The sequence below is a fragment of the Diceros bicornis genome, chromosome 31, assembly GCF_020826845.1.
Source record: "Diceros bicornis minor isolate mBicDic1 chromosome 31, mDicBic1.mat.cur, whole genome shotgun sequence".
NCBI classification, from domain to species: Eukaryota; Metazoa; Chordata; class Mammalia; order Perissodactyla; family Rhinocerotidae; genus Diceros; species Diceros bicornis.
The window spans coordinates 43347456-43419544 of record NC_080770.1 but is presented as its reverse complement, the minus strand read 5'-3'; the positions used below and the strand labels follow the sequence as shown (position 1 = coordinate 43419544).

The 72089-nt window shown below is 43.4% G+C and overlaps 2 long non-coding RNA genes across 3 annotated transcripts in view; one reads left to right on the top strand and one right to left on the bottom strand.

Moving 5' to 3' along the window:
• Window positions 1-15270: 15270 nt before the first annotated feature.
• LOC131395274 (uncharacterized) lies at window positions 15271-34837 on the bottom strand. Its single transcript, XR_009216348.1, has 4 exons — window positions 34637-34837; window positions 27700-27817; window positions 15878-16054; window positions 15271-15331 (listed from the first exon to the last, which is right to left on the bottom strand). It is a non-coding gene; the product is annotated as an uncharacterized LOC131395274 (long non-coding RNA).
• Window positions 34838-47509: 12672 nt separating this feature from the next.
• LOC131395268 (uncharacterized) overlaps window positions 47510-72089 on the top strand; it is a 27167-nt gene continuing 2587 nt past the window's right edge. For both annotated transcript variants that reach the window (XR_009216336.1, XR_009216337.1), the window contains exons 1-2: window positions 47510-47874; window positions 54186-54248. This is a non-coding gene — a long non-coding RNA (uncharacterized LOC131395268). The remainder of the gene's footprint in view (window positions 47875-54185; window positions 54249-72089) is intronic.

The window sequence follows — 72089 nt, the reverse complement described above, 5'->3', positions numbered from 1 at the left end:
TAGATTGGAGCAGGTATAAGTAGAGTCCCGGCCAGGCTCTCAGTGGGTCCACTGCATCCATGGACTTATCTAATGGCATACAATGGATATATTTGGTAGTTAGCATAATCCCCACATTAGTTCCTCTGTCTATGGTGTAAGAGCTATCATATTGGGGAAAGCCAAGTCAAATGGCCCCTTCTGAAATAGCTCGCTCTGCTCTTAGTCAAGAGGTTACGTCAAAAACAATATCATATTCTAGGAGAATGACAAAAATTGTCGTCACTCTTAAAGATCTGAAGGAAGGAGGAGTTTTCTCCACTACGTCTTCATCTAATTCACCACTGTGGCCCTACAAAACCAAGACAGACACTGGAGGATGATTGTGAACTAAGTGCAAATGGAAGCAAGTCATAGCTGCAGTCACAGCTGGGCTGCATGTGGCATCTGCACAGCAGATCAACGTGCTTCAGGTGAGTGTCGTGCAGCCATTGCCTCGGAGGGTGTTTTCTTTCCCATGCTTATCAGGAATGAGGACCAGAAGCAGTTTCTATCTACCCACGATGGACAACGGCAGCCATCTGCAGTCTTGCCCCAAGGCTGTGTAAACTCTCCCTCCCTTAGACCCATGGACTAAGTACTCTATGGTCCATGGAGACTTTTACTGGTTGGATATCTAGCAGAACATCACATTGGTCCATGTGTATCCATGACATTAAGTTAATAGGACTAACTGAGCAAGAAATGGTAAAACAGAGAATGGGAGATGAACCCTATGAAGATTCAGGAAACTACCCATCATTGAAGTTTTTAGTGGGCTGAGGCATGACAGAACATCTTCTCCAAAGGAAAAAACAAATTATTGAATCTCAAGCAATGCCTGGTAAACTTATTCAGGTTCTGGTGGGAAATACTCGGGAATTCTTCTCCAACCCATCTACCAAGTGATGCAAAAGACTGCCAGCTTTGATGGGGCTCAGAGTAGCAAAGGATTCTACAACAGGTCAGGCCTGCCTCTTGGGCCATACAATCTGACAGACCTTGTGGTATTAGAGGCATATGTGGTGGGAAGAGATGCCCAGTGGAGTTTATGTATCTCCCAGGAAAAGAATCACGATGTTAGACTCTAGAGTTCTAGAATAAGTCCATGACATCAGCAGTACAGAATTTTATACCATTCAAAAAAACACTTCCCCTCAAAATGTGATATACATATATAATAGAATATCATTCAGCCTTAAAAAGGAAGGAAATTCTGACATATACTGTAACATGAATGAACCTTGAGGACATTATGCTAAGTGAAATAAGCCAGATACAAAAGGACAAATACTATATGATTACACTTATATGAGGTACTTAGAGTAGTCAAATTCATAGAGACAGAAAGTAGAATTGTGGTTGCCAGGGACAGTGGGGAAGGGAGAATGGGAAAATCATTTAATGAGTACAGAATTTCGATTTTGCAGAATGAAAAGAGTTCTGGAGATGGATGGTAGGGATGGCTGCACAGCAATATAAATGTAGTTAATACCACTGAACTCACCACTTAAAAATGGTTAAGATGGTTAATTTTATGGTTTGCGTTTTTTATCAAAAAAAAAAAAAAGTAGGGTGGAAAAATTGCTCCTAATGGGAGCAATTTTTGGGCCCAGGCAAAAATTGCATACCCGACAGTGAAGCAGCAAGTGACTCTGCAGCCAGAATAGCCCATCATAAGCTGGATTCTGTCAGACCTGTAGAGTTTTAAGGAAGGGTGGACCCAATGGTAATCCCTTGTAAGATGGATGTGGTAGATCCAGGATGGAGCATGAGCAGGTTCACAAGGGGCAAGTAATTACATAACCAAGTGGCCAGACTTCCATGCGACCCACTACCAGTTTCTTTCCCTAAGGTAATATCTGAACCACACGGGTGGGTCCCTTGTGACCAGCTGACAGGGAAGGAAAAACACCAGTCTTTGTTCACAGATGGAGTGACTCAGTAGATGGGTGGAAGCAGAAAATGCACTACGGCCCCACTGAGGGGTAGCCCTAATAGTCAGAAAGTCCTCCCAATGAGCAGAGTTTTGGGGCAGTGCAAATGATCATCCACTTTGTGTAGAAAGAGAAGTGGCCCAAGGGAAGACTATATAAAAACTCACAGACAGAGGCAAATGACTTAGGTGGTTGATCAAAGGCCTGGAAGGAGCAAGATAAGAAGATGAAGATAGAGATAGAGGCACATGGATAGACATAATGAAGTTAGTATGAAGTATAAAGATCTTCATATCTCATGTTAATGCCCACCACAGAAAAGACACTAAAAAATCAAGTAAAGAAAATGACTCAGCCCTCCTCTATCATCAGCTATCTCAATGCTGGCAAAATAGGTGTATGTACTGAATGGGCATAATGGTAGGTATGGGGGTCATGCATAGGCCCAACAGCATGAGCTGTCACTCACCAGGGCTAATGCTGCTACTGAATGTCTAATATGCCAACCACAGAAACGAATGGTCCTATTACGGCACCATCCCTCAAGGAGACCAACCACTCACTTGATAGCAGGTTAATTACACTGGACCCCTTCCGCCCTGGAAGGAGTGGCCATTCCTCTTGACTGGAGTCAATATATATTCCAAGTATGAGTCTGCCTGTCCTGCCCTCAGGGTCTCAGACAGCACCACGCTTAAAGGGCTGACGGAGTATTTGATCCACCAACACAAGATCCCACATTATGTGACATTGGACTGAAGGGCGTACTTTATAGCAAACGTGGTCCACCAGTGGTCTCATGTCCATGGGGTGTACTAGTTCTGCTGCACTCAACACCACAAAGAAACTGCCAGCCTGGGCCTGCCCCGTGGCTTAGTGGTTAAGCGCGCGCGCTCCGCTGCCAGTGGCCTGGGTTCGGATCCCAGGCGCGCACCGATGCACCGCTTCTCCAGCCATGCTGAGGCCGCGTCCCACATACAGCAACTAGAAGGATGTGCAAATATGACATACAACTATCTACTGGGGCTTTGGGGGAAAAATAAATAAATAAAATTATAAAAAAAAAAAAAAAAAGAAACTGCCAGCCTGATAGAGTAAACAACCCATTCAAGGCACAGCCAATGTGCCAGCTAAGATATAATATCATGCAAAGATGGGCCTTTATCCTCCAGAATGTGGCGCACATTGTAAATCGATGACCATTACATGGTACTGAGTTCACAGTAGGTGAAATAAATAGGTCTGGGAACCAAGGAGTGAACATAGATGTGGCCCCACACACTATCATTTCCAGTGATTTATTGAAGAATCTGCACTTTCTATCTCTGCAGTTCTAGTTTCTGTGGTTCTAGACATCCTGGTTCCCAAGAAGGGGAAGACTTTCTCCAGGGGATGCAAGTGTCCCATTAAACTCTAAATTATAAAGGCCGGCTTTGGGCTTCTCCTGTCAAGAGACCAGCAAGCCAGGAGAGGAGTCACCATCCTGGCAGGGTAATTGACCCTGATCACTAGGAAGAGGTTGGGCTGCTGTTACACAATGGAGGCAGGGAGGAAAGTGTGTGGCACACAGGTGACCCATTAGCTGCCTCTTGGTCTTCCCCCGACCAGTTTGGATGGCAAATAGACAAGTGCAGCAGCCACAGTCTGCAAAGGGCAAGGAGACCAGAGGCTCAGACTCCTCAAGGATGACTCCCCCTGGGTCATCCCAACAGGTAAGCCACTTAGGCCAGGAGAGGTGCTGGCTGAGACTTAGGGAAGTGAAGAACAGATAGCAGGGGAGGGAGAAGATGAGTATCAACTGCAGTCCCAAGACAGCTGCAGCATCAGGTTCATCCCACTAACTTCCTCTTCTAATTATAGTTTCCCCAGGCAAAAACAAGGAGAATCCCAAAGGGGCGAATTGACATGCAGCAAGTGCACCTGAGAGACACAGGGACATTCTATGGTGGACGCTGTGAGACCACCCAGAGTCCCCCTTCAGGACAGAGGCACTCACTGCAGGTTGCATGGCAGGTTGCCTACTTAGGACTCACTGTTGAGTCCCTCCCCAGAAACAGTCCTTAGCTAAAGGGAGCTTCCTGGCCCAAGGTTCCACCCCTCCCTGGGGGCAGTCTACTTCCATTGACTGGTAACTGCAGGGGTACAACTTAAAAGATAGTTGGTCTTGAATCTAAGCATATTCCTTTGAGATAGCATCAATAAATTTAGATTTACAGAAGCAAATATTTATTAAGCATATACCGTGTATCTGAACTATTCCGGGAACTTGGTATACATCAGTGAACTAAACACACAAGCATTCCTGTCCTCACAGAGTTTACCTTCTAGTGGGAGGACACAGATCATAAACAACACACATGTTAAGGGAGTAAATTATATGGTATGCTATGAAAAAACAAGAGAGAGTAAGGTAAGAGAGATGAGTACAGGTGATACCGGCTCAATACAGGGTTGACATAAGGGAAGCCATATTGTAGAGGGGAAATCATATTGTGACTTGGAATGACCTCTGACTAACTCTGGACTTTATGGCCCCTCCCAGCTGCTATAAGTTGATAACTTTGTTCTTTTGAGATCCTTAGGAATGTGATGTGATGACCCCTGGGCAGAGAATCTATGCTGATAGCCATCATCAATGACAACAGAAAGATCAGGGCATAGGGTGTTGCTCCAGTCTCTGATGCATATCAAGTAAAACAGAAGACTGCCAGGAACTAAGACCGGATGGATGCCCCCACCCTGAGACCAGATGCCTCCACCCAGTAATCAGATGGATGCCCCCACCCTAGGACCAGATGACTCCCCTACTTGGAGACCAGCCCTCTATGTAACTGGCCTGTAGTCTTTGTTCTGTAAGATGGTTCTTTGAGACGTTAGTCGGCCATCTTCCCCCTTGCTAGCAAGCTGTAATAAACTGCCCTTTCTTTTCCACCATCTTGCCTCTTGACAATTGGCTTTTGTCTCTCGGCCAGCAGATCATGCCCTTTGTGCAGTAACACAGGGATGTGGAGAATAGTTGCAATTTTAAATAGCACCATCCAGTTAGACCTCCTTGAGAAGGTGACTCTGAGCAAACTTGAAGGAGGTGAGGGAGGGATCTATGCAATTATCTGGAGAAACGTACCCCAGACAGAGGGATCAACAGGCTCAGCCCTGGTGTGCTCAGGAGACAGCAAGGAGACCAGTGCAGCTGGAGGGAGTGAGTGACAGGGTGTGTAGGAGGAGATGAGGTCAAGTTGTAAACATGTGGGAGGCAGGGAACCAAGCATGGACTTGTGGGCCATTGTGTAAGGATCTTGACTTTTACTCTGAGGAAAATGGGAGAGCCATTAAAAGGTTTTGCTCAGAGGATTAACATGGTAACTTCCATTTTAAAAGGACTTTTCTTGTTGCTTTGCTGTGAAGAGACTGATGGGGGGAAGGTAGAAGGGTAGACACCTGGAGACAAACCAGGAAGCTCTGGCAGTAATTCAAGTGACACATGATGGTGGCTCAGGGGGGTAGCAGTGAGATGATGAGAATATTCTAGGTACATTTTAAAGGTAGAGCCAACCTATTCTCTAATGTATTGACAGGAATGTGACACGGAAAAAGAGGAGTCATGGATGACTCCAGTGTGTTTTGTGTAAGTCACGGGAAGGATGTACTTTGAGGATGGGAGTCGGGGGGAAGAGTGTCAGAAGTTTTGGACATGTTAAGTTTAAGATATGTACTAGACTCAGTAGCAGACTCTGCTGGTGATCCACTGCCAAGCTGGAAGCGCCTGGGAGTTTGTGTCCCCCAGAGAGCCACTCTTGGACAATGACTGATGAGTGCAGAAATATAATAGCCCAGCTCCCATTTCTTGCACTGGGACAAATTTCAAGGCATAACTCACACTCCAGAGCACCTTTTGTGGGGTCCAGTTGAAGCCACCCTCTGTGGAACTTTGCCTGATATTGCACTTTGCTTGATTTCCTCACCTTCTCTGTCTATCCTGCTTCCCCCAACTCCTTACTAGCATCTCCTAAGAGTAGCTCGTTATAGATTCTCTGTACACAAACCCTCATCTAAGGTCTGCTTCTGAGAAACCAGACCTAAAATGACATCCATGCAGAGATGTCAAGGAGGCAGATGGATATATGAATCTGGAGTTCATCAGAGGGGTTTTGCTTAGAAAAATAAACTTGGATGTCAACCAGATATAGATGGTACTTAAAGGTATGCAGCCGAATAAGGTCACCATGAGACTGAGCTGATGTTATTCTTTCATCATAGAGATGCTTTCATCTTGAAAGTAATTCAAGGGGGCAAAACGTTGGCCTATTTCTTTGTAAATATTATTAAATTGTAATTTAATTATAATTGCAATTACAATTAATAGATTGTAACTATAATGTAATTAGATATAAAATATATAATTTTATAAATAATTTAATTATAATGAAACGTCAGAAGTTGATACTTGTTAAAACTGGGCCATGGGTATATAGGGGATCATTATATCATTCTTTTTACTTGCGTGCATGTTTGAAAATTTCTATAATAAAAATCACACAAGTAATATACAAATATGCTCTCCTTTAAAAAAGGAAATAACTGGGAGAATTGGAGGAAGGTGGTCAAAAGGTACAAGCTTCCAGTTATAAGATAAGGAAGTACTAGGGATATAATGCACTGTACGATGACTGTCGTTAACATTGCTGTATGATATACAGGAAAGTTGTTAAGAGAGCAAATCCTGAGAGTTCTCTTCACAAGGAAAAAAAATTTTTTCTTTTTCTGCTTTTTCTTTTTAATGTATCTATATGAGATGATGGATGCTAACTAAATTTTCTATGTAATCGCTTCACAATATATGTAAGTCAAACCATTATGCTATACCCCTTAAACTTACACAGTGATGTATGCAATTATATCTCAATAAAACTAGGGAAAAGAAGAAATCATTACATAGTAAAATACCGGAAATAATGCAATGTCCATCAACAATAGAATAGATATATAAATTGTGGTTTATTGACGGAGCACTGATTATGATGAACTACAACAATCTGTGATAATATCGATGAATCTTATAAGCATAATGTTGCAAGAAAGAATCCAGACACAAAAGAGTACGGATTGCATGATTCAATTTATGTAAAGTTCAAAAATAGGCAAAACTAACCCATGCTGCTAGCACGAGTGTGTTATCCTTGGGAGGGTATTGACTGAGGGAGACATCAATGAGATTTCTGTGACTCTGGTAACACTCTTTTTCTGGATCTGGTGCTAGTTACATGTATGAGTCCACTTTGTGAAAATTCATCAAACTGTCCTCTTAACGATACGTGTTCTTTTCAATACCTATGTTACATTTATGAGAACTGTGAAGGGGCTGAGAACTTAGCCTGCCATGATCTCACTGATGCTGGCAGAAAACAAGAGACTCCTGGATCAGAGACAAAGGACTTCATTATTCACAGGAATCATGAGCTTCACATTTGCATCAGTTCCCTTTGACTCTCAAGGACCATGGGGGTGACACGAAGGCGGGCCCAGGTGGATGCTACGCACACACTGGGTTTGCATCAGACATGAGGAACTCTGAGCTCAGGAAATCTCAGTCTTTAAAGGGCTGCAAGCAAATACTGCTCAAACTTGGTCCTTTAGGTGGACATTATCTTTATTATACTGGACAGCAACCAAACCCGCCCTTGCCTCAGAGGGAGACCCTCTCTCTGCCTTTGAAAGCTGTTGGCTGTGCAAACATCCTTGAACAGATATTCTGGAAGAAAAGCTGTCAGTGCCTCTGCTCACAAGACATGCAGTATAAATATGAGACCCATGGAGAATTGCCTCCCAACAATATTGCAATAAAAATGTACATTTAAAAAATCATTTAGATAAATCGTTATAGAGAAGGCCAAAGATAAAATTCTTTTGACCATTCCCCTGCTCTGAGTCCAGAGGTGATCATTATTTATTGTGTGCATTTCTTTCTAGATCATTAGCTATACAATTACAAGTATCTATATCTATCTATCTGTCTACATTTTTTTTTCAACCAAAAGATGAATACTGGCAAAAATCCTGAGAATGAGGATTGGACCAACTTGAATTAGGAACCTCTCTCTGAACAAATCCCCATGGCTGTCAGAACCTGGTGGATTGGTGGGACAAGCCCTGCTCAACTTCATGAATAAAATTTAGGGAAGATGCCAGAAGTATATACATACTTAACAAAAAGATGATTTTTGTTTAATCTGGAATTCTCTTTGCATATACATATACACAGAGAGAGACAGACAGACAGAGACAGAGAGAGAAAGAGTGATTTAGAGTACAGTGTGGAGTATGAGTTAAATATATGATATCACAGCCTACATGTCATCCTGCAGCTTATCGTTTTCACATAACAAGGTCTTGATATCTCTTCCCTTTCTTCTTTCCTTATCTCTACGTACACACAGATCTTCCTCATTCTTCTAATCTTCTGCATAATAAGCCATGGCATGGATGTACTATGGTTTAATTAAACATTCCTCTTTTGGATATTTTCAGTTTTTGTTGCTTTTGGATTTTTTCCTATTACAAGCAGTGCTTCAATTACCATCGTCAGACAGATCTTTTTATACATTTATGCAAATATTTCCCTACAGTGGATTCCAAGGAGAAGGATTGCTGCCAAATTGCCCTCCAAAAACACTGTCCCAGTAATCTCACTAGTAGTTTATGAGCGTGCTCATTTCCCCATGAACTTGCCAACATCGTACACTATTATTTATTTTAATTTTTGTCAGTTGGAAGGGAGAGAAAAAGGACATCCGTTTCGGGGTTTTAATTTGCATTTCCCTAATCTCTAGTAAGGCTGAGTATATTTTCATACCTCATTTTAGGTACCTTACCACATCTTAACATTTTCGTGCCAGAGACTGTAATGGGCACTTTACGTGAAACGCTTCATTTTATTCTCACAACCCTGGTATGGTAGTGAGGAAGGGGCCACTATTTTTTCCCATGTGAGAGATGAGTAAAGTGAGACTTAAAGAAGTTAGATAACTAGCTTGGATTCACACATCTAGTCAGTGTTTGTGGCAGCAAATTCTTCCTCCAATTAATTACACAATATCTGTTCTCTTCTTCCTTAGTAAGAGAACTCAGATTGTGGAGGCAGCAACAACATGTCAGCTTCAAATCTGCACTTCCCACCTTCTTTGCAAGTAGAAATAGCCATAGGAAAGTTCTTACCAATGAGCTGTAGACACAAGTTGAGGGGTAGAGCTGCCTCCTGCAAAGCTGCTTGGAAGGACAATGACTCACCTGGCTCTTTGCCTTGCCCTCCTCTTTTCCGCCTCCTTAAGATGAGACGACTGAAACTGCACAGCCATCATATGCCCATGAAGTGACCTGGAGATGAAATCGGTGTTCTAAAAAAGGTGGAATAGAAAAACAAATGGAACCTGGGACACTAAAAGCATCATGGGGCCTGTTTTCTTCCACCCTAGACTTCCTGAATTCCCATTACATGAGCGAGAAATGACCCACTCTCCTTTTCTGTTATTGCTGACACAGTGATAGAGCCAAGATTTGAACCAAAGCCAAGCCCAGGTTCTTGACCCTTAAATTATACTGAATCACTGCTTCTTATCCAGGCAACACTCTCCACACAATAAGGATGCTATTACTATAGTAGTCACCACCAGTGGCCATTAAAGAGTGGAAAAAATCTTGCTCTTGGCTATTCTTCCTCAGGACAATTGGAGTTGCACTTCCTGCTTCCAAGTCAGAACAATTTCAACCTCGTAACAGCAACAGAAGAGGTAGTACTTGTGAAGGATAAAAGTAGAAATAGCCTAATACTGCATAACTTTATCAAAAGTATCTACACAGGAGAATGTGGATTTATAGAAAAGAACACGATGGCAAATGTTTAAAACAGAAAGTTCTGATTCTGGCTTTACCACTGTATTTACTGTGTGACATCAGAAAAATCACATCATTTCTATCCCCTCCCATTTCTTACATGTTAATAAAATAGACTTTTGTGCCATAGGCTTGTGATGAGAGTCCAGTGAGGAAATACACATGAAAGCTTTTCAAAAAACTCAATACTGCACTGGACACAGAAGGAATCACTATATAAATACTGAATTCCTAGTGTACGTGTACATCATGCACAGACAGCCTGAGATTACCATTATTGCATTTTAGTGACCCCAATTTTCTCCCTCTTTTTTAGCCATTATGTCATGGGAGACCCCACGAGACACAGGAATAAAGTCAGAATGGAGCAACATTGTCACAGCGAGGGGTAGGTGTGCCTCTGTGTGTGTGTGTGTGTTTAAGATTTAACCTGTTTCTCACTGAGTTTCATTTATGTCATGCAAAAGATTGCTGAATATTCATTGACCTACCCAGTATCCACAAGTATCCACGCTATTAGAAATGCATTGCTTATCTATATTTTTGAAATGTTGAAATAATTCAGTGTTGATCCTCTGCAAGATAGGTTTGCTACCTTTAAACTGAAGTGACAATAACACCCCAGCCGTCTTCGGTTTCTCTCAAGTTGTGCTGATATCCTTGATGTCGCTAACAAACCAAAGACTGCCTGTGAGAATCCCGTATGTCGCCATTAAATTGAAAAAGGCCCAAAATATCGAAATCTCACTTCTGGTAGGGAAGAGAAGAGAGAAAAGAGCAAACTGAGGGTTATTCAGGAATCACTCCGGCCTGCCACGATAAATGCCACTGGCCTTGTTCTCCTCTTCTCCAGGCTTGTAATTTTCTTCCTGAAGGTGTTTCACCTGCACAGAAAGAACTGGGCTGGAGGGATGTCTAGTAAAAATGATTTTTAAAGCCTCTTAAAACACAAAAGGCTGTGTATGGGTTACGAGCCCTTCTTTTTGCATACGCAACACAACGTCCAATTAATCTCAGCAGACTGAAGAGAAGGGACTAAACCATTTATCGTGTTTGGTCTGGGGTTTTTTGACAACCCAGTAATGTTAAGAGAAAATGAAATAAATGCATGACGAAGAACTCTTTTAAAAGATTACAAGTGAATGGGTTCAGATTTGGGCTTCTATAGCAACATTAAACAGATTCACCATCCAAATATAGATTCTGCATGTAATGTAGGGAATATTCATGCCATTTCCACAGAAAAGGCCAGGATGGCATATTATTTGGAATGAAATACAGCAGTGCAAAAAGAACCAGGGAAAGCGTGGCTCCGGGGTGTTTTATTGTGGACTTCCGAATGTCCTTTCATTGTTTCAACAGGGAGTTGTCGTTGTCGCTGGCGCTGATGGGCAACGCTATGTGATGTGTTGGCAAACAATTTTACTGTTTCCCTCTCTCTCCTTATGAATGATCTTTATAGACTAAGAATTGCATTTGGTTCCGCTTGCCGAAACAGTTATCTTTCTGGGCGTGGATTAAATGTAGATCTGGGTGTTGAAAGACATTTACATAAGTGCTGTTTGTGAACAGGGAGGCCAGTTCTTCTATTATCGCCAGAACATTTAAATCTTAATGACTGGCATTGTTGTCTAAAAGACGATGTTTTTCCTGCTGAGAAACTGCATTAGATTCAAGAAACGGAGCTCATTTCCATTCTCTCAGCAGTCTCTCTAGAAATGACATGCAGTGCTTGAAACTGTTTATTTCCAAATTCAGGCCTCCCTCGCATCAGTCATCAGCTTCAATTACCAGTTTTCCGGAGCCGAGCCAACAGGCGGTCTGACACTGGGGTCCGGCCTAATTCCCACCTTCTCCAGAGTCAAGAGCATAATGTGCGGATGAAAAGGTGCAAAGTAGCCTGGACTTTATTAGCATGCAGGGCCTGGCTGTTCTTTTGCTGGCTGCGAGTGGAAGTTCTGACACTCGGAGCTGGCTGCAAAATGAGAAAAGTCCTCTTCAGGGGAGATGGGGTCCTCCGTGGTAAGGAAGGTCATCAAAAAGACAGCCACTGCCCTTGCTCCCTGCTCTCCAGGACTGCTTATTGATTCCAGGGACACCTCATTACACGCCGGATCAACATATTATTGCCATGTTCTGGGACTGAATTGTTTACAAGTGTCTTTATCACCGGCAAAGGCCTGCCCGGCAATGCATGACTACACTCATTTGGCTGTGACCCGCCAATTATGTGTTATCCGATATGTTGCTGGGTATCTTGATCTTTGCCCGGGTCTTCTCCCAGCATCAACACAGTCCCATTTACTACTTCTTTCTAACCACTCTTTGGGAAAGTAGCCATTAGCCTGTCAGTGTGTAAGTGTGTGTGTGTGTGTGTGTGTGTGTGTGTGTGTGTGTGTGTCCTCTGCTACAGGAAATCTGAGCATCGTTTCTCCATTGCTTGCTATGTATAAGGTTCATAATCAGTTGGGAGAATGAAATTCTCTATTTCTCTCTCTCTCTCTCTCTCTCTCTCTCTCACACACACACACACACACACACACACACACACACACAAACACCTTGTTTTTATTATGGCATCGAGGAGAACCCACACAATTTGCAATCAGTATGCACAGCCGAAAGCATAATGCGGCTTGTTACCGAGCTCCCTCTGCTGACATACAGGCCCTAGGAGAGAGCTGTCATATTTTATTTGGGCACAGCCATTGCAAACCACTGCACAGAACCGTTTTAATCTTGCATTACAGACACTTCTACGGCTCCATAAAAGAAAGAGTGGAATAGCAACTTGGTTAAAAACTCAGTAAAGGGATTGTGCAGCCTCTCCTCGCTCCCCAAAGAGTGGAGGTGAAGCCATAGTTGTCAACAGAGAGCATTCTGCAATGCAGACCTGATTCCCATTCCCCTCCAACGGTGACTACTGACATCAATTTAATGATGTTGCATATTCACAACTTCGGTTTATTTTTATGAATACTGCTTGGAGAAAGTTTAATGACAGCCAAACATTTGGGCCATCTCAACCAAATACTAAAAGGGGGTGCATTTCATTTACATCTCCAGTTGCCATCAGGAATGGCTCTTTAATGAGTTTTCCAATGGGAGATATAGCAAAGCAAATGCCAAGAAATTTGCCTTTACTTTTCCTGGAAGAATACATCCTTGACAATGGGCACCGACTATAATGAGTGAAATAAAACTCAAGAATCTGACTGCCTTCAGAAAGGTGACATCAGTAAGTACATTCATTTCCAGCAATTTCTCAGATATATCTGGTATTTATCTTTAAATTAATTTGCTCCAGGCAATTTTTTTCTTCTTTCCAATTTTTGGAGAGGAGTTTTGTAAAGTTATCAAGTTCTTTTTGTTCTTTCTGAAATCCCTGGGTCCTGGCTTCCTGACAAATAGCTAAATAAAGACCCCTTGTCAGGGTGCTTCAGCTCAATTAAAGAGTTAATGCAAAGATGTTTGCTCCACCAAGCGTTTGAGGACACTGCAAATTCTTGGTGTCATCAACCAACAAATAGCCTTTGGAAGAGAAGATGATGATGGGAAGGATTGTTCTTAATTTTTTTTTTTTTTTTTGAGACATGATTGCATGTGGAGAAGTTTGGTCAAGGGATAAAGATAGAACAAGTGGGACTGTTTACCAAGGCTCCCATCTGAGGAGCAAGTCTCAATGTGTTTGGGATTCAGAGAATGCAGAAAAGGATGACTCTCAAGATCTAGGGGTCATCCAAAAGGACAAGGGTTTCTTTACACATTTGTAAGAGATTTTAATAAGGAAGCAGTGGGAAAGCCCAGTCAACAGGCAATTAGGGGTTGAATGTTCTAGGCAGAAGGAAGAGTTCCATCCAGGGGCTTCTGCCAATTTTTATAACCGGGTCATCTGTCATTTCAACCATAAAAAAGAATTTGTTTCTGTGATGGCTCTAAAATTTCATCTTCTTTATGAATCCCCCAAATTTGTGCCAAAAGGTTCTCTTCAATTAACAGGATGGCCAGTGATCCTAGATCCTCTGGATTTCTTCCCTGTCTTTAGGAATCACATATGCCTATGTATCTTTTCTGATGGTAAATGGAAAATGCATACATACTCTGCAAGCACAGTAGTATGGTGAAATGATCAGATGGTAAGTAACAAAAAAGAACCTTGTTTTAAAAGTCATTTATTATATATAACTTTGTGCCATGGAACTTTCTAGAAACTTAGCATATATTTACTTATTTATTACTCACAACAACCCTGTGACTTAGGTATTACTATTCCCACTTTCCAGATGAGGAAATCTTTTGACACATCTAATAGAATTTTCAAATGTTCTCAAGGTCACAAGGCTAGTGACAGAGGCAGAATTTAAACACAGATGTGACCCATGGCAGAGTCTATGCTCTGTTCTGCCTCTCCTAGAGCCAGCGTCCATTACAAATTTCCAAGAATCCAGTAAAGCACATTTTCTGCATGCCAGTCAACATCAGTGCACAAAAAGTTGCCAGTCCTGATAATGTGTTGAAACCGTCATCTTTTACACATCGATATCCTTAGCCATGAGGTGGGCTGAAACAAGCCTTTTTTGATTGATATAATAAAGACAGTTTTGATCCAAAAGGGCAATTCAGGATATTTAATAAAAAAGCGGGATGGGAGTTGCATGCTCAGGGAGCTTTAGAAGTGCCCCCACGAGTCACTAGGAGCAACAGAGGAAGTCTTGTCAATCTTTAGCACTTAGACTCATCCCAGTTGTCTGCTGATCTTCCTTTGCTGGTTCTACTAAAACACAACAACGATACTTATTCCACTTCCTGTGGACACCATGGGCCAGTTTTCCCACAGGCTTACTCTCCCTGTGGAAACCTAGTGACTAAAGACACAGTCACAACATAGATTAGATCCCAGAGTTTGGAGGGATGTCCATCCTCTGACTGCAAACCCACACAAACCTGCTCATAAGTTCTGGAATCCTCCTTTGGCTCATGTTTCCACTTTTCTCTGCTGTCCATGAGAATGCTACCCACTTTCTAATGCCCGGGACAATGCATTGTTCAGAATGTCCCCTCCTGGACAACTGGCCCTTCTGACATGAAGGGAGATGACTTGTCCACAGGTATCCTTCCTCTTCAGTTCTCCTTCCTTTAGCATCAGTAATCTCTAATCTTCCAGCACATTCATGCTGCCCCAGTTTCTTCTATGAGAGAAAAATAAACACTGCTCTTATCAGTTAATTTTGCACTAAGATATCAAAGATTCAAATTTCCACATCCCTCCTCCACTTCCCATTCCCTCTCCAACGGGTAGTACTTGCATTTTCAAAGATAGTACTTGCATTTTCAAAGAGGGCAATGCTTGACACAAGGGAACAGTACATCATGGAGAAGTGGTGTCTAAGAAGGGGAATTCTTCCAGGCACCTTTCGGGTGATCCATTCCAGTCACAAACACCGCTATTCCTGCATGTAGAGGTGTGTGTCACCTAAGCCTCCTGTAGGCTGGGAGGATTTCAGACTTACTTGATTTTCAGAATAAGCAGTTGATGACTCTAGCTAAATCTACTAGAAATGAGGTTGACTGATCTAGATCTCAGCCCAAAGGCATATGCATGCTGGTCACTCCCTCCACCCAGCCCTTACTTCTGTGTCCTCCCTTTGTCTTTGCACAGACACACATCGAGAGTCCGCTGTGTGCTCCCACTGTACAAATGTTCTGAAGTCTAACCTGCATTTTCTGCCCTCAAAGAGTCAGCAATAAGCAGCAGCAAAAAGTGTCACAAGACAGTAAATGACTAAGGACAAAACAACAAGTGGGTATAATAAGAGGTGCCCTAGGATTGCAGACAGGGCTAGACCCCAAAGGACTAGCATAATAGGAAAGGCCTCTTATATGAGGTAGGATAGGAGTATGTCTTAGAGATTTGAATAAGTGGAAAAGAACGGGTAGGCAAGATATAGTATCCAAATACGGCCATCTCAGTTCTTCCATTCCTTTACCACATGCAGCTCCTCTCTTCAGAGGAGGAGCCCATTTTCCATCCCCACCTTGTGACTGGCTTTAACCAACAGAATGAGATGGGAATGACATTTTGAGACTTCCAGTGGCACAGGCCTTAAAAGGACTAGTAGCTTCCACTTCTTCCCTCTTGGACCCCAGCTGCCATGTTGTGGGGAAGTCCAGGCTGGGCTACTGAATGATGAGAGTCCATGTGAAGAGAGGCCCTGGAAGATGAGAAGCCATCTTGGTCATTCTACATGAATAAGCCCAACTGACACTCCATGGAGAAGAAGTACCCAGCAAGTCTTGCCCAAATTCCTGACTCATGGAATTGTGAAAAATAATGAACCATTGTTGTTTTAAGCCACTAAGTTTTAGGGTGGTTAGTTAAACAGCAATAGATAACTGATTCAATGGGGATAAAGGGGAGTACACGAGCATTGAGATGCTTTCCACGTGAAAGGATGGCGTAAATAAAATGAGAACGCATGCACATGGTATTTGGGGAGCCCTAAATTAAGCAAACCTATCTGGCTAGAGCGGACATTTCAGATTAGCAACTAGAAGAATACAGATTCATAAACTGGGCCCAGAGAACTTTAATGTGGGAAGGAGATCTTCAAGACTATTCATCAATGCCCTCTGTAGCAGATGCAGTCAGTGTCCTGTCCGGAGACCCTTGCCCTTATACTTCAGTGCGTACCAGCTCAATATCCAACCACCAGTACCTGCTTCTCATTGTCTGGGTGCTTTTTTTGGCCCCTGCAGCCCACTCTACCTATGCAACAGGCCAGAAGTGCTGGGGAAATAATGCCCATGAAGAGGAACCCTCAGCCAGTGACTAATGGGAACTGGGGTAGAAATACTCCAGCTCAGGTGGACTTACTCTAAGGCAGGTGTTCTACACAGTTCCCCAGAGTTTTCTCAGTAGAATCAAATCCCAGTTGCCCACAATGGTAACTTGCTTTATAATGCACTTTAATGGCCACCTCCCTTTCCCTGTCTCTCAACCCCACTCTTTTACTGGCGTTTCCTGAGATCACCTCCCAATAAACTGCTTGCTTTTGGGGAAACCCAAACTAAGATACTCTCATTTTACAGTTAAGAAAAATAAAACCAAGATGCAGATTTGGGGTGAGTGCTGTAACAAAGTGAACAAAAATACGCAGTTTTTCAAACACAATAGAAATTTATTTCTCCCCATTAAGAGAGGGTGAGAGGGTAGACTCTGCTCCAGGAAGTCATCTTGCAAACCCAGGTCATTGGAGGAGCTTTGTCATCCTCAATTTGTGGCCTCCATTAGCATCATTCCCAGACAGCAAGAAAGAACAGGAAGGTGCAAGGATGAGATGACAATTACACCCACCATTTCTGCTTGCAATCCATTGGTGAGAACTTAGTCACATGGGCTAAATGTAGCTGCAAGGGAGGCTGGGAAATGTAGTCCAGCTGGGCAGCCATGTGCCCAGCAAAAAGAGAATAAATTGGTGAGAAGTAGCATACAGGAGTCTCTGACACAGGAAGATTAGGTGATTGCCCAAGAGCTTGCAGCTAGTTAGTGGGCAACTAGAACTATAAGCCTTCTGCCTACCATTTTTTTTCTTTCTACCCCCACTGTGGCAAGTCTCAAATGTCACGCTTAAGAGTCTGATATTCTGGGGCCAGCCCGGTGGCAGAGTTGTTAAGTTCATGTGCTCCGCTTCAGCAGCCAGGGATTCACAGGCCCGGATCCCGGGTACAGACCTAGGCACCACTTATTGAGCCATGCTTTGGCAGGCGTCCCACATATAAAATGGAGGAAGATGGGCAGAGATGTTAGCTCAAGGCCAATCTTCCTCAGCAAAAAAAGGGGAGGATTGGCAACAGATGTTAGCTCAAGGCTAATCTTCCTCACCAAAAAAAAAAAAAAAAAGCATCTGATAGTCTGCAGGATTCATCTCCCCTTATAAGAGAGCCAGCAAAGCAGAATAAGCCCTTGGAAACCCTCTCAAGTTCAGTCTACACGAGGGTGCTAGATTGGACTTTCTGGCCAAAGCAAATGGCATAGTCACTACTGCCCATGATCTTCCCCTTTAAGCAGAGCCAACCAGCCTCACTTGTAGCCCATGTTGCCCCTTGGTGAGTATTTTTTAAAACATAATAATGGCCCTCCTCCTCAAGGAACTTTACTGCCATACACCAGAACAGTGTCTTAAAAACCATACAAATCTACAATAACAGCAATGTGAAGGGTGCCCCTGGAGTCAGGTGAAGCTCGATCTGTCAGTACTAATCACAACTCCTGGCCAGGGGAGGGAGAGACAAGAACCATCAGACTGGCTGACATCCATGATGATCAGAGACATTTTACAGTCATCGTTGAAGAATCTGGACTTACTCTGTGGCTTGCAATTATCCACAGGCTAATAAGTGCTGAAGCTCTTTTTTTTTTTTTTTTTTGAACCCCATATCAGGAATGGAGATGCTCACCTGGCATCAGCACCCAGCAAAGCTTATTTAAATATTGAAGTAGAGGAAAATGAGAGCAGACAGGTTTATCTAAGTGAATCCTGCTTATCTCTTATATGCTGACCCATATTTTTCAAATTCAGTTTTTGACTAGATTTGGGTTTAAGCTGGTCATATATGTAGAACTTGTCTTTTTTTTTTTGAAGAGCAATGGAAGCAAATGAATTGAAAGAATTTCTTCATTGGAAAAATTTGTTTAGTAGCTCTGCCCTGTTTTCCTCTCTCAAATTAAAAAAATAAAATCCTTTAACCTCGATAGAGATAGCACTGAGTTTTTAAATCATTATTCTGCCCCTTGGCCATTCTTCAACTTTTCCCAAGATAGAAGGTATATTTCTTTCATAATTAGGTTGGAAATAACCAGGGTATGTGTTGCTTAAGTTATTGAACATCACCTTTGTAGAGATTTGAACTCTACAAAGTAAGGTGGTACTCTAGATTTTTTCCCCAACAATTTTCTGTTATGCACAGCAAACCTCCCTCCAAACGCAGACCTCAGTCTCATTTAAGAGACCATGTTGAAAATATGTGTCTAATCACCAAGAGGCCCACCATTTATCAGGATAATCTTTCCAAACTCATCAACTTTAATGGTATCCAGACGGCTTTTCTGGAGAGGGCTCATCAGTAAAAAAAAAATCTCAAAATTTCAGTGTTCTGTGGCTTTACTTACATAGTCAAAAACATAATCAGAGTTCCCTGCCTTCTTGCTTAATAGTCATTTTCTGCCCATATACTACCTTGAAAAATAGTCAAACAAATGTAAAGAAGATAAATATCAAGCATAAAAGAACCACAGCCCAAGGAGATGGGTTGTGTGCATAAAAATGAGTAACATCAGAGCTGCAGATTAAGAAATGGAATATGTTGGTGTTTAAAATTAGAATGGTTCCCAAAAGAATTGATAATGTTCCATTTAAGAAAAGAAATGTTTCCAAATCAGCCCACTGAATAGAGAAGTCTGAATCAAAGTCAGAAATTAATAAAAAAGATGCAGACAGAGACCCCCCATCATAAAGAACAGAGACGATTTGTGTGCTTATAAAAGCCTGCAAGGCCCGGCGGTGTCCATAGTTCTAAGGGAAAAAAATATAATGAAATGCAAGAAGAAAATGTTAAAAACAGAAATGAATGTACCTGGTAGAAAAGCTATTGTCCTATTCTTGTGACACAATGGCTTGTTTTCTGGAAAAGTAATTCTTCAATTGAGCCCAGGCAAGCACTGCATTCAGTGTAAAGTCGTATATTTAGACCTGAAGTCTGAAGGGTGTGCCTGTATTTAAAGCTCACTGCTACCCCAGGCTCATTAGAGTACAAGGACAAGGCTCTATCATATTACTGCTTCGACACTATTCAGAACTATGGGGTAGTTTACAGTGGCTTCAAGTACTTAGATTGTCAGCAGCGTAGGAAATAGAAAGTAGAATATTGAATAGGTGAGGTGTATACATCAGACATGAAGGAATGTATAGACAAAGATAAGAATCCTAGTGGAACAACCTACTATAGTGAAGTCCTGGCAGAACAATTCCAGGGTAAACACAGACTTCTAGTAAATAGAGCTGCATTGCACAGGTTGCAAAAATTAGAGCAATCTGAGTCTCATTCAAGATCAAATGGTTCCTTTCTAGACTTTATATGAGGAACAGGGCTCTGCTATGGGTGGCGGAAAGATAAAGGAAGATAATCAGAGCCATGAAATCTTTAGTGCAGAGACAGGGACAGCAAAGGAAAAGTGTCTAAATTCAAGTCTGTTTTGACAACAGGATAGCATCCTTCTGCAAGTGCTTCCTTGCAAATTCGGGCCAACCCAAGGTTTAGGCTGACATACCTGTGCTTTGTGGGAAGCTGCCAGGAGGCTGGGGGGCACTGGCTGGTGGGGGAAGGTAGGAAGGAGGAAGTGTGGTCAGGAGAAGGAATGGGGAGAAGTCGCTTAAGGACTATATCCAGCCAAAATAATCCACCCCTGTTTTCTGGTGAGAATTTGTTTTTTATGTATTCATTTTTGGAATAAATAATATCTGCGTGTAGGGAGAACAGCGAAAGGGACAGAAGCAATACAGCAAAGAGCTGGTCTCCCTCTCACCTACCTACCCGGTTCCCCTTCCAGTAGCAATCACCAAGACCCTTCCTTACCTTGTAAATATTTCCATTACACAAGTCCAGTCACTCAATTTCAATCCGTGATATCAAAGAAAAAAAGCTCCCCACCCCATCCAGTCGCTCCCCAACACCCACGTCTTTCCCTCCCCTTCAGGTTGTTCTTCGCTCAGTCCCCCTCTCCAGCAAGTCTGTTCATCTCACGGTCTTTAATAGACGACCTGCCGACACTGTGATGACCCAGGCGTTTTTATTTTTTTTTAAAGGGCAGGGTTATTACTTAATGATAATGACTTATTTTCACATTGTCGACTGCTGATGTTTAAAAGATAAGAAGACATTTGTCTGGGCGGACGCCTGAGGCCCTCGGACACCGGGAGACCCTGCCAAAACGTTTCCAAACTGAATAGTCACTGGGCTGCCAGATAATTCAGAAACTATTTGTATGAGGTGTTTATCAAATTATTAACCGCACAGATGTTGTTTGGCTGAAGAGCAGCTGAATCCCCTCTCTGGCAGCCACCGAGACAAAGGTCTCCGGGAATAATTGGAGATGTGCATGGAATATTAAATTAATTTACTGCTCTTAATTCTTATGCAAATTCTGACCTCTGGTGGCGCCTATCAATTACTCCGCTCGCAGAGAAAGCGAAGGCGACAGTTTCTTTTCTTCTCTTTGCTTTTTTTTTTTTAACGACTCAAAAAAGGAAATATTTGCAATAAGCAGGCGGTAGGAGCATCACGTAACTGGAATTATTTAATTGAATCGCCAAGTTTTCGGGGACGTCCGTAGAGGATAAAACCCCAGGACGCAGGGGAGAGGGCGGGAGGGGTGCGGAGGGCGGAGGAATTTGTTGGTTTGACTGCACACCTGTGGGCAGCGGGAAAACACAGCCAAGACCAGGGCCCCGTGCTGGCAAATGAAACGCTGGCCTGCAGGCGGCCGTGGGCCTTAGCGATGCTGCGAGGTCGGCGTTAGCGCCCGGCCGCGCCGCCACCACCGACTCCCTGTAAGCGCTCCACGCTTCCGCACCCCCGGGTCAGGCTTGGACGCACCACTGCGCTGCTTGCCTCCCCCGCTGTCTGCAAGGTCTCCATCTGAGCTCTGGCTGCCTTTCATTTATCTTTTAAGGGTGTTAACCCGACTTTACAACGCCCGACCGGAAAAAAAATAAAGATTTTATTCTTTGTTTGAAAAACCAAAGCACAACGCTGCGCACCCATGTTCAAGTCCCACCGATAGCCCGGGTGGGCCGAAACGCGATGTGTCTCCCGCGTGGAGAAGTGACACCCACTCTTTTCTCTGAATTGAGCAAACGCCCGGCTTTGCGCTTGTGGCTTAAACTCCGTGCGGTTTCTGCGCCCCGGTGGTGGGTTGTAAACTAGGGTCTCTGAGTCTTTCATCATCTTTTTAATAAGGAAAACCAAATCGGGCGCTTAATGTCATCAGCCCCGGCTCGACCTCGCCGGGACCTCGGCAGCCCGATGCTGTCGCCAGCGGCCCCCGGCGCAGTCACAACGCGCCGCCTTTCAGCTCCTCGCGGCCCCCACAAAAGCCAGACAACAATATCAATTAATCATGCAGCCGGCAAACAAGATTTATCCCGCGACAAACAGCCCCACCGAGAGCCGCTGAATGGGCGTGATTAGCATGTGAAAAGGCGAGCAAAACTCCGCGCTTCAACAGCTAAAGAGCGATTTGATGGGGCTGGGATGGGGAAATTACTTGATTAGCGTCCCTCGGAGGAGAGCACGGTTACAGCCCCTCGGCCCGGAATCCGACGGGGGAACAAAACTCGCTGGTAAATGCGGCGACATGGAGGGAGAGCGGGCCAGGGAGGGTAGCGCGGGGCCGCACTGCGGAGACGTGACCCCGGTGGAGGCGGGAATAGAGAGCCAAGGGGATGACCTGCTGGCCACGGCCAAAGCCCGAGGCCGCAGCCCACAGGCGCCGCGACAACTGGTTCTCACTGCTCTCACCTGGGGCTCCCAGGCCGGGACAGGGCGGACACAAGACTCCCCCACCCAGTGCTGGAGGTCGGACTTGAAGCGCTGCCCGGCTCTGGTCCGAAAGAGAGAGGGAGGCGTGTGTGGTGGAAGAGGCCCACCCACGCCGGCCCTGGAGTCCCCTGCGGCCCAGCCTCTGCCAGCTCTGGGGCTCCAATGTCAGTCGCGATGCCCGCGGTGCAGCCGTTCCACGTCTGCGCGTCTGCAGTTCCACTCGCGCGGACAGAGAAGATTGAAGCCGGGCAAGACGTGTGTTCCGGCTCCTCCGAATTTAATCACCCTGTTCTGACTCCTCGAAAACTTGTCGTGTTTGGGCTTGGCGTTTGACCAAAAAATGGTTCCGTGGCTGCACCCGTGGGGAGGACTTGGGGAATTGGGAGGGAGCGCCCTGAGCTGGGGGGGCGGGGGGCGGGCTGGAGGCTCGCAGAGGCACTCGGGGCAGGAGCAGTGTGCCGCTCGGGGTGCGGGCGCGAGAGCCTTAGGGTAGGGACCTGGATGGAGCAGGCCCTGGGGCTCTCCCTGGGCTTGGGTGGGCAACCCCGGCCTGCCTCGGATCAGGATACACAGGGCCAGAGCTGGCGGCTTGCGAGGCTGCTCTTCCCGGCCTCCTCCCAGACTCGGAGGGCCGCTCTGAAGGCCCGCCGCCCAACCCGGCCCAGGGTTTGGTTTGGGTATACTCGGGCCTCGTAGATGGCGCTGTTACTTGGGGGAGAGAAGAATGGGCAAAACGCTAAGGGACAGCGTGGCTCAGGGTCCGCAGGGCAAGGCCAAATGGAGGGTGCAGGCACGCTCAGGCCTCCATCACCCCATCTTGGGCAGAGGCCCACGCCTTCCCCGCAACCCCCCCCACCCCCGACACTGCTCCTGAGCTAAAGTCTGCGCCGACCCCAGAGAGAGAAATTTAGTTGCCCGCTCTCGGGCCGCCTGTAACCTCCCCTCTGGGCGCCTCCCCACACCCCCCTGCTCCCTGGCTCCTCCCAGTGCGGGGGAAGGGGAAAGGCTCCCACCCTGTCCCCAAAGGCTCAGATGAACTCCCTCCGGGTCTCAGGACCCACTAAAAGGGTCCTTCCAGTTCACGCTTCAAATCGAGTGCACAGGTGAGTCTCCGGTAGGCGGACCTCAATTTACCTGGGGGAGAGAATCTAATTCGGCCTTCGTGAAGTACGTTAACACAAATGTAATAAAGACTTCAACAGACAGGTTCGCCAAGGCCCCGCTCGTCTTCAGTTACCCTGCTCCTTGGCACAAATGAACCAAGCACCAAGGAGTCAAATCTTCTTTTATATCAAAGGGGGGGGAGTGGATCGTCCCCATCGAGCTGAACAATTGCCACCCAGTTGAACAGGGTGTCAATTAACAAACCGCTGCTCGTGGCCGACTTCAAAAAGGTTAATACTTTCTGAAACCTCTCTGGTGGCGAGTGTGCAGCGAACAGGAGTTCGCCCCTCTCCTCCCTTTCTCCTTCGCCCTCTCCCTCTGGACTCCGCGCTGAAGCCGCAATGAGGCTCCCTCCTCTTCCTGTCCCCAGTCAGACTCCGCGAGCCACGGCCCGGGCTAGGCGCCCGTGCAGAGGTCAGAGAGGGGCGCCGCGGCCGCAGGCCTGCAGGGCGCACCGGTAAGCAGGGCGCGGCAGCAGCGGAACGCTCTAGCTGGGAACCCAAGACCCGCCAACTTGGAGAGCGCACACGCCGGCCGCAGAGCCCCAGACCCGCGGCAGTCTCCAAACGCGCAAGCCCCGCAGGCAGCGCGGCGGGACACACGGAAATCTGCGCCTTGCACACCCGCCCATCTTTCTCCGTGGGACACTAACGCGCCGTGTGGCCGGAAGCGCTTTCTCCCGGTGGCTGGGGCTGTGCATTTTAATTCCCAAGCCCAGTGGTTGAGTCATCTCTAAATTGGCGAGCGAAGGGGGCGGTGGCAGGAAACCGGGTAGCTGAATGCCTTTGCCTGCGGGGTGGCAGAGCCCTTCCCACCAATAGCGACGGCTCAGGGCTGGCTTTGTAGTTATTTTTACAGGTTCTGCCCGGTGCCCAACATATTGCCCTGAAAAGCAAGAGGCTGCTGCAATTTATTCCAATGGGCGGTTTTTAAGAAGCTGGCAATTTGAACCGGCTGGGTGTTATTTAGTGCAACATGAAATCAAATGATCCTATTTCTCAAATAACAGTGTCTGTGAGGAGACGTGAATCCTCTGAAAGGGTAATTGTCTGCTGATGGTGTTTTCTATTATACCCGATCTTGGCCTAAATGATGCGCGGCAGCAGGGCTGAGAGCGAGGGGTGAGATCAGTGCGCGAACTCGCGCTCTGGAGGCAGGAAAAGGCAGCCCCGCTCGCGTCTTGGCAAGTCGAATGAACAATGCCACCCAAAGCGCCACCAATTTGACGTCATTTTGCAAGTGTCTGACATCATTAGACATGAGTGATCTTGTGCATAAGAGAATAAAACTAACTCTCCTTTCGAAACGTTGGGAATCGTTAGAGATTGGAGACTGCCATCACCCTCACTGTATCCTGGCGTCGTTCAGTCAGACAACAGATCGACGATAATCTGGAAAATAAAACCTACCTGGGCTCCCCTCTTGCCCCCATGTTAATATTGAGAATGCCAAGTCCTTCTGTCCAAGGACACACTTCTGTCTAGGATCTTTCCAGTCCTGTTTCTGGAACCCAAATTCAATTTCCGGGAAAGATATTGTATCCACGAGGCGCCTATTAGTTACGCGGCATGTGGCACCTTTTGGAGGAAAAAGTTGGCCCTGAGCTTTTAAATTGTCCTCCGTGGGCCCAGCCACTGTTTTGGGTGGAAACCAGATATAGGAGTTCAGCTTGTGTCTGAGAGAAGCACCGACGAGGAGCAAATTTAAGAAATGAGCTTAAGAACAGGGACAAAAGTGGCAGGCCGCGACCTGCGCGTCTGGCCTCGGGGCGTGTCGGTACCCGCGGTTCGAGCGCCAGCGCGCACACTACTGATATCTGGGGCTACCTGTCTGCAGAATTATTCCCGGTTGCAGAGATGGTCGCAGGCAACAGCCTTGCCCATAAACCCTTTTTACTTATTACTCAGGCACCTTGAGGGGAGTGACCTCCTCTTCACACTAGCCTTCCGGCCTGGACAGAAGCGGCTTCGGCCATTCCGGAGAAAGTCACCTCCAGGACCACACCCAGACCAAGGACAAGACAAGGCTCTGAGCATTTCCTCCATCCCCACCACCCCTGCCCTTCAAACTTTTTTCCTAAGGGGGATTTTGTATGTTCCGAATATCCTGGAATTGTAGGCACAGCCTACACCTTCCGCTAACTTGCAGCATTTCAGGCTGATCCTCCAAGAACGAATTAGTAGCTTGTTTCTGCTCTGGCTTGGCAAGTTTATTTTTATATTCTCTTTGGATATTTTGAGATTATATATGTATTTTTTCCCATACTGTGATCTCTGTTTACAAGTCCATTTGGTTGTTCATGATCTTTCCCCCTTCCTTGGCGCTACTTCCCAATATCTAGAGAAGCCGAGGAAGAAATGGTAATTCCCGCATATCCGAGGAACCCGGCCTAGGATCTTCTATCCCTTTCTCAGAGGGAGGTTCAGCCACCGCACCTGGAGCCCAGGCACCGGACACCAGGCACGCCGTTCCTGGAGCTCTCTCGGACCTCTCTAGCTTAAGGAAAGCGGGTAGCCTGGGTTCAGTTCGCGGCGTCCCCCCCAGGATGTCATTGCTCGGCTGAGCAGCTGTTCTCCTGCCAGGCCCGGGGCACCGCTGGACACCGGGCCTCCGGAGCCCGGGTGTGGCCCTCTCATTGTCACCCTCCTGCTCTGCATCTGAACAGCCCGGGCTGCAGTTTCCTAGGGTCTTCCGGGGACATCCTCGCCTCTCCTTGCTGAAAGTTAAGCCCTTCGATGCGATCATGAAGTAAGAGGTGACCCTCCCTCTGGCCCGCGGGTGGCCTCTCAGGGACCCCTCCGAGGCTGCCGCCCCCCGCGCAGACCGGGAGCTCTGCGTTGCAGCAAAAGCATCCACCTGCCTCTTTGGGACAGAACTGCGCCAAGGCGGCGGGGTACAGTGTGAGGGCAGCCGGCCCCTTTACCCACGAGGACCAGTGCGGGGCGCCACCTCCAAACCTGCACTCACACCTCTCCCAGAGGAAGGGGTGGACACGCCGGAGCCTGTCCTCGGCCCCTTAAGGAAAAGAGAGTGACAGCAAGGAGTCCCCCTAGTAACCCCAAAGGGGCTTAGATCGGCTCCCCGCGCCTCCTCCCCCATCAATCAAGCTGGGCACCCCGGAGACTCTGCGCCTCGAGTGTCGTTAGCGTCTCTCCGCCGTCCCGAGGCTCCAGGCTCTTGCGAGGCTTCATACTCCCTCCCCCCGCCGGGCGTGCCTGCCCCTGGGTTGGCATGGACCCCCCCCCCCGGACACGGGACAGGGCTGGGGTCCGTGGGCTGGGGAAGAGAAGGGGCTTGGGGTGGCTCGACCCGGCCGCCACATCCCCGCCTGCAGGGAAACCCTCTCCAAGTGCAGGCGCGAGGGGTTGGGGGCTGGGAGGAGACCCAGCGGGGCCAGGGCTCCCCTCCTCCCAGGGGTCTCGGGTCCCTGGAACTCTCTAAGCCCCTGTGGCGCAGAGACAGAGGATTCAAGGGAGAGCTCTTCCTTCGCCCGGGGCTGTTTCCCGGGCCCTACACCCCTTTGCAGGGGGAGGAGCCGGCCTCGCCCAGTTCTTCGGCTCAGACCCAAGCTGCCCGGTGCCCATACCTCCCCGCTCTGCTCTCCAAGCCACGCTTTCCTCCAACCCCCACCCCCGCCGCCCTGCCCTTCCGGGACCCACTGACCCTGGGGGCGCGGAGCGGCCGCCCGCGGAGCCTGGCCGGGCGCCGCGCGGAGGAGGAGCCCGCAGCCCAGACCCGCAGCGCGGCGCGGTCGGCCCTCGGCGAGGGAGCGCAGAGCTCCCTCCCCCACGCCCTATAATTTAATCACACGAGACGTTAAATCATCAGGCCGCTCATTAATCATCACGCGAGTTATTGGGACTGAACGAGCCGCGCGTGTTCTGACAGCCCAGACCCGTTGGCGGGGTCGGGGTGTGTCTGGTTTGGGGGTTGAAGAGGGTGTCGAACCACTCTTGGGAAACACTGCGAGCCCCGAGCGGGCTGAGGGGGTCTCTTGCCTGGGAAAAAGATTCGCCAAAGTGCAGGCTGGGCGTCTGAGTTTGGTCGAGGGTTTGTCAAAATCCCAAACGCATCCCTCCCGGGACCCTCTCCTTACTATTTGGATTTTGATCACGACGCTTAAGACAGCCTGCGGCGTATCCGTCAACAGCATCTTAATTTGCAGTTTTTCCGGAGGGCGAATTTGACCCGAACTTGTGCATCTTCATTACCTACTGCGGACGGTGTGAAATTAATGCGTTTGAAATACAGATGAAATCATATCACTGAAGTCATTTCAAAGGACAACTTTTCCCCCAACTCAAATGGGCTGTGTGGTCTTTTCCATACTATAGATACGAAGAAAGGAAAATAAAGGATTTTTTTTTCAATTAAATCCTTAATTTGAGGTTTTCTTTTTTAAAATAATACGTGTGTTTCACTTTAAAGTCGTTAGAAACTGGTTTTATTTTCTAGTTTTTTTCCTTTTCCTATTTCTATTAGATGGATTTTTCAAATGAATAAACAAATTAAATGAAAATTCATATGATTTGATTCCATACAATGGAAGAAGCAAGTGAAGTGCTGTAAAGAGTTGTCTTAGTGGCACAAGGAGAGTAATTAGTTCTCAGCATTTAGGATCTAACTCACCAGCAGAACAATGAACAAAAGAAAGAATATCTCCCCTCTGGTGGGGGTGGTGTAGATAGGAATCTGTTAACCAACTGTATTTTTTGTAAATATCCAGTATGAAATTAGTATCTGGAAGAAATGTAACTCCCAGATTAAGTCCTTTCCCTCTTTAGCATAAGCCAAGGCTAGTGTGTAGCAAGAGAAGGCCAGTTCCTGTTCTGGTAGGAAATGGCTGTGAATTTAGTTAAGCTGGCAAGTAGATTAAATCAAATTATTTCCCTTTTAAAAATATAACATAAAAACGAATGTCAACTCAAGACATGTTCAAATGCAGCTAAATTGCATTTTACCTTTTTGACTAGAAAGTGTGATCAATCTAGTAAGCAAATAAGTACATAAATCTTGACCCTGTGTTTATGTTTTATCACAGAATATGATCGATATTATTAAATGTGTCCAAGACCATTCTTGAGATATTTTCTCCCCTATTTATCTGTTGTCTGCATTTTTCTACCCTACTCACTAACACACAAAGAGATAGGTATCAAAAACTCAACATACACAAACACTGCTAGGTGAAATTCATAAATCCTACAGAAGCTAGTGAAGGGGGGAAAAAGCCATAATATGAGGTGAATTTTTTTTTTTAAATAAACCAATGGAAAAAAATATCTTGGCTAGCTTTATCTGTGCCTAAGTATGTTCTGCAGTTGCAGGGACATTTGTTGACCAGACTGAGAGATGACTTTCTATCCTAGCAGCTCTTTCTAGTTAAAGTGGCCATTGGTAACTGCCTGCTAAAAATCCTATGTGAAGACTCTGTTTTAAAACTGGATATTTTCAGGCAGGCCCGTGGCTTAGTGGTTAAGTGCACGCGCTCCGCTACTGGCGGCCTGGGGTTCGGATCCTGGGCGCGCACCAAGGCACCGCTTGTCCAGCCATGCTGAGGCGGCGCCCCACATACAGCAACTAGAAGGATGTGCAACTATGGCATACAACTATCTGCTGGGGCTTTGGGGGGAAAAAGGAGGAGGAGGATTGGCAATAGATGTTAGCTCAGAGCCAGTCTTCCTCAGCAAAATGAGGAGGATTAGCACGGATGTTAGCTCAGGGCTGATCATCCTCACACGCGCGCGCGCACACACACACACACACACACAAAAACTGGATACTTTCGACATAACCTGCTCTATCCAGACAGCATGAATTGGTGAACTGGGCAGTTGTCTACTTCTCAAATGTAGAATGAGGATCAAGACCACATGAGATGCTTGTGAAAAAAATTAAACACACAATGTTTTGTTGAATGGAGCCACCAAAAATGAGAAAAATTAATTCCTTCCGTTCATTTGCTATTTTTCATCATGATACTGCTTTTGCAGACATCATGCATTTGACTCTCATGGGAACACCAGAGGTCTGATTCCAGGAGATTTTAACCTCTCTCGCTCTGCTTGGGGAAGTTACACAACTTGTTCACGACAGAGCAAAAGTGAGAACCCACATTTTCTGACTCCCAGTCCAGTGCTCTTTCCAAACATCTGTTTAAGATAGCTAACACACACACTTTGAATTTTTCTCTTTTGAAAGCCCTCCCTCCATCACTCAGTAAAGCTAAGTGCTAGAATATTCTGCTAGAATATTCTGAACCTCTTTCAGAGTGTAACAAATATGGAAAGTACTCTTGACTGGGGCTCAGCTCAGACCCTAGTTTTAGCTCTGACCACGGACCAGTTACTCTGTAACTTGAGTTGGGTTCCCCCAGAAGCTGACATTGAGACAAAGATTCAAGGGCAAGTAAATTTTTCAGCGGTTGCTCTCAAGAAGCAACATAGAGGGAGCAGGGAAGAGAAACAAGGAAGGGAAGAGCAATAAACTGAGTTATCAGGCAAGTTACCATTGTTTGCAGCTGCAGCTTAATCCTGCCAGAGGAGCTCTGAGAGGCAAGGGAATTGTAGTACCCAACTCTTGTCAGTCATTGCTTGGCTGTTAATTTCCCGTGGCTGGAGACCTGTCCCACAAGAGGCAGCAGAGGGCCGGCCCGTGGCTTAGTGGTTGAGTGCGCACACGCTGCTGCTGGCGGCCCGGGTTCAGATCCCGGGTGCGCACCCACGCACTGCTTGTCTGGCCACGCTGAGGCCACGTCCCACATACAGCAACTAGAAGGATGTGCAGCTATGACATACAACTATCTACTGGGGCTTTGGGGGAAAAAAATAAAATAAATAAATAAATAAAAATTAAAAAAAAAAAAAAAAAAGAGGCAGCAGACTCTGGCCATCAGTGAAAGCCCTGAGGCAGAGTTGCAGGTGCTGGCAGTTGGATGGTGAGCCAGTGAGCATGGAAGTAGCGAGAGCCATTATATTTTCAAAAAATGTCCACAACTAAATTTCCCAGCCCATACGTTCTACAGTGTGGCTTGCCACTCTCCAATCAAGAGGTGGACTCTATTTCTCCACTCTCTTGAATCTGAGTGAGCCAATGACTGCTTTGACTAATAGAACACAGTGGAAGTGACACTGTACTGGCTCCAGGCATAGGCTCTAACTGGCCTAGCAGCCTCCATTTCCTGTTCCTTGGCATGCTGGCTCCCTCTCAGAACCCAACCACCTGCTGAGAGAACTGCCAACCAGCAGAGAGGGATCAGGTGGGCATGCTGGCCAACAGCCCCAGCTGAACTCCAAAGCCGATGGCCAGCATCAACCACCAGCCACGGAAGTAAGCCATCTTGGACATCCAGCCTAATTGAGCCTTCCGAAGACATCTGACTGTAACAATATAAGAGACCCCGTCATGGTTAGTTTTATGTGTCAGCTTGGCTAGGCTATAGTACTCAATTATTTAATCGAACACTAATCTAGATGTTGCTGGGAAAGTATTTTGTAGATGTAGGTAACATCTAAAGTCAGTTGACTTGAAGTAAGGAGATTATCCTCAATGAAGTGGGTGGGCCTCATCCAATCAATGAAGGCCTTTAAGAGCAAAAACTGAGGTTTCCTGGAGAAGAAGAAATTCTGCCTCAAGATTGCTGCATCAACTCCTGCTGAAGTTTCCAGCCAATTTTTTTAAAAAAAGAAAGATGGAAAGAAAAAAACCCATATATATATAATATATTTGTGTCTATATGTAGTTCTATTTCTCGGGAGAACCCTGACTGATACAGACCCAAAGCAAGAACCACCCAGCCGTGCCCAGTCAACCCATAGAACGACAAAAGGTAATAAAAATCATTTATTGTGCAACAACAGATAACCAGAACAGAATACAACATTGATATATCCTGCTTTTCAGGGCCTCAGGTTCATCATCTCTACAGTGAATATCTTTTCTAGATTTACCTTTTAGGTCTTTTTCAACTTTCTTGTTCTCAGAATCCCAAGACTCATTAATGAAATGGAATATTTTGCTGTCATTAAATTGATAATACATGTTTTACTAATACTGAAACAAGCAAAATATGAAATAATTAATAAAAAATGAAATAAGATAATATGGACCAATTACTAAACTATAAAAATTGGAGGACTTGGAGAGGTTATAGAGTTAATTAAATAGTTGGTAGGTTAAGGTGAAAGAGGCTTTATATCTGCTTTCTCTATAAGGTTGCTTAAATAAACCTTAAAATATTTCTGTGGTTTTATTATGAGGGAGATTTTATCTGACGCTTTTATAAAACACAATGACGCTGACCTTGTCTACAGGCTTTCCACAGAACAAGAGGTAATCATTTTCTTCAATGACGTAGCCAAAATATTCTGGAGATGTAGTTGACTATCTTATTGGAAATGACATGATGTCCAATTATTCTCCTACTCTTGGAATGCCCAGGTGCATTCTCTGAGATTTGAGAGGTCATGGGTAATCTTGTATTTCTGTTTCACGCCCATAGCAGATAATATTTTCTCTTTTTGTCTTTTTTTTTTTTTGAGGAAGATTGGCCCTGCACTAACATCTGTTGCCAATCTTCCTCTTTTTCTTTCTTTCTTTTTTTTTCTCCCTAAAGCCCCAGTACATAGTTGTATATCATAGTTGTAGAGTTGTAGCTCTTCTATGTGGGACCTGTCTCAGCACGGCTTGATGAGTGGTGAGTAGGCCCGTGCCCAGGATCTGAACCGGCAAACCCCAGGCTGCTGAAGCTGAATGCGTGAACTTAACTGCTACCACCCAGCAGGCCCCTCTTTTTGTCCTTTTATTACCCAAAGATAATGATGTCATAATTTCCAACATGTCCATTGGAAATATACTCATAAAGAGAAATTCAGCTTTGAAATAGTCAAGGAAGCTTAAGAAAGGTAAGCGATTTAGAGAATGTTGGAGAAGGAATCTCACGGGGTGTTGAAAATGGAGACATGATAGAGAACTTTGCCTTCACGCTCTAGGATATCTTAGTTTCTCTATACACCTTTCAATATCCAGTTGGGCTGAGGCTCTTTCTTCATTTCATATCGTCAGTTCTAGACCACTGAATTATTTCATCTCCTCTACTTTTTACTTAAAATTCATTCCATTGATTTACAGTTCCTGCTCAGTGATGTAGGGAGCTGGAAAGACTGTTGTTCCCAATCTTGCAACAATAAAAGCCAGAAAATCAGCAAGTACTCTACAGTAGTTCCTCCTTATCCATGGTTTCAGTTACCCTCAGTCAACCTCAGTCTGAAAATATTAAATGGAAGATTCCAGAAATAAACAATTCATAAATTTTAAATTTCCCACCATACTGAGTAGCGTGATGAAGCCTCATGTTGTCCTGCTCTGTCCTGCTCTGGACGTGACTCATCCTCTTGTCCAGAGTATCCATACCATATATGCTACCCACCAGTTAGTCATTTGTTAGCTCTCAGGGTTATCAGATCGACTGTTGCAGTACTGCAGTGCTTGTGTTCACGCAACCCTTATTTTACTTACTAATGGCCCCAAAGCGCAAGACTAGTGATGCTGGCAATTTGAATATGCCAAAAAGAAGCTGTCAAGTGCTTCCTTTAAGTGAAAAGGTGAGAGTTCTCAACTTAGTAAGGAAAGAAAAAAAGTCATATGCTGAGGTTGCTAAGATCTACGGTAACTTTTATTACAATATATTGTTATAATTTTTCTATTTTATTATTAGTTATCATTAATCTCTTTCTGTGCCTAATTTATAAATTAAGCTTTATTATAGGTATGTATGTATAGGAAAAAACATAATATATATATAGGGTTTGGTACTATCCATGGTTTCAGGCATCCAATGGGGATCTTAGAACATGTCCCCCACAGATAAGGGGAGACAACTGTGTAATCAGCAAGTAAAAAAGTCATTTTCATGAACATATTGGAGTTGCTAATGTCACAAGGCAACAAACTGGCCCAAGACTTAGGCTCAGGGTTGCTCATGCCAATCTCATCCATCTTCCAGTTTCTGAGTGCGTCCACCTAGTTGTTCAACCCAAATCATGCAGGGGCAGTTGAACAGTTTCCTTTTGAGCAAGGTAGTAGATTACCATAGCACTGTAATAAATCTTGAAGTCAGTCTTCTCCAACTGTCTTGTTTTTTTAGAGTTGTTTTATCTATTCTAGGTCCTTTGCATTTCCATATGAATTTTAGAATTAGCTTGCCAATTTCTACAAAAAAGCCTGCTTGGATTCTGATTGGGATTCCATTGAATCTATAGATCCGTCTGGGAGAACCGACATCTTAACAATGTTGAGTTCCTGAGCCATATTTCTCTCCATTTATTTAGATCTTTAGTTTCCTTCAGCAATATTCACAGTTTTCAGTGTACAGAACTTTCACATCTTCTGTCAGATTTATCCCTAAGTATTTTATATTTTTTAATGCTATTATAAACAGAATTTTTAAAACTTTGATTTCCTATTGTTTGTTGCTGGTATAGAGAAATACAATCAATTTTTTATATTGATCTTTTATCCTACAACCTTAATAAGCTCACTTATTAGTTCTTAGCAAGGCGATAGAAACCAGAGGTCAGACACAGCCTGGTCTCCCTGCTCCCCTTTAGCCAGCTGAGAGGACATTTGTTATCTAGAGGACCATGAATTGGTTTCTATTTCTCCATCTGCTGTGGGACCTTGAACAAGAGAATCAAGCTCTCAGAGCCTCACGATCATAATGCTTACCTTGCCACACTATATCAGGACTGACGGGATCGGGTATTTTAAAGGCCTACCCAGGGCAAACACTCAGTACATGTCACTGCCCTTTGCCTTATATTCTAAGCTCCTTATGGAAACTTCTTTTGTGCCCCCAAATGCTAAACACCCTTTAGGCCCAGAGTAAGTGCTCAAAAAGGCCTTATTTGTTGAACTATCATGGAGTACTCAATTAAGGAGCCAAAGTCTATGTTCTTAGCTAACGTATATGCTGTTTCTAAAGATAGCAGATTCTGTCAGAGTCCATTTCTCCTTGGTCCAACCCTGGAAGTTACCTTCACGGTTTCTGTTCAGCCAAGGGCAGCCTGCTTCTCTCTGCCTGAGGGTGTTCTGTGGTCCTAGGGTGCACTGGGAAGAGAGCATGGAAGATGAAAACCACTAGGGAGTTAAGACTCCAGGAGCAACTCTCCACTAATGAGTGATGGGACTACGTAGATAATAAAAACCCTACCTTCTCATCCCTCAATTCTGTTCTAGTCTACATCGGCCCTTCGAGGTCCCCGTTGAATTGAGCCACAGTTGCACACAGTGGTAACCTGCTGCTCAAGATGCCTTATATGTGCTTCCTCCCTTCCCTGTCTCTCATCCCCTCTTTCTCAACCACTTCCTGGGATCACCTCCTAAATAAACTAATTGTGCCCAGAAATCTTATCTTGAGGTCTGCTTTTGGGAATCAAACCAAGGCAGGTCAAAATGATCAAGCTAGTTAGTAGCAGATCTATAGGTAGAACCCAGGTCTTCTGACTCTAGACTATGTCCTTTAGTCTCACTGGATACGGGAGTAATACACGTGAAGCCATGATGACACGATGTTGAGTAGTATAAACCTGGACACTAACAGTGCAGTACTGAGTTGTCTCCTAAGAATGGTGTTATGAAGGACAGATCTGACTGTCTGGTTCTAAGCAGCAATATAAACAGCTAATGATTGAAGGAGGGGCTCAGGTGCAGGTCACTGAAGCCAAGAAGGGATAATTTCTCTAAAATAATGGAATAGTAGTAGTATGGGGTATTAAAAAAATCTAATGGAAATTGGGGAGAGGGGATTTAAAGCAGAGGAGCACATCTGTGGATAAGAGTTAATGATGCAAGTTTTAAAAAGCCCAGAGGTATGTGTCAGCAGCATTTCCTGTACCACATGTTTCCATAAGCATGACACATGCACACATTTCATGAATGACCCACTAGTAGTACTACAGTGGGGTGGTGCTGTGATATACCAGAAAGATGCCTACCCCCATGACATTATTAAGTCAATTAAAGAAAAACAAATAGAAGTCACTGCATTAAATGCCACCACTGTCAGTATCATAGTATATGAAATAAAAACAAGTCTATCCTTGGGCCGGCCCCGTGGCTTAGCAGTTAAGTGCACATGCTCCACTGCTGGCGGCCCGGGTTCGGATCCCGGGCTCGGATCCCAGGCACGCACCGACGCACCGCTTCTCCAGCCATGCTGAAGCCACGTCCCACATACAGCAACTAGAAGGACATGCAACTATGACATACAACTATCTACTGGGGCTTTGGGGGAAAAAAAAAAAGGAGGAGGATTGGCAATGGATGTTAGCTCAGAGCCGGTCTTCCACAGCAGAAAAAGAGGAGGATGAGCGTGAATGTTAGCTCAAGGCTGATCTTCCTCACAAAAACAAAAAACAAAAAAAAACCAAGTCTATCCAGAGAGGACTGATTAAATTGTTTCACATAACATCCATAAAAGGAAACATTATATAGCTGTTAAAAAAGAATGAGGTAGAGCTATAGCTCTCCATATACTGATATACAAAAATCTCCAGGATATGGTAAGCAAAAACACAAGAATCAGAAACGTGTAAAGAATACTACCATTTTTATTTAAAATGATATAATAGCTATAGATATAGAAATGTAGAGATATACATATGCATATAGACATAGACATAGATGTATGCTCAGAATAATCGGGAAGGCTAATTAAGAAAGTGGTAACTGGATACCTCTGGGAAAAAAAAATTGAGGGCTGGTGGCAGGGATAAGAGGGATATTTCTCACTGAATATCTTATTCACAGTTGAATTTTGCATGACGTATTGCTTTAAAAATAAGGAAATAGGGGCCGGCCCAGTAGCGTAGCAGTTAAGTTCGCGCATTCCACTTTGGCCGCCCGGGGTTCGCCGGTTCAGATCCTGGTTTCAGATCCTGGGCGCAGACCTATTCACCACTCATCAAGCCATGCTGAGGTGGTGTCCCACATAGAAGAGCTACAACTCTACAACTATGATACACAACTATGTACTGGGGCTTTGGGGAGAAAAAAGAGGAAGATTGGCAACAGATGTTAGCACAGGGCCAATCTTCCTAAAAAAAAAAAAAACTTGAGCTTTAAAAGAAAAAATAATGAAATATATGAGATCTCTCTTAGAAGCCAGCCATCAGAGAAAGAAGCTAGACTATTGAATGATGCAGGACCGTGTGAAAAGAGAGGTTCAGCCAATAGCTATACCAAGGCCCAGCTCGAAGAGTGAAGACATCTTGGACATTCCAGCCTCGGCTGAACTCCTAGTTGAATGCAGCCCAGTATATAACCCAGGTCACCCAGCCGAGCCCAGCCACCTACAGATTTGTGAGACATAATAAATCATTTTTGTTGAAGACCCTGACACACACATACACACACACACAAGAAAAAAGAAAGGAAAGAAATGTATAAGAGAAAAAAAACAGAAGGAAATGTTGAATGCAAAAGGGTAACTTTTCCAAAGTAGATTCCAAGGTAAGTATGAGGTGCATTTGGGGTCACTCTTGTTGCTGCTAAGTGATAGCAAGTAATTGTGTTCACAACAGCAGTCCTGGTTGAGGGCATCCTACAGCAATGGTTCAGTGATACAGTAGAAAGCACGTAGATTTAAACCTTGGGCAAGTTCCTGAACCTCCCGAGCCTCAGTGAAACAGTGATAATAACACACATTTTACAGAGCTCTTGTGAGGCTTGAAGATAATTCCCACAGATGATTCTATGGCTAAAAGATAGTGGGTATATAATAATCATTGACTTCTTCAACCACTACCATCCCACTCAGCTGTGTCAGTTATCTAATGCTGCATAACAAATCACCCCAAAACTCAATGACTTAAAATAGCAAGGATCATTTATTATCTCATGGTTTCTGTGGATCAGAATTCAAGAGCAGCTCGGCAGGCCAGTTCTCTCTTGAGATCTCTCACGAGGTTGCAGTCAGATGTTGGCTAGAGCTGCAGTCATCAGGAGGTTAGACAGGGCTGGAGTATCCACTCACACTCCCTCACATGGCTGGTAAGTTGGTACTGGCTGTTAGCAGGAAGACTCAATTACTCTCCAAATGTCCCTTACCTCAAGACTGCTCAGGTGTCCTCACAACATGGTGGCTAGTTTACCTCCAAGTGAGCCATCCTTGAATGTCACTCACTGTCACATGAGTTAGCCCTGACTCAATGTGGGAGGGGACTACACAAGGGCATGAGTTCCTGGTGGAAAGGAATATTGGGGGAATGTTATGGGCTGAGTTTGTCCCCCAAAATTTATATGTTGAAGCCCTGACCCCCAGTACCACAGAATGTGGCTATATTTGAAGGTAGGACATTTAAAAAGGCAATTAAGTTAAAATGAGGTCACTAGGGTGGGGCTAATCCAATAATTGCTGTCCTTATATGAAGAGGAGATTAGGACACGACTAGAGGGAAGATCATGTGAGGACACAGGGAGAAGGTGGCCATTTGCAGGCCAAGGAGAGAGGCCTCAGAAAAAACCAACCCTGCTAACACCTTGATATTGGACTTCTGGCCTCCAGAACTATGAGAAAATAAATTTCTATTGTTTAAGCCGTCCAGTCTGTGGTTCTTTGTTATGGTAGCCCTAGCAAACTAATGCAGGGGCCATTGTGGAAGCTAGCTTCCACAGTGACTATCCTATTGCATTTAAAAAATAATGGCTTCCTCAGACACAAGGCTACCTATTGTATAACTATATTTATATGAAATTTCCAGGATAGGCAAATCCATAGAGACAGAAGGTAGATTAGTGGTATCCAGGGACTGGGGGCCCAGGAGAATGGATAGTGACTGCTAATGAGTATAGGGTTTCTTTTCAGGGTGATAAAAATGTTCTGGAATTAGGTACTGGTGATAGTTACACGACTTGGTGAATATACTAAAACAACTGAATTGTACACTTTAAGAGAGTGCATTTTATGATATGTCAACTATACCTCAATTTTTAAAAATGGCTTCTTATTGCTACATCTTCCCATCAGCTAGTATTTTTGGGTGGTCTTCTGGGCTGGGTTCTGATCCTAGAGCTGGGCTGAAGAACACCAAAGAAACATATGCCAGTCTTCCTCCCTGCAGAAGACTTATGATTGAGTTATGGTAACGAAACATGGCTTCAAAATACTCTCAATGCATTATTTAAGTAGCTGAAAAGATTCTAGCTTGAGTCCAACCCAAAAAAGGTCTACCATTGCGAAGAAGCACTGTCTCTGTCTCACCTTCACAGGCCACACTCCAATGTCTGCTCCAACTGCAGTGGCCTGCCCTGGACAGGACACAGCCTCTCATGCCTCAGTTTCCCTGCTGTAACAAACACTTGCCATTGTGAAAAGCAGTAGAAGACAGTAGTTGAGAGTTCGGGCTCTGTGCTACATAATGTGGGTTATAATACCACTCCTCCTCTTATGAGATGTGCCGCCTTGGTTTGATGGCTTAACCTTGATGTGCCCTCAAATTCCTCTTGTAAAAAATGGGGATAATACATGTAAAGAGCTAGGAACAAAGTAAGGCTCTGCTAATATTAGCTATTTATTGGTGCACATGAGCGTGCACACACATAACAACCATTAACACAATGAATCAGTTGCCATTCCTCTTCGGTTACACGTAAAAGTCCTAGGAAATTAGGAATGCTCCTAATTCTCAGGGAGAAGTTGGAACCATTTGTTTATTGAATGTTTTCTATGGGCCAGGCCTGTGCTAAGAGCTTCTCAAATGTTACCTCATTCACAACTCACAATAATTTCATAAATAAAAATATCATTACCCTCATTTAGAAATGAGCAAAATGAAGCATTCAAGATGTTAAGAAATGTGCTCAGAGCCACACACCTGATATGAGGCAGAGTCAGGATTTGAACTCGGGTCTTCTGATTCCAAAGCATGTGATCTTTTGACAACATGGTGCTGTGTGCTCCCTTCCATGTCCTGGTTTTCTGTTCCTGAGGGGTGGTGGGCTGGGATCCATACAACTGCCAGGGTTGACACAAAAGGACTGAAAATGAGTCTGGGATTGAGGTTCCCAACTGATGTCAGCTACTGAGTCAGCAGCAATGAGTTCAGGTGACCTGACCCCTTTGAGTGGGCATGTGAGTGCAGGGCCAGCAGCGTTGATAAAGAAGGACAGAGAGGACGCTTAGGAAATGACTCTGAGAGACAGACAAATAGTAAGAAGCAGAACAGGGGCCCTTACCTCTGATGACTCTCTTCGTCTCCCAAAGGGATATTCTTCTTGCTCTCTGAAGAAGTGATGCCAGCTTGTGTTTACCGAGGGCTAACTCTACCAGGCATGATTCTAAGTGCATCACACAGACGACCACATTTAATCTTCTCAACAAGCCTGAAAGGAAGACACTATTACTATCACCATTTTACAGGTGAGGAATTTGAGACACAGCAAGGTTAAGTAATCTGCCCAAGGTCATACAGCTTCTAAGAGGAAGTAGTAGTATACCACGCAGAGGGGCACTTGAGCCAAAATTCTCAACCTCTGTGTTCTACACTTCTTTAGGACACAATGGCAAATGTTTGTTGGAGCCGGGAGGGTGTTCTCTGTGGTGGACACCACCCAGGTGCCCCAGGAATGAATGAAGCCAACATTTCTACACAGACACAGGCCATGGATAATTGCAGACAATAAGAAGTGGAATGTTCTACACCTGGTGCCCTGTCACCTTGTAAGCATAAACACATAGCCATCAAATTAAATGGTATTTATTATGCAAGACCCTTGGTTTCAGTCTGCTTGTGAGTTGTAAGAGCAGGCCTAGAGCATCCCTTTGTTTCCAATCCTTGTAGTTAGGAGTACTTGTTGAACCCTGATGAGAAGTGCATCTAAGTGGCAAACAATTATGAAATCCACCAAATGATTTTTGAGGAGAATCTCAGCATTCAAAGATTGCTCATGCATGACATCAGCACCTACAGGGATGCAAGGATGCTGCCCACACACCAGGAGTCCAAGGCTGTGGAGTAGTCCCTCCCAGGCAGAACCAAGACACCATCCAGGGAGACACCACGCACGGAGAAAAGAGTACAAGGACTTGAGTGTGTGGAATTTATCACTTCTGAGGATTCCGCTTTGTCAACAAATGAATAATCCTGGAGACCTCGTGGAAGCACAAATTCAAGGACTTCAGTGGAAATAGGCATGCAAGAGCTGTGAGACAGAGGGAGCCCATCTCACTGAATTAGTGAGGCTCTAGCTGGAGCCATTCAACTACTCTATTGTTCTATCGTTTGGCTGTTATTTAGCTTTCATAGAGCTGGTGTATTTTAGAGACCCACAGATTAGTTGTTGGTTTACACGATATGAAATAAAATGAGGGAATCTATGATTTCATTTTATTTATTGGAATTTGCACCTGATTCTTATTGTTTTAAATTAGCTATTACGAATACATTTGAGCAAAATGTTCTTAGTAACCTCATGCCCTCCTGTATTAGTCAGGGTTCTCAAGAGAAACAGAACCAGTTAAGATAGATAGATAACTATATCTATATCCATATCTATATCTATATCTATATCTATATCCATATCCATATCCATATCTATATCTATATCTATATCTATATCTATATCTACATCTACATCTACATCTATATCTATATCTATATCTATATCTGGAGAGAGAAAGAGAGAGATTGATTAATTTTAAGGAATTGGCTTATGCAATTGTGGGGGTTTGGAAGTCCAAAGTCCACAGGGCAGTCCTGCAGGCTGGACATTTCAGCAGGAGTTGATTTTGCAGTCTTGAGTCTGAAAGCGGTCTGGAGGCAGAATTCCTTCCTCTTTTGGGAACCTCAGTCTTTTCTCTTAAGGCCTTCAACTGATTGGATGAGGCCCACCCACATTATGGAGGGAACTCTGCTTTACTCAAAGTCCACTGATTTAAATGTTAATCACATTTTAAAAATACCTTCACAGCAACATCTAAACTGGTGTTTGACCAAACAATTGGGCACCATGGCCTATCCAAGTTGACACATAAAATTAACCATCGTACCTCTCCTCTTGACCATCATCACCTCCCACCAAGGATGACATCTTACCTTCCAGTTCCTGCCTTTCCACTTCCAAGTAATTTATGACCTCCCCTCTTTCCCCACCATGCTAATCCATCTTTCCACTTTATCTCTATATCTGCACTGTCCCATACATAGCCACTAGATACACATGTCCTCTAAAATTTACATTTTAATTAAAATTAAATGAAATAAAAAATTCAATTCCTCAGTAGCACTAGCCACATTCACATGCTCAATAGCCACATGTGGCTTGCAGCTACCGTATTGGACAGCGCAGAATAGAACATTTCCATCATTGCTGAAAGTCTATTGGCCAGAGCTGCTCTAGATGGTTCTTCATTGTAACTTTGCCTTCACTATCTAGGCTTCTCTTCTCAGACATTGACTCCTTTTTTAAAAATTTATTTTTTTATTAAGGTAACAATGGTTTATAACATTATATAAATTTCAGGTGTAGATCATTCTATTTCGACTTCTTTATAGACTACATTGTGTTCACCACCAAAAGTCTAGTTTCCATTCATCACCATACAACTGTGCCCTTTTACTCCTTTCACTCTCCCCCCACCACCCTTCCCATCTGGTAACTACCAGTCTATTCTCTGTGTCTATGTGTTTGTTTGTTTTTGTTGTTTTTCTAAATCTTCCACATGTGAGTGAAATCATATGGTATTTGTCTTTCTCCATCTGACTTATTTCATTTAGCATAATATCCTCAAGGTCCATCCATGTTGCAAATGGCAAGATTTCATCTTTTTTTTGACTGAGTAGTATTCCATTGTCAGACATCAACTCTTAATCTCAGAGTTCCAGGTTTTCAGTCTCCTTCACCATCTGGATAGTCACATAAATCCATTGAGAACGTTGTAGAAAGTTGTTTTGGTGCATTTGCGTAATTGTTGCATGGAATGTTTGTGTATTAGTCAGGATAAGTGTGCCAGCTGCTGAAACAAACAACCTCAAAATATCAGTGGCTCAATATAGTGAAGGTTTAGTTCTGGCCCAAGACACAGTTCTGTGCTCGATGCTTTGCAATCATCCACTCTTCTTCCAGGGCCTCAGAGTTCTCCATTGGATCCTCTGCATCTAGCTGGCCAACTAAGGAAAAATAAGGAAGAGAGTGCAGGATGTTTGGAGGCCAGGCCTGGAAGTGGCTATATCACTTCTGCTCATACTTCATTGCCAGACTGGGTCATATAGACCCATCTAACCACTAGAAAGGATGAGAAACATAGTCTTACTGAGTGCTAAGGAGGAAAATTAACAGAATGGTGAACACATAGTGTTATATCACAGCATGTAAAAAATGCATTCTATGTCAATGAATACTATTCCTCAAATAATGAACCATGTATATGTGTAAACCCTTCTGGGTCACAAAATATATATTTTACACAACTCATACAAGGAAAATAAAAAATATCAGTAGCTGTCAAATGATGAGTTTCAAGGCCATATAGAATGGAGGATAAGAAAGGATAGACTTTGGATTTGGAAAAGATCTGTTTGAATTCTAGCTCTACCACTAGCTGGTCAAGAACATACTGGCAGCATGATCTTAGGCCAGGTGCCCTCAAAGGACTGTTATTGGGTTTAAATAAGGCAATAAATGCTTATACTGGTGTAAATGCTCAATGGGTGGAGGGGTTCCATATACATATTCATGTGGCATCACAGCCTTTCTCCCTACTTTCTACTTTTGAGTCATCTCTACTTAAAAGTGAATTTTCTAATAGCATAGGATGCAATGTCAAATATTTCTGAATAGTGATTGCAAAATGAAATACTTTCCATGTTCATGTCTGTTACAGGTTGAATTGTGTACCCCCTAAATTCGTATGTTGAAGTCCTAATTCCCAGCACTCCAGAATGTGACCTTATTTGGAAATAGGGTCATTGTGATATAATTAATTAAGATAAGGTCATACTGGAGGAAGGTGGGCCCCTAATCCAATATAACTGGTTTCCTTATAAAAGGGGAAATTTGGAGACACACATGCACACAGGGAGAATGCCATGTGAAAATGACATCAGAGATCGGGGTGATGCACCTCAAGCCAAGGAATGCCAAAGATTGCTGGCAAACTACCAGAAGCTAGGCGAGAGGTACGGAGCAGAGTCTTCCTCAGAAGGAACCAACCCTGTCCACACCTTGATCTCAGACTTCTGGCCTCCAGAACTGTGACACAATAAATTTTTGTTGTTTAAGGCACCCAGTTTGTGGTACTTTGTTATGGCAGCCCTAGCAAACTACATAATATAATATCCAAGCAGTTATTGACTCAAATATACAGGATTTAATTTTAAAATTGTGTGGTGTTTACATTTTAAAATGTAAAATTCTAATTTCAACATATTTCCAAAACCAATCTTCCATTCATTGATCCAACTGTTTCTGAGCTACAAAAATGGCAATTTCATATGGTTCACCCAAAGAGCCATATGTCTACTGAGATGAAACACTGGCTTTCTTTCCTCTTTGCCTAATGGGGCCATTAGGGACCCATCTTTGGAACTAGACTCATTAACATTACACAGATTATCAGCTGTGACCCGGGCCAAGTCCCTTACCTGCCCTGAACCTTTTTCTCCTCTAAAAAAACAAGGGGGTGAAGCTAGATTCCCTCTAACTCGCAGCTAAGACATTCTGTAGCTTATAGGAAGACTTGTCCATCTAGGCAGACTTCATGGCCTGTGGTCCAGGAAGTACAATCAGAGCTGTTTACAGAAATCAGCTCTCCTAATATAAACGGATTTAAGAACAATATTAAAAGGGAGTGCTCCAGCAAATTAAATATTCAAAGTGAAAAACTCTGCATTTAATAAAAGTCTGTCACCATTTAGAATGCATAATTTTAGCATAAATACTCTAGAAATATTCAGTTTGCTATGTGTTATTGTTAATAAAGAGGGTCCTGCATTTAGATTTGTCATATGTCATTAATAAATCAACCATAGAATGCAAATTTTAATTTTGAATTATCTATTTACTGTTTAATTATATTTAATTTTAGACTCTCCTAAAATGGCCTAATAAAAATTTGGGATGCTAAACGATGCCTCACCTGGTTACTCTATGTATTTACTGAAAATAATTAATTACATTCATTGTTTGGGGGATTTTTTTCCCTTAGAAAACTCATCTGGGTGAGGGGAGACCTAAATAAAACATGCTAAAAAGATGCATTTTTTTTTTGCCAGGGTTGTAGTACAGTAGTTGTTTGCACTAAAATCAGTAAAGTAAACCTTTGTACACTATGTGGAAATTAATAAACATAAACTTGACTAAAATGGAGTCAGGAGGCCAAAAAGGGGAGCTCTGACACCCTATGAAGATAGCAGAGCCCAATAGGAAGAAGAAAGACTTCCTCTTCTTGCCAGCAACAGCTCGGCCAATGATAGACTACCACAGCTCAGCCAATGAAAAGCCACTGCACTTTCAACTCCCAGTCTCCTCCTCTTTGGAGGACTCTTTGTTTACATTAGCCCTCCCAACTTCCTCTTCCCCTCTATAAGAGTTTCTCCTCCCTTTTCTGCAGGAGGACTTGCAGGTGGCTTGACAAGTTTGTAGACCTTAGATTGCAATTCTTTGCTGATCCCAAATAAACCTATTTGTGCTGGAGAAATAACTGGCTGTTTAAGGTCCACAACTACCATGGAATCAATTTGGTATAATGATTTGATATAACAACTAAATAAAAGTAACATCAGGATTACCCTTAGACCTAGGCAAGAGGGCCCCTACCCTGGCTTTTATCTATTACAAAGCCTGTTCTGGCCCTTTTCTGGCCATGCCATTCTGTGCAAGGCAAGGAGGCCCAGGGCCAGGGGACATGCCTGCCTAGAGCGCACTCTCTCTCTCTCTCTTTCACACACACACACACACACACACACACACACACACACCATTCTGCAACACATTCCAGGTACCCATCACCCTGACAATCCCTGCTCAAAGGGCCCTAACCTCCTTTCTGAGGCCCTTAAAGACCTCTTTCCTGGACTCTTCCTGCAAGGGTGACTATCACTTCCTGCAAGGTGCTCGCCCTTAGGCCTGAGGATTGGCCAAGAGGAGGCTGAGGTGGGGATGAGGACAGAGCTAGGACTTGTAGACTGGGGTGGCGGCGTTGGGGAGACACACACATCCCTGCCAGCGTGTGAGGCCCCTCACAGTGCAAGACTGGGCCCAGGGTGGGAAATAAAGTGGGCTGGGGAAGGAGTCAGAGAACTAAATTTCCCTCTGGCTTTCCAGGTTCTTATGAAGGCACATTGGCCAAGGTAGGGGGAGAGAACATATTTTATCTACAATTTGTCATCTTGATTTATAATTGTTTAATATTTTGACAGATGGTATGAGGGCGTCCATTCACACTCTTGCCCTGGCCCTGGCAAATGTGAAGGGAAGGCTAAGTAACATTATAATTTTATATTATTGACTTTTGAGTAGTCCATCTCTCTTGCTAATGATTGATTTACTAGTTTAAGTCACACCTTGCAAGTAAGTGAAATTAATGACTGAGAAAAGAAACCAAAAGAAATGAAGAATAAGAGACTAAAGAAACTATAATTTCTTTTTTTCTGCCCTGCAGGTTTTGGAGTATGGTTGTCTTTCTTCAGGAAGCTTTTCCCCCAAGTTGGTGATGATGTTGATAAAAACTGATGCTTCCTATGTGCTGGGCCCTCTTCTAAACACTTACAAACGTTAACAGATCTAATCTTTATAGCAATGGCATAGCTAGGCCCTGCAGTAATCATCTTCCCGGTTTTACAAATAAGGAACCCTGGGCTTCAGGAGGGTGACCTGCACTTGGTCACACAGTTGGGCAGTGGAAGAGGGGATTTGAGTCTAGGCAGCCTGGCTCAAGTCCCTGCTGCAGGATTCTATATCTGCACAAACAAATGTCTGCTTTGCAAGCAACTTGTTAGCAACTTTCCTCTCCTCACCAACTAGTAATGTGACCTACAGCATTAACCACATCCTTATGGTCAGCACGGATTTACAGGTAAGGGATTGTTCTGCTGTCAGGGCTGAACACAGTTGCTTAGAATTTTGTCTTTTTTGTGGTGTTTTCTTTTGCTTTTAAGTGCTGGTAGGAAACCAAGCTTAGCACAGTGCCTGGCACTCAGCATATCCTGGGAAGAAGAGAGGGAGAGGTGGCGGGAGGGAAAGAGAATGCGTCTTGCAAAATTAATGTAGTTTCATGCCAGGACAAAAACTGATCACGTGACTTGCTCCCAGCCACGCTCCATCCTTTACCCATGGTGGGGATCAGGAGTGGGCTTCTGACTGACCCTCAGAGAACGGCTCCGCCTGGAGGAGGACCAGGGTCTGTCCCGTGAGAGTTCTGAACGGTTAGGGAGAAGGAAGACGCCAGTCTCGGACAGAGAGCCCTGGGCACCCAACCCCCAAGGACCCCTGCCCATCCCGCAGCGTGCAGCCTGGGCCGGCTCCCCGCAAGGCGGCTGTCAACCTCTCCCACGACGCCCCGCCCCTCCACGACCGTCGGCCCCGCCCATTCACGGCGCCCCGTCCCGCCCCGCCCCTCCACGGGGCCCGCCCCTCCACGGCCGTCGGCCCCGCCCATTCACGGCGCCCCGTCCCGCCCCCTACACAGCGTCGGGGCGCCGTGTTCACCCGCGGTGCATGGTGGGGCCGTCGCCCCCGACAACCCGCCCCTCCCCTCCGCGCGCTGGCCCGAGGCGGCGCGGGGCGAGCGTGGCGGCGGCGGCATGCGCCAGGCCTCCGCACGGTCCGCGCCCCTGGCGAGCCCCGGCTACTAGGAGAGGCTGGGCCGCCTCCAGCGCGGGCTGCGGGACAGGAACGGCCTACCCGAGGCGGGGGCGGGAATCGGCCGGCGCCCAGGGTCGGCTGGTGCCCTGCCCTCTGTCCTTCCCACTCGCCCCGCCCGTGGTTCCCCTGGGCCTGGGTCCGCCCGCGACGGCCCCCAAGCTCCCACTGGGGCCTGGAGGACAGAGTTTACCGGAGAGACCCCCTTGTTGGAGATCTCCCGCTGAAGGACGCGGCCGCGTCGCTGAATTTGCCCGGAAGGGGGAGTAGGAGTTCTCCTGCCTGTCACTCTCAGTCAAGCCTCGTGAATTTCTCTCGTTCCCTTCTACACGCGCCCTCCGCAGTCTCTTCAAATTGTCATCCCACCCTGACAGCTGCACTGCATCAGTGGTGACAGGTCCAGGAACGCAGGCAGGTGAGTGTGTGTGTGTTTGTCAAACATATGCCCTATTTAAATGCGGGAGACTTTCTGAGGGCCATAGTTCCAGCGAAGGGATGAAATTTCCAGACAGAGAAGTCCAGCTTCTGGAGTATGTATGATACCTTGATTAAGACATGAAAGATGAGAACCGCTGAAGACAGCTAGATCTAAGAGCACATAAAGAAAGAAAATTAAAAAGCACTTTGCTATAAATAACCACATAAAAGATAAGTTGTTGGAACTATTATTTAGCTGCTATATTAATTGGTGTTGGAAATCTCATGAGTTGACAAGAAAGGAAATAGATGTTTGGATCTCTTGATAAACAAAAGGTTTAATGAGTGTTAAAGTTACAAAATCATTTTAGTGAAGAGAGCTGTGTGTGTGTAACAATGCTAAAATGACAACAATAGTTACGTGTAAGGTAAAGGCAGAAGTAAGTGGTTTTGAAAAGGAAGGAATTATATTGGTTTTATGCTAGATTTAATTTTTGTCAAATATTTTTAGAGCATCTACAACAGGCCTCCTTAATTGTCCTCACCATATTTTACTCTTTAATCTTTTTCTACATCCTATTTTCTTTCTGACATACCGCCACTCACCCACCCCAGGAACCTCCTCAACTCCAGCTTTTGAAAAATCACTTCCTTCAGTGGCTTCCCTGCACTAAGTATTGATCAGCCTGTTCCCTAACTCATGCAACGTCGGCATTCTTAAAGGACTCTAGATAGTGGCTTGAGTGACTTGCTCCCTGCCTAGATGGAGAATTCCAGGAGCTCAGAAACCATATCTAGCTGAAGCTTTAGCTGATAATAGAGTACCTTAGGTGGAGGAGGGGCTTGATATATGTTTGTTAAAGGAATGGAAGAAATCCCAAGTCAACCAGCTAATGTCCAGGAGGTATAAATGTCTTGTATAGAACATTAGCCACACATTGCCACCAAATAATGACCATGTTCCAGTCAACCAGGAAGAGTGGACAGTGTGATATTTCAAAGATGATATTGTGTCTGCGTATACTTGATAATTAAAAGACAAGACATTGCTCTGTGCATCAGTACACTTAAACTGCTTTTTCTTAAAGAAAAAAAACCCAGTTTCTTTAATGTTGTTTGTTAGGTTGTGTTTAAAATGAAACCATTGGGGCCAGCCCCATGGCTTAGCGGTTAAGTGCGTGCCCTCCGCTACTGGCGGCCGGGGTTCGGATTCCGGGCGTGCACCGACACACCACTTCTCTGGCCATGCTGAGGCCACGTCCCACATACAGCAACTAGAAGGATGTGCGGCTATGACATACAACTATCTACTGGTGCTTTGGGGAGAAAAAAAAAAGGAGGAGGATTGGCAATAGATGTTAGCTCAGAGCCAGTCTTCCTCAGCAAAAAGAAGAGTATTAGCATGGATGTTAGCTCAGGGCTGATCTTCCTCACACACACACACACAAAAAAAAACCCATTATATATAAGATTAAATACATTAAAAGAAATCACCAGGGGGAAGAACAATAAGAATAATAAAATAATTTTTTGTGTGTGTGTGTGAAGATCAGCCCTGAGCTAACATCTGCCAATCCTCCTCTTTTTGCTGAGGAAGACTGGCCCTGGGCTAACATCCGTGCCCATCTTCCTCCACTTAGATGGGATGCCGCCACAGCATGGCTTGACAAGCAATGCGTCAGTGCGCGTCCGGGATCCGAACCCACGAACCCCGGGCCGGCGCAGCGGAGCGTGCGCATTTAACAGCTTGCGCCACCAGGCCGGCCCCTAAAATAAATTTTAAAATTTCAATTCTGCTCCAAGGTTCCTTAACCATTTTGAAAAACTAAAGTTTGGTTTATAGATTCAAACCAATTTAAGCTATTGTCCCATCCCCAAAGTGAAATCTTATACTGAAGTCCAGCTCCAAGTTAAAAAGCAAACAAACAAATAATAAAACAAATTCACCTCTGGGTGTGGGTGTAATTTTTTTCTTTACCTTTTACTAATTTATTTTTATTGAGGTCACGTTGGTTCGTAACATTATATAAATTTCAGGTGTATATCATTATATTTCGACTTCTGTATAGAGTCCATCGTGTTCGCCACCCAAAGTCTAGTTTCCATCCGTCACTGTACACATGTCCTGCTTTACCCCTTTCACCCTCCCCACACTCCTCTTCCGCTCTGGTAACCACCAATCTGTTCTCTGTACTGTGTGTGTGTTCGTTTTTTGAGTTGTTTTTTTTTTAACTGCTTTTTGACTCTGTTCTCTTAGAATAATAGCTTAGTTACCCCAGGCCTTTAGTTATTTGTATCTCTTAGCCCAAGTTCTAAATTTTAAAATGTCACTGGTTCAAATGGCATTCTTTTTGAACTAAGTTCATTGTGAGTTATCATTTTTGCTTCCTGTGCTAGGAACACCTGGCTGTTTATAGTCCTTATGGTATAATAACTGTGTAATGATTATTACTTAATGTTTAACACTTAATGCTTTAACTATTAAGCAAGGTGAGGCTGTTGAAATTGTATAAGGAATTTGAGTCAAATTTTATAGCCTATTCATGGTTCTGCCTTTGGAGGTTGGTTTTATTTTTAAGTCAGTACAGATATGTTGCTGTGTATACTCATTTTTCATTTTAAAAGTCCATGACTAACTCTAATGCATAGTTAATAAGTACAGAGGCTAATAATTTTGGATACACAGAAAAGTGCGGTAGAAACATGGAAACCTGGGTTCCAGTCTGTGAACTGTTGTGTGACCTTGAGCAGGTCGTTCAGCCTCTCTGAACCTTGGTTCTTCACAGAAATGAGAGGCCTTGACTAATATGTAAAGTATGGCCACAGATTTTTTTTTTCTCTAGTAAATAAAGAGCCTCAAAGTAAAAAAGTTGAAAGCTGTAGTTTTGTGAAGCAACAGATAATGAATATCATTGTCTGTACCCTATTGGAGTGTTTGAATGTACCTGTTTTTCGTAACCAATCCCGCTGACCACAAGGACCATTGTCTCCTAAAGCTCCAGAAATTTACAGGCTACGACCTTGGGTAGTCACAGCTGCTTTATCAGTCCACAGATTTCCTGGGAGTGAGAGAGAAAAACAACCTGCCCTTTCTCAGCCCTCTTAGAGGTGGATCATTGCAATGTTAGCTGGTCTAATAACTGGGCTTTTCCGTTGTACTTGGTGTGTTTCTAGCCCAGATTGTCTTAGCTGTAGTCACACATAGATGTAATTTTATATTCTGAATTTTTTCCTTTTTGTATCAGTGTTTTCTTTGCATTGTGGGAATGTCGTTGAATCTACAAGAGCCTGATGGAATGACTCTGTACAGTGCATATAGTGCCACAAGTGTAGTAGAAACATGTAAGTGGAGTTGACACTTACAATTATATAAAAACATCTGTTTAAAAGGCCCATTAACCAGCCCCAGTGTTTTCAATACCAATATTGATTCAGGGTGAGATATCGTAAAGGTCCAGAAATTGACGCTGAGGTATTAGTTGAGTAAAGCTGAAGATGATATTGATACAAAAACTGAATAACAGGTGGCTTAAAAGGAGGAAACTAGACCACATACTACACTTTAAGGACCACCCAGCTGTGTAAAACTTCGAAAGGTCCAAGTGAGGGGTGCAGGTGCCTGAAACCGTTGACAGTGGGTACATATCCCGGGGCTGGATGTTCCAAAGATTCTGAAACAGAGGTTTAATCTGTAGGAATTGCAAAATGATCCTCCCAATAATCCTTTCTCTGGCTTTTTATTGGGGTAGATATCTTGTTTTAAGTTTTAAATTTAAAACATATGAAAGACAGCACTCAGAGGCACTGCTGCATGGATGTTGAGGTTAGAAAATGGGCCTGTGATGAAGAGTGAATTAGAGTAGCATCATTTTGCCTGGAATAGAAGGCCAAGAGGTGTTTGTGGTTTTTCAGTGTAGGAAGTGTCATGCTAGAGAAGAAGTTTGACCAGTCTGTCCCTACTGGAGATAGAGCAAGAACAAAGAAGTTTTATGTTCTTTATTAAAAAGAACTTGCTGCTCGTGAGGTGGTGGATTCCCAAAGAGACTGTGGTCCTTCTTCACTAGAAGTCAGAGGTAAATTGTTACAATTATTTTGAAATGAGTTCAAGCTTACAGAAAAGTTGCAAGTAGAGGACAAAGACCTCTAATATTTCCCTCACCCAGATTCCTCAACTCTTAACATTTTGTTATATTTTCTCTTTCTCTTTCTATCTAAAATTATTAATCTTTTCTGAACCATTTGAGAACTGGTGCCCCATCACTCCTAAGCACTCCAGTGCATAGTTCCAAAAAGCAAGGGTGCTCTCTCTGTGATCACCATATAACCCTCCCAGTCAGGAAATCAATGCTGATATACCAATCCACAGACCCCAGTCAAATTTCACCAACTGTCCTAGCACTGTCTTTTTTATCGTCTGGTCCAGGAGTCCATCTGTGAACCCATTTGCCATGTCTCTTCAGTCTCTCCCCATCTGTGCCTATTCCTCAGTCTTTCCCTGCCTTTCCTGTTCCTGACAGTTTCATAGAGAACAGCTTTCATTCTGGAGAGTGAGCCTCAAGCTGGGTCCATCTGATGTTTCTTCATGACCAGATTCCAGTCATGCTTTCTTGGCAGAAATTCCACAGAAGTAAAGCATGACATCAGAGGCACAAGGTCATAGATGCCTTTAAGGGTCTGTCTCATAATTTAGTGACGAATTGCTCACTCTGTCCGGACATTCATTTTTCATGAACTAAATATCCTATTGATCACTGAACCTTAGAAGGGAGGAAAGTGACAAATAAAAATTTCTAACGTGGAAGCAATTATACCATATTTCTTTCACTTCTCTTCTGAGTTCAGTCTTCTTAATGAGAAAATAAAGATCTGTGTGAAGCTATTAGATTAAAAATTTGTTTCTGTAATTTTTTTTCTTTTAATTATTTTTCCTTTTTTTTTAACGTAGGCATACCCCAACTGAGGAAGAGATTATTCCCCAAGCAAAGATTCAGTGTTTGGATTTTGGACCCCATTTTCCCATTAAAAGAATTTTGGTTAAATGATGGTTTCCATTCTAGATTATGCTAAGCAAAGAAATTTACTTAACCTATAATTTAGCTAACAGAGTAACTTTTGGGCTTTTTTTTTTTCTCTGAAGGAAAACAGAAACTAATAATTAAGAGCTCACAAATGGAATGTGGGCTCAGCCCCTGTCCCTCAGGGGGCCAAGCTAGGCTCACCTTCTGTTGGACTCCTTGTCATTGATTCAGTCTTTTCTTTAGCATTTTTCTCTCAGACATTATGTGATTTCTCTTTTGGCCTTTAGTTCTTGTTAACTTAGATTCGCAGTTTGGCTTCAGTTAGATGGGATTGAAGCTGGTACTTTGGTGGTGGTTGAGCGGGGCCCTCTGTGGTTAAACTTCCCAAGGACTCTTTTTGGGACTGAGATGGCTTCTCATTTAGCAGTTTTACCCCTAGCCCCTTGGTTTTGGCTGCTACCACCCCTGCTGCCCAGTTTCCCCTACCTCTTGCCCAGGCTGGGTGTGCAGGGTAAGCTCTGTCCTCTAGCTGACTGCCAGCACTCACCTGATCATCACAGGATAGCAGTCAGTGACAAATCACGGCGATGTTACAAAGTTGTAAAAAGAAATCCCCCCAAATTTGAAGTAATAGTGTTAGGGGGCCTAGTCTTCATTAAATGTGAGTGAGGGCAGGTCTACTTTTCAGAGACCTCTTCCTAACTCAGCTACTTGGCTCTGCCCAGGCGTGTCTAGTTGGGAACAGAGCAAGCCACCAGTCTTCAATCTAGGGTGGATTTGTGGAGGCATTGTGTCCAGACCTGGTGGGATCCCCATCACTCAACTGTCACCGTCTCAGAGAAGTCTGGCCATATCATATTTTACATATTTATCTTGTTTATTGTCTCTCCTTCCCCCTAGAATGTCAGCTGCCTGAGGGCAGGGGCCTTGGTTGGTGTACACCGGATTAGTCTCCAGACCTAGAACTGTGCCTGGCTCATCATGGCACTCAAGAAATACTTGCTGAGTGATTGAACCTGCTTCCCAGCCTTTTCTTACTGCATTTCCCCATTTACTTTGAGAATCTTGTTTTTGCTTCATTTCAGTGTCCTTTTTGCTTTTTAGACTTCCGTGATGACTGCTAAGTATTTTTGTCTTGAGTTTCAAACGCAGCTGGCATTTTCTGCTTCTTAGAGAGGCCAGAGAAGCATTCTTACAAAGGTGTGATTTCAAAGGAGATCATGTTCTAAATCCAACTGCCTATTACTTATCAGTGTAATTATTCATAAAACATTTTCTTTCTGTATTATAGTGAAAAGAAGAGATTGGACCTGGAAAAGAAACTTTATGAACATAGTCAATCTGATATATGCAGGTAAGAAAGGACAGCGGTAACAGTTTTTAAACCAATTTGCATATGTTAGTCAATAAAAATTTAACCCTAATATATGTTAGAAATACCATAGTTACTGTACTTTTACCATTCTCTTATTTCTGCTGTGTAGTAGTTTCACCTAAACATTGCAATTTAATATAATCACTGTCAAATGTAAGAATAAACTTGGTTAAAATTAGTATAAGATAAAAATTATCTTCTTTTCATCATTCAGTATTTGTGTTATCTCAGGAAGCTATTTTGCTTAAATGTCTTAAGAATAAGATGGATTATAGGCCGGCCCAGTGGCGTAGTGGTTGAGTTTCCGTGCTCCGCTGCGGCAGCCCGGGGTTTGCTGGTTCAGATCCTGGGGGCAGACCTACCTACGCATGGCTCGTTAAGCCGTGCTGAGGCAGCATCCCACACAGAAGAACTAGAAGGACCTACAACTAGGATATACAGCTATGTACTGGGGCTTTGGGGATGAAAATTAATTAATTAAATAAATAAATTTAAAGAAGAAATTTTGAAAAAAAAAAGAAAGATGCCTTGTGGTCTTTCTTTCTTTTTGGCCACAATTTAAACACCTTGAGCCTGTGTATTGATTAAGGCGTAATTGCTGTAGCTGGCCCTTCAACAAACTGCTGTAGGCAGGGTTACATGGTGTCTCACTTATTCATGGATATATGATAATGACAGTTAAAATTACTATGAGCAGTGGATAATATACATGTTATCCTTTTTATGTTACTTAATCTAATATTAAGAGCAAAATGTTAATATTTTTAATTCTATTTTATAGAAACTGAACTTCATCCTTAAGCCAGATGTATGGTGTTACCTCCAATATTGTTCATATGAAAAATTTCTGGCTATTATAGCATTTAATCTGTGATTTATTTACATCATAATATGAGTGAGAAATGAAAACATCTCATCCAGAAGAGAGAGAAGCCAAGAATATTTTAAAACCAAATCATCTATCTATTCCATTTATTTCCTCATCTTCAAGCTTATTCTTTGGTTTTAAGATTTAGTGTACTTCCAAAGGTACCAGTCAGGTAGCCATATGTCTCTAGTAGGTCTAGAGGAGACGAGAAGAGCCAGTGAGATGGTGGAAGAAGTAGCAGTGTTGTAGATGCCGTGGCCTCAGAAGTGGGCCCCAGGCTGAAGGAGTCCAGGGCAGCTGCCATTTTTCTAGCCTCTGGCTAACAGAGCAGAAGACAGGGTATAGACTTTTCCTGCACCCTATTCTTGGGTGGCTTCCTGGTGTAATGGTGGTGGGAGAGGTGAGGTGAGAGAAGAATGGGAACCTTTACCAAGCCATCATTTTGCTGAGTTTGTTCCCCTCGCTCAGCCTCTTGTTGCTTCCTGGAAGAGAGAAGGTATGATTTGCCAAAAATATGCTGTCTTTGACTGCCCGAAGGATAAAATCTAAACTGTCTAACATGGCTGTTTCAATCTGGTTCCCCACAGAAGGCAGAGTGTGAGAGGAGGGTTTGCGTGTAGGTGGTAATTTGTAGGAAGTAGTCACCTAAAACTGAAGAGGAGGGCTGGGCAGAATGAAGTAGGAGCTGATCACTGCTGTGGGAACCTAGGGTTCCATCCCTCCAGGTTTTCAGAGGAGCCATGTAGTCTGCCCCTCTTCTCCCCACAAGTGTCCACTGAAGGCAAGGAAGAAGGGGCTGTTTACCTACTGGTTCCTGACCCCTGTTGGTCAGGGCTGTCCCAGGAGGTGTTGACTCCTCACATCCAGGCTTTCCGTGCTGCAGCCCTGGTAGCACCTGATGCACCTGAGGCAGGTGCTGCCAGGTTCACTGCATACAGCAGGTTGCTGCAGCTGTGGCTGGTAGAAGAAAAGGTGGGCCAGGAGGATGTGAGGAGGACATGAGAGGTGTCTGGTACAGGGGCTTCCCAGACCCTCCATTATCTGCCCTGGTTTAATTCTCATCATCACCACCGTTGCCAGCCTCCCCCTAAAATTCTTCATGGACCAAAATTCCAGTTTCTGAAGCATGACCAGATCTTTTGTAGCACAGTGTAAGCAGGTAGGCTCTGTCTTCAGGCGCCTCAGTTCAGTCCAAGTCCCACCACCTCTTCGCCCTATGACCTTGGGATGATTACTTCAACTTTCTGTGCGTCCATTTCTTCATCTGTCAAATGGGGATAAGGATATTTATGAGAACTTAATGAGTTAATACATATAGAACCTTAAAGCAGTGTCTGATCCAGAGAGTCAATAATTTATTATTCATCATTATTTTTGTCAATATCATCATTATTCTTATTTATTACTTTTGAGCCTTCTAACATGCTAGTTCCCCTGCCTGAATGTTCTCCCCTCGTCTTTTTACTCTTGCTTTCCCCAATTTTGGGTTAACTCTTACCCATCCTTCAGGTCTTAGCTGAAAAGTAATTTCCACTGTGAAATCCTCCTTGAGTCCTTCTGCTAGGTTAGGGTGTCCAGTCTGTCAGGGTCCCTGACAGGTATTGTACTTACCTGATTGTTTTCCCTGTTGATCCTAGCTGAGTGGCTTTCATATTCATCTTCAGAGCCCTGAATATATGAATGATTGCACGGATGCGTGGATGAGTTGCTTATGTGGTCAGCTTTGAAGGTTATTGTGGAGGCAAGAATGAAACTAGAATTTGGATGGAGAAGGCATGGTTACTATTGTACCTGTTCCAGGTGGACACTGGCCACCCCTGGCAGCTTTACCAAGTGCCTGCATGTGAAAGATAGTACATTTGGGTCTTCCTCCATTACTGTTGCTTGTGTCGAAAATGGCAGATATGGGCAGCAGTAAAACCAGTCTCAGGTTTTTTGTTCAGAAGGAAAAATGGGAACAGCCAACCAAGATTAAAGCACAGTATTAGCATGGTAAGGAAGTTTTTAAAAATTATTGGCCCAGGGGTAGCCTGTTGGTTAATTTTGGACGTCTCCAGTATCTTTGCAAATCTGTGTTTTGAGGGTGAACGTTTTTGTGGTATTTAACTTATTTTTGCTTGCTAAAAGAATGTTGAATAATTTATTGAGCCAAGAATAGAAATGCTACATACCGGGTACTCTTTTATGATTTAAATACTTGTAAAGGAGAAAGAGCTAGAATTAGCAGTGTTGGTTCTTTGAGAAGAATGGGCTGCACAACTTGAGCTATGCAGCATTACACTTTTGATGACAGTCTCTAAAGGTTTTTTCACAATTTGAGTAAAGTTACAGTCCATATATTATTATAAAATATTTGGGAGATAATGTCAGCATCATGATGGAGCAAGCTCTCCCCTTAGACTCTCCCCACTAAGATACAACAAAAAGGACATTCATATACCAAAAGAGGACACTCACACAACACAAAAGACATCTGAGAGACCCACCCAGCTATACATCTGAACGTGGAGGTGCTGGACACCCCCCCAGAGGAAGTGGAAGGAGGTAGGGAGAGCTCCTCTTGCTCCCCAATGGCAGTGACCTCGGGACCGCATGGCTTGCAGAGAGAGGGGGAGAGGCGACCCTCTGTGGGAAAACTGTGACTCTCCAAGTTCGCTCACAGCCCATGGGAAACCCCCACACAGAGGTGACTGAACTGTTGAGGGGTATCTTCATCAAGCTAGCACCCCAGGAGAGCAGATAGCAAAGGAAGAGCGAGAAGCCCCTGGGATTGGGCAGGCAAAAGAAAGCATCCCTCCCCCTGTCCCGTGCTCCAGCACAGCCAGTCGGCCAAAGTATCCATGGATCACTGTGGGCTCAGAATATACAGCTCTTGACCCCCACCCAATGGTGGCAGGTGGAAGCTGCAACCAGATACTATCATGCGGAGACACAAATCCACACCGTCAAACAGTGTGAAAAAATATATTAAATATCCAGACCAGAAGGAAAGTGACAAGCACCCAGAAGTCAATCCTGAAGGCACAGAAACCTATAATCTAAATGACAGAGCATTCAAAATAGCTATCATGGGGGCTGGCCCAGTGGAGTAGCGGTTAAGTTCACACGTTCTGTTTTGGCGGCCCAGGGTTCGCCAGTAGGTATCCTGGGCGCGGACCTACTCACCGCTCCTCAGGACGTGATGAGGCTGCATGCCACATAGAAGAACTAGAAGGACCGACAACTAGGATATATGACTGTGTACTGGGGCTTTGGCGATAAAAAAGAAAAAGAGGAAGATGGCAACGGATGTTAGCTCAGGGCCAATCTTCCTCAAAAGAAAAACAAAACACAAAATAGCTATCATAAAAAGGCTCTATGAGTTACAAGAAAATACAGATAGACAGTTCAATGAAATGAGGAACTTCTTCACAAAAGAGATTGAAACTATAAAGAAAGCCGGTCAGAAATGTTGGAGATGAAAAACACAATGGAGGAGATAAAGAAAAGTCTGGAATCTTTAAAGAACAGAGCTGAGAGTATGGAGGATAGAATTAGAAATCTAGAGGATAGGAATGCAGAAATGCTCCAGATGGAGGAGAAGACAGAACTAAGCCTAAAAAAAAGAGAGGAAATTCTGCAAGAAATATCTGACTCATTTAGGAAATGCAACATAAGGATTATAGCTATTCGAGAAGGAAAAGAGAGGGGAAAAAGGAGCAGAGAGCTTGTTCAAAGAAATAATAACTGAGAACAGTCCAAACCTGGGGAAGTTTGAAGTTTTTCCAAACCTCTCCAAGGCATGTAATAGTAAAGCTGGCAAAAGTCAATGACAAAGAAAAAATATTAAGGGCAGCAAGGCAGAAGAGAGTAAGGTACAAAGGAACTCCTATCAGGCTCTCAGCGGATTTCACAGCAGAAACTCTACAGGCTAGGAGAGAGTGGAATGATATATTCAAAATTCTGAAAGACAAAAACTTTCAGCCAAGAATATCCAGCAAAAATATCCTTCAGATATGATGGAGAAATAAAAACTTTCCCAGATAAACAAAAGCTAAGAGAGTTCATTGCCACAAGACCCCCACTACAAGAAATGCTCAAGAAGGCCCTCATACCTGGAAAAAAAAAAGGGGGGGGATACAAATCCGTGAGCAAGGAGAAAAATAGGTAAACAAAATCAGAAAAATTGAAGCTCTCTATCAGAACAGGTTAGCAAATACTTAATTATAACAGCAAAGATAAAGGGAAGGAAAACACCAAAAATAAATATAATCTTGTCATTTTAACCACAAACCATAACACAAGATGGAATAAGTTGGGACAATAATAACTTAGAAGGGGAAGAGGAAACGGATGGAATTGACTTAGTCTAAGGAAATAAGAGACTATCAGAAAACGGACTATCTCATCTATGTGATTTTTTATACAAACCTCATGGTAACTACTAAGCAAATAATCAGAACACAGACATGTATGATAAATAAAGAGAAAACTAAGAAAACCATCATAGAGAACTACCAAACTGAATTGGTAGTCCAAAACACACAGGACAAGAAACAAAGGAAGTGCAGAAGAACCAGAAAATAGGTGATAAACTAGTAGCATTAAGCCCTGATATATCAATAATAACTCTAAATGTAAATAGATTGAATTCTCCAATCAAAAGACACAGAGTGGCGGGATGGATTAAAAAACAAGACCCCACAATATGCTGCCTCCAGGAAACACATCTCAGCTCTAAAGACAAACACAGGCTCCGAGTGAAGGGATGGAAGGTGATACTCGAAGCTAATGGCAAAGAAAAGAAAGCAGCTGTTGCCATACTTCAGACAAAGTAGACTTCAAGATAAAACAGGTAATGAGAGACAAAGAGGGGCAATATATAATGATAAAAGAGTCACTCCACCAAGAAGGCATGTCACTTATAAATATATATTCACCCAACAGAGGAACACCAAAGTACATACAGCAACTATTAACAAACCTCAAAGGGATATTAACAACAACACAATAATAGTAGGGGACTTTAACACCCCACTTACATCGATGGATAGGTCATCCAGACAGAAAGTCAATAGGAAATAGTGGACTTAAATGAAAAACTAGACCAGATGGACTTAATAGATATATAGAGAGCACTCCATCCAAACACAGCAGAATACACAGTCTTCTCAAGTGCTCATGGAACATTCTCGAGAATAGACCATATGTTGGGAAACAAGGCAAGCCTCCATAAATTTCAGAAGATTGAAATCATAATAAGCCAAATTTTATTCTTTTTGTTGCGATTGTAAATGAGATTGTATTCCTGAGTTCTTTCTGTCAGTTCGTTATTAGAGTATAGAAATGCAACTGATTTTTGTAAGCTGATTTTGTACCTTGCAACTTTGCTGTCGTTGTTGATTATTTCTAATAGTTTTCTGATGGATTCTTTAGTAGGGTTTTCTATATATAAAATCATGTCATCTGCAAACAGCGAGAGTTTCACTTCTTCATTGCCTATTTGGATTCCTTTTATTCCTTTTTCTTGCCTAATTGCTCTGGCCAGAACCTCCAGTACTGTGTTGAATAAGAGTGGTGAGAGTGGGCACCCTTGTCTTGTCCCTGTTCTCAGAAGGGTGGATTTCAGTTTTTCCCCATTGAGTATGATGTTGGCTGTGGGTTTGTCATATATGGCCTTTATTATGTTGAGATACTGTCCTTCTATACCCATTTTGCTGAGACTTTTTATCATAAAGGGATGTTGGATATTGTCAAAAGCCTTCTCTGCATCTATTGAGATGATCATATGGTTTTTATTCCTCGTTTTGTTAATGTGGTGTATCACGTTGATTGATTTGCGGATGTTGAATCATCCCTGTGTCCCTGGTATAAATCTCACTCGATCATGGTGTGTGTTTTTTTTTTTTTTTTAAAGATTTTATTTATTTATTTTTCCCCCAACGCCCCAGTAGATAGTTGTCTGTCATAGCTGCACATCCTTCTAGTTGCTGTATGTGGGACGTGGCCTCAGCATGGCCGGAGAAGCGGCGCGTCGGTGCGATCCCGGGATCGGAACCCGGGCCGCCAGCAGCGGAGCGCATGCACTTAACCGCTAAGCCACGGGGCCGGCCCTGTGTGATCTTTTTAATGTATTGCTGGATTCGGTTTGCCAATGTTTTGTTGAGGATTTTTGCATCTATGTTCCTCAATGATATTGGCCTGTAATTTTCCTTCTTTGTATTGTCCTTGCCTGGCTTTGGTATCAGAGTGATGTTGGCCTCATAGAATGAGTTAGGAAGTGTTCCATCTTCCTCTATTTTGGAATAGTTTGAGAAGGATAGGTTTTAAATCTTATTTGAATGTTTGGTAAAATTCTCCAGAGAAGCCATCTGGTCCTGGACTTTTATTTTTTGGGAGGTTTTTGATTACTGTTTCAATCTCTTTACATGTGATTTGTCTGTTCAGATTCTCTATTTCTTCTTGATTCAGTTTTGGAAGGTTGTATGAGTCTAAGAATTTATCCATTTCTTCTAGATGTCCAATTTGTTGGCATATGGTTTTTCATAGTGTTCTCTTATAATCCTTTGTATTTCTGTGGTGTCCATTGTAATTTCTCCTCTTTCATTTCTAATTTTATTTATTTGAGCCTTGTCTCCTTTTTCCTTAGTAAGTCTGGCTAAAGGTTTGTCAATTTTGTTTATCTTCTCAAAGAACCAGCTCTTTGTTTCATTGATCTTTTCTACTGTTTTTTAATGGTGACAAAGGGGCCATACTAATGTAAGGTGCTAATCACAGGGAAAATTTGGTGTGAAGTATATGGGAACTCTGTATTATCATCACAATTTTCTGTAAATCTAAAACTATTCTAACATTAAAATTTTATTTAACAATTTTTTAAAAATAAAGGCAGGGCTCCCTGATATCAATAAGCCTCGTGAAAATGCATTCATTAATAATCAGAGGAAGCACCCCCCACATGCTTGTACATGCACGCACACACACACACACACACACACACACACACACACACACAAACTCGGGCACAGGGAGGGAGCCCCGGATCTGACTCTGACATCTCAATGAACAGATTCCAAAAAGCAATTACACTGCCAAGTATTATGCTAAAACAATTATTGAAATTGCTATTCAAAAACAGTTAATGGATTAATTAAGACAGATTGACCTAAAAGCTGATTTAAAATTAACCTGACGCGTGCATGCTATCTAGATAATGACTCTCTCCTATGAGCTAGCCTCTCATTAAAATCAAATTCCACTGGGAGAAATTACACACTTGCACCGTGATTGGGAAGAACAGGCCGCGTTCACTCAACCACTGATGGAACTGGAGGGTCATCAGACGACGTAAATGGAAATGAGTGTCCTGTCCTTCTAGGTGTGCTGCGATCTGTCTCAGTAACAAGCCACCTCCCTCCCATTTTTCCCTTTGAAAATGATGGAAACTCATTAAAATTGCGTCAGCTCAGGACCCCAAACCACTAGGTGCCTGAGTGGGCACATCTGAAGCTTCCAAAGGGAAAGATCGGAAGGGAGGGGCCGTGGGCTGGGGTCCCGTGGACGCACTGAGGGCAGGGAAGGGAGCTGAGCAGCTCTGAAAATGAGGCCCCTCAAGCACTTGAGGAAACTCGATGGCTTCTACCCCTCGTTTCTCTAAAGGTGAGAAAACCCATGCTTGTTGGAGACCAAACTCCAGGCGGGTGGCAGAGGCAGGAGCTCTTTTCAGCGTAATGCTTTTCCCCACCCAGCACCTTCTCCTTTCCACTGCCGTATCCAGATGGAAAGAACTCATGGTGAGGTTTTTGGGTCTACAGGCCTGGATCACACCTTGCTCCTGAGTTTAGCCCAGGGGTGTCCCAGTCTGAGTGAGCAGTTTTCACTTGTCCCCATATCCCTAGCCGGCTGCCTGCCACTGGCTAACCTAGGATCCTGTGGTGTGTGCGCCCATGTTGGGGGACGCACCTGAGAAGGCCCGCCCTGCTGGAGGAGGGTCATGGGCACCCCTCCCTCCAAGGGCCCTGGCTCCTGGCAAGAATGTCTCAGCTGATGTCTGGAACACAGGGGTGTAGGCTCCTTGTTCCTTGTAAACCCCTGGAGTTACTTTGATAACATTTTTTTAAATGGATCCCCTGCTCAGCATTTTTATGAGATAAAGAATTTCCCCCATTAAAATTATTCAAGTTTAGTAATAATATATTATTGGGACAAGCAGGAAAACACAGGATGCTCCAAAACGATCCATTACTTGGAGGATTTTAAAATTCTAATGAGAGAAACCACTCTCATTGTTCATCCTCTTGGCCATCAGCAGGATTAGTCTGGGAGAAGGACAAGGCAGGAATTGGGTACATTCCTTATTTATCCCTCTGATTTCTCCAGAGTTTTTCTTTTCTTCAAAGAGAAATCTCTGGGCTCTGCAGGGCTTGTCAGTGGTGATGTCAGGCAACTCTGAGACTGTGCAGAGCAGGAGGATGAGAACAGGGGAGGGAGAAGAGGAAGAGCTGGGACCATCACTTCCCATCACAGGCTGAGGCTGAGTTAATCTCCACCTAGGTCAGGATCCCAGGAATCGGATGTCATCGGCCTTGTCACACCGTGGGGGTTGGGAACAGAGAACAGCCAAGTCGCCACGGCCACTTTCAGAGAAATAAACAAAGTGGGAGGGCACCACTGGGAGCCAGTTTGAAAATGGTCACTAATGTGAAATAATAAGACACACTTTTCAGAAAAGTGAAGACAATTCTTTTGGTTCTCAGACTCGCAAACACCGTGTGTTCTTTAGGAGCAGACTGAAGCCGTTGACCTCTAGGGTGATTGTGAAAGGAATTTGGGCTCCGTCACTGTTTCTGAATAAGTCAGAACAGTCCAGCACTCACTCCTTGGCAGTGCGGAAGATGACCGGTGTCCAGGTGCTGGGGGGTTGAGACCTCTATCACTCAGGGCATCCTGCCAGGCAGAGGGGGCTGGCCTGGTGGCCACTAGACTTTTATCAGATGTGGGATTTGCAAATATTTTCTGCCATTTTGGATTGTGGATTATCTTTTTTCCTTCTTAATATTCTCCTTTTATGCACAAAAGTTTTTCATTTTGAAGTCCGATTTGTCTAATTTTTCTTTTGTTACTTGTGCTTTTGGTGTTATAGCTAAGAAATCATTGCCAAATTCAAGTCACAAAGATTTACTCCTATGTTTTCTTCTATGAGTTTTCTAATTTTGGCTCTTATATGTAGGCCTTGGATCCATTTTGAACTCATTTTCAATGAGTGTGATGGTGTGAGGTGAGGGTCCAGCTTCACGCTTTTGCATGTGGGTGTCCAGTTGTTCCAGCACCTGTACTAACTGTTTGTGGGTTTCTTCGGATTTTTCCTCATGTATGATTCTATCTGCATAAAGAGGCATAAAGAGGCAACTCTACTGCATTTCCAATTGTTGTGATTTTTATTTTTATTTTATTTCAAACTGTCTGTGCCTTTATATTTAAAGTGCAATTTTTGTAGATAGTATACATTTGGGTCTTATTTTTATATCCCTCCCGAGAATCTCGGCCTTTAACTGAACTCTTCAGTCCACTAATGTGTAAAATGATGAGCAAACAAGATGGTGGGATAGGAGTTTCAAGCACAGGTTGTTCAGCAACAGCCTTGAACAAAAAGAACAAAGTTGGAGGCATCACACTTCCTGACTTCAAAATATACTACAAAGCTATGGGGGCCAGCCTGGTAGCATAGTGGTTAAGTTCGCCTGCTCCACTTCGGAGGCCCAGGGTTCACAGGTTCAGATTCTGAGCGCGGACCTACACACTGCTCATCAAGCCATGCTGTGGTGGTGCCCCACATACCAAAAATAGAGGAATATGGGAACAGATGTTAGCTCAGGGCTAATCTTCCTCACCAAAATATATATATGTATACTACAAAGCCATAGTAATCAAAACAGCATGGCACCGGCATTAAAACAGACACACAGACCGATGGAACAGAAGAGAGAGCCCAGAAATAACTCCATGCATTTATGGTAAATTGATCTTTGACAAAGTTGTCAAGAATACACAATGGGGAAAGGATAGTCTCTTCAACAAATAGTGTTGGGAAAACTGGTTTTGCACACATGGAAGAACTGAACCCTTACCTCACTCCGTATGTAAAAATTAACTCAAAATGGATTAAAGACTTAAATTTAAGACCTGAGACCATAAAACTATTAGAAGAAAATATAGGAGAAAAACTTGAGTTTGGTCTGGGCAATGCTTTTTTTGGACATGACCCCAAAAGCAGAGGCAACAAAAGTAAAAGTAGATTAATGGGATTCATTCAAACTAAAAAGCTTCTGCACAGCAAAGGAAATCATCAACAGAGTGAAAAGACAACTTACAGAATGGGAGAAAATATTTGCAAACTGTAATCTGATGAGGGGTTAATATCTAAAATATATAAAGAACTCATACAACTCAATAGCAAGAAACAAGTAACTCATCTGAAAAATGAGCAAAGGATATGAATAAACATTTCTCAAAAGAAGACATATGAATGGCCAACAGATACATGAAAAGGTGCTCAACATCACTAGTCATCAGGGAAATGCAAATCCAAACCACAATCAGATATCACCTCACACCTGTTAGAATGGCCATCATCAAAAAAACAAAAAATAACATGTCTTGTTGAGGATGTGGAGAAAAGGGAACCCTTGTGCACCATTGGTGGAAATGTAAATTGGTGTGGCCACTGTGGAAACCAGTATGCAGGTTCCTCAAAAAATTAGCAATAGTATCAATAGAACACCTTGGTATGATTGATAGAACCAATCATTGTACATAAAACAGATCTGCACATATATGATAAATAAAAGAACGTAAGGGAAAAAATTAACAGTAGAACTACCACGTGATCCAACAGTCCCACTCCTGGGATATATCCAAAGGAAATGCAATCAGTATTTCAAAGAGATATCTGTACCCCCATGTTCACTGCAGCATTAATCACAGTAGTCGAGATATGGAAACAACCCAAGTGTCCGTTGACAGATGAATCGATAAAGAAGATGTGGTACATATACACAACAGAATATTATTCAATCATGAGAAAGAAGGAAATCCTGCCATTTGTGACAACACGGATGAGCCTGGAGGACATTAAGCTAAACGAAACAAGCCAGACAGAGAAAGACAAATATGGTATAATCTCACTTATACGTGGAATCTAAAAAAACAGAAAAACACATGGAACTCATAGAAGCAGAGATTAGAACGGTTACCAGGGGCTGGGGTTGAGGGGGGGAGATGGTGGTCAGGGGTACAAAGCTGCAGTGATGCGGGTTGAATAAGTCCAGAGATCTAACGTACAGCATGATGACCACAGTTAATACTACTGTGCTGAATACTTGAGATCCGCTAAAAGAGTAGCTGGGTGCTCTCATCACAAAAAAATGGTAACTGTGTGAGGAGATGAGGTGTCCATTAACTTGACTGAAGTAGTTATTTCACTACGTATATGTACATCAAATCAGCATTGGATACTTTAAAATATATAATTTTTATTAAAAATATATAAAATTAAAAATAAATAGCTATTGACATAGTTTTGGGTCTGTAACTTTATTTCCTTTCTCTATTCGTTTCCTCCAGTTTTTTCCCCTTTATTTGTCTTTTTAAAACTTTCCTACTGGTTTTTCCAAAGGAAGTAATGGAGACATGATTCACATGCCATAAAAGTCAAGTTTTTTTATTTTACAGTACTATTTGTTATGAACACATACATTCATAAACCACCACAGAAATCAAGACAGAAAACAGCTCTGCTGCTCCCAAAATTCCCTGTCTGCCCCTTGTGGCAGCCCCTCCTCCCCACTAGCCAACACTGATCTGCTCCCTATCAGTAGTTCTGCTTCTTCCTGAATCTCACAGGGATGGGATCACACACTATGTAACAACTTTTTGAGCTTTACCTTCTTTACTTAGCAGATTGTATTTGATAGTCATCCATTTCGTCTCACATATAAAATGCTAATTCCTTTTCATTACTGAATAATATTCCATTGGATGGATGTGCCACTTATTTACTAGCTGAAGAACATTTATATCTACAGTTTGTCTGTTTGGGTTGTTTCCAGTTTTTGGAAATTGTGAATAAGTCTGCTATAAACATCAACATACAGATTTTTGTGTGAACGTAACATTTTGATTCTCTTTGACATATATCCAAGAATAAGATTACTGGATCAGAAAGATTACATGGTCAACATTTCTTTAACTTTACAAGCAACTCTCAAAATGTTTTCCAATATGGCTGAAACATTCTGCTTTCCCAGCAGGAGTGTACGAGCATTCTGGTTGCTCTGCTTCCTTGCCAGTACTTGATATTGTTGCTAATTTTTTAAGCCATTCTGAAAGGTGCACACATGTATCTCATTGTGGTTTTAATTTGAATTTCTCTGATGACTGATGATGTTGAGCATTTTTTCCTGTACTTTCATTCCATTTGTGTATCATTTTTGCTGAAGTGCCTCTTCAAATCTTTTGCCAATTTTTTACGAGGTTGTTTGTTTTGTTATTCAGATTTAAGAGTTCTTCATATACACCGAATAAAAAGCCTTCACAGATATGTGTTGCAGAAATGGTTTCTCCCAGTTTTTGACTTGTTTTCCTTCTCTCAACAGTGTCTTTTGAAGAGAAGAAGTTCTTAGTTTTGATAAAGTTTAACTAAACAAAATTTGTTATGGGTGTGCTTTTGGTTTCACACCTGAGAAATCTTTGCCTAATCCAAGGTCATGAATATTTTCTCCCAGAAGATTTATAGTTTTAGATTTTACACTTACTGCTATGATTCACTTTGAGTTAATTTTTGTATGTGGTGTGAGACATGGGTCCAAGGATTTTGGGGTTTTGTTTTGTTTTGAGTTATATATTATGGTGGATATTTTTGCATATGAATATTCAATTTTTCCAGTGCCTCTTTTTGAAAATACCATTCTTTCTCCATTAAGTTATTTTAGCAACTTTGTCAAATATCAATTGCTCATACATGTGTGGTTCTGTTTCTGGATTCTCTCTTCTGTTCCACTGATCTGTGTGTTTATTCGTTCACCAGCACACTATTGATTATCGTAATGTTATAATATGCCTGGAAAGCAGGTAGTTTAAGGCCTCCAACTTTGTTCTTCTTTTTCAAAATTGTTTTGGCTATTCTAATTACTTTGCCTACTCAAATAAATTGTAGAATCAACTTCATGATTTCTACCAAAAATATGCTGGAATTGTAATTGGTATAGATCAACTTAAGGAAAATTAATATTTAAAATACTGAGTCTTCCAATCCACGAACACTGTATATTTCTGCTGGGGTCTGAATGCTTATGTCCTCCCAAAATTCACATGTTGAAATCCTAACCCCCAAGGTTGAGAGTGTTAGAAGGTGGGGCCTCTGGGAGGTGCTTGTGTCATGTGGGTCGAGCCCTCATGAACAAGATTAGTGCCTTTATAACAAAAGAGGCTCCAGAGAGAGCCCTTGTCCCCTCCACCGTGTGAGGACACAGCAAGAAGGCACCAGCTATGAACCAGGAAGCGGGCTGTCACCAGAATGTGACCGTGCTGGCGCCTTGATCTTGGACTCTCAGCCTCGAGAACTGTGGGAAATAAATGTCTGTTGTTTATAAGCTATCCAGTCTGTGGGTTTTTTTATAGCAGCCCGAATAGACTAAGACCATTTCCCTGCTTATTGAAGTTTTCTTTTACTTCTTCCATCAGTGTTTTGTAGTTTTCAGCATAGAGATTCTACAGGCATATTATAGGATTTATTCCTAAATATGTTATGATTTTTGTTGCTATTGTAAGTTGCACTTTAAAAATGTCAATTTCTGGGGGCCGGCCTGGTGGCGCAGTTGTTAAGTTCGCATACTTCACTTCCACGGCCCTGGGTTCTCGGGTTCAGATCCTGGGCATGGATCTACACACTGCTCATCAAGCCATGCTGTGGCAGCATCCCATACAAAGTAGAAGAAGATTGGCACAGGTGTGAGCTCAGGGACCATCTTCCTCAAGCAAAAGAAAAAACATGTCAATTTCCAATCATTTATTGCCACTGTATAGAAATACAAATGATTTTCGTATGTTGACTTTGTATCCTATGACCTTGTTACACTCATTTATGAATTCCAGTAGCCTTTTTTTTTGCTATATTCTTAAGGATTTTTTATGTAGACAGTCATGTCATCTGTGAAAAAAGACAGTTTTACTCCTTCCTTTCTAATCTGTATGCCTTTTATTTGATTTTCTTGCTATTTCACACCAACTAAGAATCCAGTGGTGTTAACTGGGGACAATGAGAGCGGATGTCTCTGCCTTGATCCTGACTTACAGGGGAAGCCTTTAGTCTCACTGTTTGTGATGACTGCAGGTCCTCAGGGACGCCTTGTATCAAGTTAGAGAAGTTCCCTCTACTTCTACTTTCCTGGACTTTTATAAATGGATGTAGAATTTCTTCAAATGCATTTTCTGCATGTCACATGATTTTCTTCTTTACTCTGGTGATGTGGTGGATTACATTGTTTTATTTTTTGTCCTATTGGCTATTTTTTTTTCAGTCATTTCTCCAGGGTTCACAATCTCCATCTCTAACTTTTCCTATTCCACTTACAATGAACATTTTAGTACTTCAGGTAAAATATGGAAATAGTGCAGCCATATTGGGCCACCCCGCCCATCCTTTATGCTGTGGTAACTGTACGTACTGCATCTACATATCTTATGAACCTCAGAAGAAAATATTATCATTTTTTAAAGACTTTATTTTTTTAGAGTAGTTTTTGTTTCACAACAAAATTGAGTGTTTGGTACATATATGCCCTGCTCCCATATGCACAGCCCCCCTATATCAGCTTTGCCCATCGGATGGTGTATTTGTTACAGATGACGAACCTGCACTGACATGTCATCATCACCCAAAGTCCACAGTTTACACCAGGTTCATTCTCGCTGTTGTGCATTCTGTGGGTTTGGACAGATGTCTGATGACATGTATCCACCATTACTGTGTCATACAGAATAGTTTCACTGCCCTAAAATCCCTCTATGCTCACCTATTCATCCTTCTACCCTCCCCATAATGTTACAGTTTTTACTGTAATTTGTGTGTATTATACAAAAGTTAGAAGGAGAAAGCAGAAAAAATGAGTAGCCTTTGACATTTACCTAGATATTTACCATTTCTGAAGCTACTTATTCCATTCTGAGGATCTGAGATTCCTTTTCTGGTATAATTTCCCTTCTCCTAAAGAATTTCCTTTAGCATCTTCTGTTGTAGAGATTTGCTGGTAATAATTTCTCTTAGTTTCTCTAAATCTGAAAATGCTGTCTTTCAACAGTGATTTTCGAAGGATATTTTTGCTGGATATACGATTCTGCATTGACAGGTCTTTTTTTCTCTCTCTCTCAACACTTTAAATCTCTTTTCTCATTCTCTTCTGGTCCCCATAGTTTCTGATGAGAAGTCAGCTATTAATCAAATCATTATTCCCCTCTGTGTGAAGTGTCATTTTTCTCTGTTGCTTCCAACATTTGCTTTTCGGCCTTGGTATCCAGCTGCTTGATCTGATGTGTCTCTATGTGGGACTGTCTTCATTCTGCTTGGTGTTAGTTGAGCATCATATTTGCAAATGTCTATCTTCCATCACTTGGATAATTCCAGCCACTATTTCTTCAAGTATTTTTGTCTGCACATTCTCTCTCTCCATTCCTTCTTTGAAGCAGACCACATGTATATTAAAGTTTGATCTTACTTAAGAGTGACTGAGGCTCTGTTATTTTTCCACCCTTTTTTCTTTCTATTTTCCATGTTAATTTCTATTGCTCTACTTAAATTCCATGTGAAGAATTTATTTCTAATATTGTATTTTTCAATTCTAAAATTTTCTTTTTTAAATTTTTCTGCTGAGATTTCCTACTCTTTCATTTGCTACAAGCATGTTTGTTTACCTTCACGGAGGATAGTTATGACAATCACTTTAAAATCTTTGTTTAATACTTATGCTTTCAGCCAAGATGAAATAACAGGGAACTAATTTACCCTTCTTCCCACAACAACTGAAAATTTTGGGGAACATATATGAAACAGTAGTTTTCATGCAGTGGGTCTCAGGCAGCAGAGTTCAGTGACCCCTGAGAGACCTGGAACTGATGAGGTGGGCCCTGTGATGGCCCTGCTGCCTGGAGAGAGAATTCCAGGCTCCAGCACAGGGAAGGAGAACCCAGGTGGACCCCTGAGCTCTCCCTGAGTTGAAGAGATGGCACTGGGTGTCCTGGGAGGCTGAGGTGACTAGAGCACATACGGAAGACCACCCAAGAAGTGAGAACTGCAGCAAGAGAGAACTTCACAGATTCTCCGTGGGCCCACTGCATCTTCCACTGAGTAATGACCAGTGCACCCATGTGAGGAAACTACCCAACACTACAGAATCAAACACCAAAATATTAGAGGAAATAATTCTTGGAGCTCACACAGACAGGAATGGTTTGGGTTCAACCAGTCCACACATGGCTTAGGAAAGCCCCATAACTCGCAGGAGATTGTGTCCAGTATTCAGAGTGGCCTCAGTGGTGGAACACAGTCAGCCCTGGACTAAAGGTTACTCAGATCCCACCTAACAAAGCTTAGAATCAGCTTGAATGTTTCCAATTGTTTCAAAGTAACACAACTCTGCCCCAGGAAACAGCTCAAGAATATTTTTAGGAGTACAAACTATCCAGGTTCCAACAACGAAAAATACACAATGTCTACCAGCCAACCAGAAATTACCTGGTATGCAAAAAAGCAGAAAAACACATCATGTAATGAGGAGACAAATCACTCAATTGATACTGACCACAAATAGCACAGAGGACGTAATTCATAGACAAAGATGGGATGTTATTACTGTCATCATATTCCACATGTTCAAGAAGTTAGAGACAAGACTGACAATGTAGGGGGTCGGGGGTGGGTG